General features: G+C 42.1%; 5 protein-coding genes across 12 annotated transcripts; 4 read left to right on the top strand and 1 right to left on the bottom strand.

Annotated features, from left to right (window-relative positions):
* The first annotated feature begins 39,405 nt into the window (after positions 1–39,405).
* On the top strand, positions 39,406–43,477 carry LOC133912497 (ferritin-like catalase Nec2). 5 transcript variants are annotated; one of them, XM_062355265.1, is made up of 5 exons: positions 39,413–39,730; positions 41,640–41,733; positions 41,834–42,375; positions 42,473–42,698; positions 42,836–43,477. In XM_062355265.1, the coding sequence occupies exons 3-5, from the start codon at positions 41,966–41,968 to the stop codon at positions 43,241–43,243; spliced, it is 1,044 nt and encodes a 347-aa protein (XP_062211249.1). In that variant the 5' UTR covers positions 39,413–39,730; positions 41,640–41,733; positions 41,834–41,965; the 3' UTR covers positions 43,244–43,477. The 5 variants fall into 5 exon arrangements, with proteins under 5 accessions (XP_062211245.1, XP_062211249.1, XP_062211248.1 ...); XM_062355261.1 differs by lacking the exon at positions 41,640–41,733 and having other exon boundaries at positions 39,406–39,730; positions 42,028–42,375; XM_062355264.1 differs by having other exon boundaries at positions 41,640–42,375.
* Positions 43,478–43,764: 287 nt separating this feature from the next.
* On the bottom strand, positions 43,765–45,412 carry LOC133912499 (small ribosomal subunit protein eS21). Its single transcript, XM_062355266.1, has 4 exons — positions 45,252–45,412; positions 44,627–44,708; positions 44,409–44,541; positions 43,765–43,987 (listed from the first exon to the last, which is right to left on the bottom strand). The coding sequence occupies exons 2-4, from the start codon at positions 44,674–44,676 to the stop codon at positions 43,925–43,927; spliced, it is 246 nt and encodes an 81-aa protein (XP_062211250.1). The 5' UTR covers positions 44,677–44,708; positions 45,252–45,412; the 3' UTR covers positions 43,765–43,924.
* Positions 45,413–45,525: 113 nt separating this feature from the next.
* Positions 45,526–50,533, top strand: LOC133912496 (uncharacterized). Of its 3 annotated transcripts, none has more exons than XM_062355259.1 (9): positions 45,526–45,692; positions 45,783–46,047; positions 46,297–46,548; positions 46,668–46,768; positions 48,366–48,430; positions 48,502–48,728; positions 49,033–49,183; positions 50,006–50,046; positions 50,153–50,533. In XM_062355259.1, exons 1-9 carry the CDS (start codon positions 45,588–45,590, stop codon positions 50,278–50,280), a joined length of 1,335 nt encoding a protein of 444 aa, XP_062211243.1. In that variant the 5' UTR covers positions 45,526–45,587; the 3' UTR covers positions 50,281–50,533. The 3 variants fall into 3 exon arrangements, with proteins under 3 accessions (XP_062211243.1, XP_062211242.1, XP_062211244.1); XM_062355258.1 differs by having other exon boundaries at positions 46,668–46,783; XM_062355260.1 differs by lacking the exons at positions 49,033–49,183; positions 50,006–50,046 and having other exon boundaries at positions 45,528–45,692; positions 46,668–46,783.
* A 2,155-nt stretch (positions 50,534–52,688) lies between these two features.
* On the top strand, positions 52,689–53,373 carry LOC133911032 (rapid alkalinization factor-like). Its single transcript, XM_062353258.1, has one exon. It carries the CDS (start codon positions 52,766–52,768, stop codon positions 53,168–53,170), a length of 405 nt encoding a protein of 134 aa, XP_062209242.1. The 5' UTR covers positions 52,689–52,765; the 3' UTR covers positions 53,171–53,373.
* A 7,640-nt stretch (positions 53,374–61,013) lies between these two features.
* LOC133912495 (ATP-dependent Clp protease proteolytic subunit-related protein 3, chloroplastic-like) lies at positions 61,014–65,650 on the top strand. 2 transcript variants are annotated; one of them, XM_062355256.1, is made up of 10 exons: positions 61,016–61,422; positions 61,941–62,045; positions 63,354–63,476; positions 63,670–63,729; positions 64,184–64,280; positions 64,381–64,454; positions 64,651–64,704; positions 64,785–64,868; positions 65,106–65,227; positions 65,343–65,650. In XM_062355256.1, exons 1-9 carry the CDS (start codon positions 61,108–61,110, stop codon positions 65,199–65,201), a joined length of 1,008 nt encoding a protein of 335 aa, XP_062211240.1. In that variant the 5' UTR covers positions 61,016–61,107; the 3' UTR covers positions 65,202–65,227; positions 65,343–65,650. The 2 variants fall into 2 exon arrangements, with proteins under 2 accessions (XP_062211241.1, XP_062211240.1); XM_062355257.1 differs by lacking the exon at positions 64,651–64,704 and having other exon boundaries at positions 61,014–61,422.
* Positions 65,651–71,001: the final 5,351 nt, after the last annotated feature.

The raw sequence follows: 71,001 nt of genomic DNA, 5'->3' as shown, positions 1-71,001 counted from the left end.
TCCATTTGGTTTTGTACACTGGACACGCATTGCTGATTCACTACCAACAGCGACAGCATTTCCGGCGACACTCTGGCGCTGAAGCTGAACGAGCCTAACTTTGGAGCAGAGGAAGTGGGCGAGAAAGGGATAGGATATGGTTGGTGCAATAGCTCGGCACGATGGATGTTGGCTGCAATTGTCGCTGTTTTTTCTAAACAAAATCGACTATTCCATCTACAGTTCCTCTTTCGTTTCCCCCCATTTCCTTCACACAGTTTCAGCATGGACCGCCGGCACGGAACCATCGGCTAGGATCCTCCAACAGTGGCGCCACACTCTTGGCTCAGGTCAAATTTCTCCCAAGATACACAGAGATCTTTCAGAGTCTTGGAGGTATCGGGGATGCTAATCAGTCGCGAGCACCTTGGCTTTAGTAAAAGCGCAGCTTATGGCATTGTTTGTGAGGCTGTGGTCTGGAGCTTTCGGTTAACTACCATGGCAGGTCTAAGCTGCTAGCTTGCTACTGGTACTAGATAGAATGGGGGCAGAGGAATATCTATGGAAGCAATGGATTCTTCCTTCATGGCATCAACATGATGCTATGTTGCTAACCACCGCATCGCATGCTGGATCTGCAAAAGGCAACTTCCGAGTCAGTCCTTCGGCCTCTCATGCTGCATCTTGGTTCGCTTTGCTGTTTGCATGATAGAGGATGCGAGATTAGGGTAATTGAGAAACTAAGTAAAGAAGTGATTTAGTTTGTACGTAACGAGGGATTGATAACAGTTAAATGTCTTAATTTGGTTAGTATGTGTTTGTGGATGTTTTTTTTTATGTCTAACTCGAGTTGGCGGTGTTTGGAATTAGCGAATTTTTCTCAGGTCGCAGAAAAACTATACACACTGGAAGTTCCGGTGTGAACATCGGATGTTCTGTGTTCATCAGAAGTTCTGGTGTGGACAGTGTATACTCGTTGGACTATTTCTGGCAGAGAGCAAATTTTTTGGGCGAAATTGGAGATCAATGTACCGAAAGGTCTGGTGAATATGGTGGCTACATTGGAGGGTGTTACCGGAGCATTTTCAGTGCTGAAACAGAAATAAAAGTAAACACCGGATGATCCGGTGATGAACTTTAAGAGCGCCGGAGTATTTTCTGCAGAGAGATGATTTTTAGCGCCAAGTTTGATTATGTACGCCAGATAGTCCGGTACTGAGATTGTAAACACCGGAGAATACACCAGACCTTTTATTGTAAAGAGGTTGCAGAAGGGTGGTTTGGTGGATTGGCACACATCAGATTATCTAGTGATAGATATGAGATCAAGGGTGATCCTAGCTGTATACATGAAGATCAAACAGAACATGAAACAGAAGATAAATATGGTATGTTGATAAAGTCAAATGAAGGGGATGCTGGTGCAAGTGATAAGGCAACTTGAGGGATCAGGAGCGAGAAAGACTTGCCGACGGTCAAGATTGCAAGACAGAGGACACGCATCATCATCGGAGCGCTTGTTTCAGGTGAAAGCAAGTGGTGTGTAGTCATGCTTTGAGAAGTGTGCTAAGGTTTCACTGTTTAGCCTCAAAATTGTGGGAGACTGGAGGAGTATGTGGCACCATCGCGAAGCTTACGTCGAGACGAAGCTAAGTCGTAAATGCGCCGCGGCCATCCGATGAACGAAGAAGAAAATAGACTAAAATACCCTTGATGGTAGGTAGAAGTGTACTACAGAAGAGGAATATTTTGGAGAAAAAGCAAGAAAACTTGAGGTCAAATTTCCTAGTCCTATAAATAGATGGGGTAGGAACATGGGAGAGGATGAACCAACCACTTGAGCCTATTGTGCCACTCATTTGAGAGTATAGTGCTAGGTTTTACAGGATAGGAAGAGAAGTGTTTAGCCTATGTATTAGGTGAGAGTTTTGTTAAAAAAAATCTTTGTAATCTACTTAAAATAGGGTTGATCTCTTTGAGTAATGAAGTTTATTTTGTTTCATATGCTTGAATTCACTTCTTCTAGTTTTAGTCTCTTGGTTCCCTTGTCTTGTGTTCAGGTTTTTCTTCTTCGATGTTGATTTTCGTTTTTCTTTTTGAGCTAAAATTTTAACACATTGGTAGGTTGTTCTTCTTGATGCTAAATGTATAAAATTCATATACACATGCATATGTGATAGAGGCTTGAATTCTCTTGCCTTTATACCATTATCTTGGAGATCTTCTTCACCCGATGTTCATCTCATGTTCCTTGAGTGATCTTTTCTCAAGATTCAACCTTTATGTGGGGATAAGTCATGGATTAGTTTGCTATGGAACCTAGTGTCAATTCCAACCATGAGACCCACTTTTTGTTGAATCTTCTAGTTTGGTTTTTGATCTTTCTCCAGAGTTTTTAGAATTTCTGGGTATGTGTAGTTTTTTTGCTGTATATTTATGTTGTGTTCTTTTGTGATTATCTTGTAGAGGTGTATTGGGTGTTCGAATAGGAGAAGGCCATCAATTTCATAAGAAATTTGTTGAGACGCCTATTCACCCCCCTCTAGTCGCCATTCTCGATCCTACAATTTGCATCAGAGCCGAGTTGATCACTTGTTGACCTTAATTGACTTTGTGATCTGTAGGCGACATAAAGAGAAGTGGGAAACTTCCGCTGTTTGATAACTATGATTTTTCTTACTGGAAGGTGCACATAAAGACTTATCTTCTAATCCAAGGAAGTGTAATATGGGAAGTTGTTGGTTCCAACTATAAGATCCCTACTGCTCGCACGACTCAGGTTCAAATTGAACAATATAAGGCCAACAAGGCTAGAAATATTTTGTTCACTAGCTTGAGTTGGAATGAGTTTGACAGGGTACAACACCTCCGTACTATATGGGAGATCTGGAATACTCTAAGTGTCGTTCATGAAGGTACTAATCAGATTAAGGCCAGATGCCAAAGCACATACAACCAAGAATACCAAATATTTATGCAAGGCCTCGAAGAGTATTTGGATGCGATGTTTGCTCGCTTTGATGGGATTGTTAGCAATCTTCGATCAACTGGTGTTTTGCCCTATTCTGACCACGAGAGAGCAATCATGCTTCTTTATGTCTTGACGTAGCATATAGGAAGCAAAGATATCGAGTATTAAAGAATCTCCATGTTATAATACGTTGACTTGTGATGAGCTCTTCAGGAAGCTCAAATCCACCAAGGTGTCTTGGATCGATCTCGAAAATCCTCTGCCTCAGAACATGGCGTTGGTTTCCGGACCTAGTGGTGGCAATCAGTCTGCAGCTGGCTTTTCTTATGCTAACACTTCGTCAAGTGAATTTGCTTTGTCTTCCTTGGTTTCTGTCACAGAGGAGCAGGTGAACGTGCTGGATGATGAGGACCTTGCGCTAATCGTGAAGAAGTTCACCTGCTTCTACAATAATAGCCAAGACTGGAGGAGGGGTGGTTCTCGTGCCTGCTTTGAGTGTGGTGACACTATCTACTTCAAGGCTAACTACCCCAAGCTCAAGAAGAGGGAGGACAACGACTACAACTACAATAAACATAAGAAGAAGAACAAGAAGCCCTTTTTCAAGAAGAACCACAATAATATGGTCAAGAAGGTGGCTAAGGCGGCTTCTAGGCTGTTCGTGACAGCTCTCAGTGACATGAACACTTCTTCCAGCGATGAGGAGAGCTCAGAGGAGGATGAAACGCAAGCAAAGAACAAGAAGAAGGCCAAGGACTTCACTGGCCTCTGTTTCATAGCGGACGACAACAACGACGACAGTGACCTTGATTTGGATCCTTCCGAGGTATTGTCTTGCTATGACTAGCTTTTCGTCCAATTCGATACCTTGAATGATACTCTCATTAGTCAGGATAGATTACTTAAGAAAGCTGTGCATGAGTTGAAGGATCGTAGGCCTAAGTATGAGTCTGTCTCTACTGAACTTGCATTGCTTAGGTCTAGACCTGATGTTGAGGAGTGTGAGAGTTGCCTGATTGTCATGGTTGAACTTGCTGAGCTTCATAATATGCATGCTCAAGTCACCAGTCAGCTTGAGAGTGAAAGAAGTTTCTTGAGTAGGAGTCTAGGTCTACTCTCTTAGGTGCTTGTATGAACTGCCATTGCATGCAAAAGATGTTAAACTGAAAGACAAGCACCTGAAGGAGCTAGAGTCTAGATTGGACAGTACTGAAAGTTCTAAGGATGTGCAGCCAAATTATTCCACTTGCACTATCTTTCAGGATAAACTTAGCTGGGTTAGAGGGCAAGTTCAAAAGCTTTTGACTGAGAATAAGTTCATCCTTTCTCTGTGGAGAAGTGCTCAGAGGGCAAAGGAAAAATGAACTTGATCTTGGCCAATACCAAGATGTGTGCTAACAAGGCAGATTTGGCTCTTGGGTTGGGTTTTGAGAGGGTGGCTTACAATGGGAAGAGTAAGATTATGTTCACCACACCTACCACCCTAGAAGTTGAGAAGTCAAAAATCAATGCCATAATACAACCCATTAAGAAACTCATTCCTCAACCCATCAAGAAGAAACCTGCACCACAACCTAAGAGAGATCTACAACCTAAGATGAGAGAGCCCCGAGTGACCGGCAGTCGAGTTCTCGAGAGACGCTACCACTGCACCTACTGCCAGAGAGAGGGTCACTTGGTTGGGTTTTGCTTTCGCCGTAGGAGAGATTCGCGGCGTGAGTGGGAGTGGAGTACCTGGGATATGTACCACCCCTCTGTTGGTGTACACGAGACTTTTCCTTGCTTCCATTCACGAGTCCCTAGCGCTTTTCAGTCTCTTCCGAAAGTTGTTGCCCAGCGTGAATTTTGCCATGACTCATATAGTTTTGTCCACGTGTAAGAGACTTTGAGTCTCAGCATTTTGGCGGACCATGTTTTCTTCATCGTGGTACTCGCCCTCAGCATACTAGAACTGTTTTACCTGCACATGCTTTTATCACTTTAGGGCAGATGACCCAGTACTAGATTCCTAAGAGGTTTTTGACTAACCCCAATAGTGAGTCATCCACCTATTATTCTTCTCATATGTAGGTGGTAGACGGAGGCCTGGAGAATAATTGGCTTATTGACTCTAGTTGTTCGTGCCACATGATCGGAGATTCATCATGGCTTTCCAGCCTCATCCCCGTGAAGCGACACGAGTACATCACATTCGGGGATGATCAGAAAGGAAGGGTGAAAGACAAAGGTATGGTAAGGGTGAATGAGAGTTTCACTTTCAAGGATGTAGCTTTGTTGGAGCATCTAGGATACAATCTTCTCTCTGTATCTCAGTTGTTAGATGAGGATTTAGAAGTGCGTTTCAAACGTGATACTTCTCGAGTTCTCGATTCTTTTGGGCTTTGGTTTGCAAGATTTCTCGAGTTTGGAGAGTTTTTAGAGCTGATTTTTCTGAGTCCCTTGGTTCTTCTTGTTGCTTGATTGCTCAACCTTCTTTTGAGCTTTGGATGTGACATAGGAGACTAAGACACATAAGTTTTAATTTACTTACTCGTTTGAGTGCCCTAGGCTTGATCCGAGGATTGCCCAAGCTCAAATTTGAGAAGAATATCATTTGTGCTCCTTGTCGGCATGGCAAGATAGTTGTTGTATCCCACCCACCCTAATCTGGTGACAACTGAATGTCCGAGAGAATTTCTCCATATGGACACTGTTGGTCCTTCTTGGGTTTATTCGACGGGCGGGAAGTGGTATGTTATTGTTATTATTGATGATTTCTCTCGCTACTCTTGAGTCTTCTTTCTTCTGAGCAAGGATGAAGTGTTCTCACACTTTCAGAGCTTAGCTTTAAGATTGTTTAAAAAACTCCTGGGTGCATTGAAAGTAATTCATAGTGATAATGACACCGAGTTCAAGAACTATCTCTTTGATGATTTCTGTCTTGAGCATGGCATTGAGCATCAGTTTTCTGCCCCATGTGTTTCTCGACAGAATGACGTGATTGAGAGAAAGAACAGAACTTTGGTTGAGATGGTTAGGACGATGCTCAACGAGCATATGACTCTTAAAAAGTTTTGGGCTAAGGCCATTAGCATAGCGTGCTACATCTCAAATCAGATTTTCTTGTGCTCGATTTTGAATTTGACCTCTTATGCGTTGCACTTTGGGAGGAAGCCGAAGGTTTCGCATTTGAGAGTTTTTGGTGTTGGTGCTTCATCATAAAGTGTGGTAATCTTGACAAGTTTGAGTCGCGATCTTCCGATGATATGTTCTCGGGGTATTCTCTTCATAGTCATGCTTACAGTGTTTACAATCTTAACACTAACAACATCATAGAATCCTGTGATATGACTTTTGATGAGTCAACCCCCTATGCTAGTTCTGTTTTTGAGTGTGCAGGTGATCAGGAGGTAAGCAAGAGCATCTTTGTAGATGCTCATTCTAGATCTTGGTGATAACGAGGATGATCCACTACTTTCCTCTACCACACCTGCTCCAGAGCTGGCTCCTGCCTTTTCTACTCTAGCAGAGGGTCCTGCAGCCTCTACTTCCACTTCAGCTGCTTTTGAGCCTGCACCAGCTGTGTTTGAGGGGGAGGTACACTCACAGCGTGAGGCCCCTCAACACATTCAGTGGTGACATCCTCCACATGCGATGATCAGTGACATCAATGAGAGGGTAACGAGATCCAAATCTACTTCTTATGCTCAGTTTACTGATTCTGTATTCGTTGCTTCTTTTGAGTCCCATGATGTTAGACATGCTATATCTGATTCGAGTTGAGTCAATGCCATATATGAAGAGCTTGAAATTTTTGAGAGAAATTAAGTTTGGGTCCTTATAGAGTCACCCTCTATTGTTCACACCATAGATACAAAATGAGTTTTCAAAATTTTGTTGAATCTTCTAGTTTGGTTTTTGATCTTTCTCTGGAGTTTCCATATTTTCTGATTATGTGAAGGTTTTCGTGCTGCATATTTGTGTTGCGTTCGGTTGTGATTCTCTTGGAGATGTCGTTGGGTGTTTGAATAAGAGAAGACCATCAATTTCGCGAGAAATTTTATGAAACACCTCCTCATCTATTTCTGGTTGTCATTCTCTATGCTACATAAATGTGATTTGGTTGGCAGTTTTAGCATGGTCCAACTGCTAGTTCACTCTACGGCTGTTAGATGGCACACCTTTTTTGCAGCTTCTGACTATCTTATTGAAAAATAGTGCTAGGTAGAAGAAATCCAGAAAGTTGAAATTTCAAGTGAGGATAAAAAAATTCAATTTCTAGCGTTTCCGCGAAAGAAAATCCGGGTCTAGATACACTGAATCACACAGTAATACCTAGAACACAAGAGTAGCATGTGGAAGGATCCATCTTTCACCTCCCATGATTTTCTGGATAGAGATGAGTTAGCTCCTCCCATGGTATAACCAAAGAACTCAAAACTATGACTTTAAATCAGAACCGGATGAAAAGCTACAGCTGACCAAACATGAAAAGTACCTCGTTTTAGAATGTGCTAGTCTAATAGCTATCCAAGAGAACAACAATAACAATAAAAATAATTAAATTAGTGCATAGGGACAATGGCCGGAATGATTGGCCATGTACTCAACCATTGTGTCCCTCCCAATGTATATATGTACCTATCTGCAGGAACTTTTTTTTTAGTAACTAAAGCGATTTGCAATTCTCCAAGCCCGAAATATCGCAATTGTCCCCCCGACCTAAATAACTCGTGGCATCCCTGTCGCGAGTCGCAAACGCCATACACAACTCAATTTGCTGTTTGCCTTTACCATGTGGAGAATAATTTTCAGTTGCCACACAGTGTAGTTCTTCGTGGTTTTGCTTTCTGAATCGTTCGTGATGTTGAGAACACGGTACCAATCGGTAATGAGTGTAGTTATCAGGCTGATTAGGCGATCACGATGCCTGTCCAATAACTTTATGTCATTCAGGAAAAGCTTGTCATTAAGAGGAAGATGGAAGTTTTTTTCATAAATGGTTGGGCTGAATTTTCGCTGTCCATTTTGATGGTGTGCCACTACAACAGATCAGTACTTCACAGGTTACGCCTCTTGTTTTGAACTGTGTGCAACTTTCAAAGAATTTAAACTGACGCTGATTAAAATTGTGAACGGCGTAGCTGCTGATGCAGTGATGTTCAGGATTCCACAGATAGCTTTTAATGAAAATGTCTGAACCAATGGTTATTCCAGGAAAGGGTTGGAAGTCTGAGACACTGATAGTGCTGATATTTCTGAACCATTTTGCATTTTGACCAACATATATCTGTGGATATCGCTTATTTGGTTTTTATTTGGTTTCTGAACCATGCTGTCTCACTTCACGAACAATTTTCAGAAGAAAACTAGAAGTAAAAGTGCTGAATTTCAATGTCATAAGTCTCTGAAACAACTATCTAATCGACCAAACCAAGCGAGATGAAGCAGCAGGTCCATGACCTGTGAATAAAAAAAAGAAGTTCCTGCGCTCGGCACAGGCTGGAAACTCTTGGTAGGACAGGGAGATCCTTTCAGAGTTGAATCAGACAGATGGGCACGCACATTCCAGAACGAGAAGTGGCAGGTAGGTGACGACTTTACACTGCAAAGAGCCGGAAGGCTGACATGGAGCTGTGTAGGCAGTGGAAGCAAGACGTCTCGCCATGCCATCTTCCCCCTCCTCTCGTTCTTCCTACCTTCTGCAAAAGCCATCGATCTTACCGGAGGTGGCATTGAGAGCCCGCGGTTTTGGAGTTCGATCATCCTGTCCCAGGGAGGCAGGGAGTCTTAGTCCAGAAGCAAGATCCGAAGTGAAAAAGAACGCCGTCTTCGTGTAAATAAAACCCGATTTTCGCAGCGAAAATGATGATCATTTGGTGCATTCTGATGCAGGATCGTGGCCCTACAAAGCCTGATTTCTGAGGAGATGACAGTTGTTGCGTGCACGGCTCACTGCACCCTCCTGCCTCGCACATGTTGACGTCAGTGGCCATGGCTGGAGGCAGGCAGCGGGTAGAAGCTTCCCCGGATGGCGAAAGCCGGCGACCTTTCCAGCCGCAAACCGCCGCCGCTGCCGCCGGCGTTGACGTACCAAACGTCAGGGCCCGATGAGAACTCCATTTTGTGTATCTTACTGCAGTGTTTTTTGATCAAGAAACATGGAGATAATGTAGTTAACCTGAGTTCACCAATGGGGGCCAGGTTCTTGAGGCAGGGTTAACAGTTGTGCATTAGGTTACCCTTGCCATCAGTGTCATGTGCGTATATCTAGCCAGATCAGGAGTAGACCACGCTATTTTTGGAATATTTTGTATCTATGGGCTACCGATGGATGAATCCAATATTTAATTGGGGTTAGTTTATGCCCGGAATCCACATGCCCCCACATGTGGATTCAGATTTGAAAGAGGATTTAAGTGGGGTTAGGATTTGATCATGGAAGAAAATTGGAAGTGGAGAAAGCGATGCTTTGTACTTGCTGTATGGCATGCAGTACATGAATACACTGCAGTGCAGTGCATGCAGTACAAGTGTGCGGTTCTCTTTGCATGACTCTGGCCATGCCTGTACGGCACTTAGCCTTGCTCGTGAAGTGAATCTTCTTTCTGGTAATTTTCTCCATGAAGAGTTCGATGCCTACAAATCTAAGAATATGTATTCAATACATCAAATATTGATAAATCGATTTTGGTATTTGAGATATCGAAAACTCCTATATTTGACGTATGAGGTGCCGAACATGATACTGTTTACTGTATTCGACACCTTAGGTACCGAATATAGGCCGACCCTGCTCACGTCACATTGGGTCGGTGCTTTCGGTGCGCATGGTCATATCGTGTCGCGTTGTTTCATTTTTGTCGCTTTTTCAAACCCACACGCTGCCGTGTTTTGCTATAAAATGCGAGCGAGTTGGTTTTGTAGCACAATTTAGTTTTATCAGGGCATTGACGAAAAAATAAAGAAAGGAATTGGATGAGTGAGAGTGTGTAAATTTGTTCTAACGTAATTTTGTCGATATTTTATTATCTATTTAATGTATTTTTGTAGGTAACTTTTTAGGAAAGTAACATCAGGAGGATACAAAATCTAATTTGTTGAACAATAATAGTTTTGAAGTACGATTATCATATAGTCCGGTATAGACATTACATATGATAAACATTACATGCGATATAGGGTTTTTCGTCGCTACGTGAATAGATCCTAACCATAAAGAGATGATGACAACAAATATTGGTATATACGGTACGCCTAAAGACTAACTTAATAGCGTGCCGCTGCTAAACCAAACATACCTTAGAGAATAAAAATAGACCGAGTTATAATAAATGCTCTCTACTGAGTGCACCTAGGATATTTTCCCTTTCGCAGGGCATTGTGGCCCTCCTCTTTAGCGCGACGGGTCCTCTCTCACTTCCTTTCGCTCTCTGCTTCGCGCGCCTCAGCTACGGCGTGCTCCTTGGCTGCCTTCCTTGTACGCTCTTCCTCTTGACGCTTGAGCCATAGTTCCTTCTGATGTTTCTTGTACTCCTAGCGTTCGTACGCTTCCCTCATCTACCGCATGCTCATGTCGATCCACCATTTTTGGTACGTATTTTGCTCCATATCTAGATATTCTATGAAGTCACAGATAGGTGGAGGAGGTCGGACAAATGAAACAAGATGGTAGATTAGTAAAACAGTGCATGAAATCATACGAAAAGTGCCACATTAATGATATATGCCGCTATACCAGTGGGTACTCATACGATTCATGTCGAGGCTTGTCATACTGGTAGTTGGCATACATAAAGAAGCGTATGTCATAGGTGTAGGAGATGTTCTGGGACTCGCGAAGCTTACAAAGGTCGCCATAGAAACACATCAATGGTTCAACCCCTTGGGGGATGAAAATCCCCCAATGTTTCTTGGGTGGGCTTGGTGGAGCTGAGAAAGACATTGCAGTTGAGAGAGCTAAGGATGGAGTGGTCTATCTATGGATAAGGGTGGGATTATTTATGGTGGCTGGGGGCTAGTGCATGGATTGAGTGCATGTGCTTGGCTGGGGGCTGGAGCATAGGATTCCCTGTGAAAGCTGGAAAAGTTGTGGTATTGATGTTTGGCAGAGATTCCTTGTGAAAGCTATTGCTTGGTATGGTTATTTCATTCTGTAAAAGTTCAGCAATGTATTATTGTTGCCTCTGCGTAGAGGTATAGAATCCTATGAAAGCATTCCCTGTGGAAGCTATTGATTTTAAGTGGGTGTAGAAGTAACATTTATCCCTTTGATCTTAATCCAAAGTCAAATCCTCCTTTAAGCATTAATCCTAAAGAAAGCACAATCCGAGGTTGAACGGTTCATACAATCACATTATTGATTTTAGAGTTGCAATTAATATTAGTCCTCGAGGTGCTTGTGATACATTGGTTTGTCTAAAGCCTGAGTTCACAAATATCATTCATATGTTGGAAAGAATTGTGCTTAGGTAGTATGTTAATATAATGAACTTACCATCACATTGATTAGACAAATAGTTCACAAATAGTTTATAAACAAAATAAATAGTCATGTCTGTCATTTGCATAGTTCATAGTGCATAGATGTTGAATACCTAGATCATCTCAAGATGGCGGAGAAAAGTGGCGATACAAATTAGCAAAAGAATGCCACATGTGCCAGTCAATGCTATCAGGGTGGGATGGTTGTCATCTCAGAGGTGGTACTGGGAAGTTGTAAAGATAGGCACCAGCAAATCCACCATCATTTTCAGGGTCATAAATGTCCTTCGGAGATGGAGGCCTCGGAGGGAAGGGTTGTTGAGGTCTGAAATCATCGTCATCGTTGTCATCTTGAGCTATCACGGTAGTAGCATATCCTATTTCCTTATCATTTGTATGCCATCTCGATGTGACGTGTGAACATCCAATTGCAATGATCATTAAACCTTTTACTGCATTGCTGCTGGAACGTCGAGGCATTGGGGGTATGAAATCATCATCCTCATCGTCCTCATCATTTTCTAGATGAGTAGTAGAGAGCGCCCATGTAGCCCTTAGGTTCACTGACCGTCATCGTCTTCTACGCGAACCAGGCATGACACCCCCACCGAAGATCATATACATTACTAAGAAGTTTGTGATGTCTTTGTTGATCAATTGTGCGTCGTTTAGGAACATCTAACACAAAAGAGGAGCATTCAAATCAATGGAAAAAAGATAAGTAGGGTGAGCACATAAGAAATTACGAACCAGAATGTGGGATGCATATTGGTCGGGCAACATTACTATCATTCTTTGCCTCCTAGATAAACCTAGAACAAAAGGATGGTTGGCCAGTTTGCACATCCTGAGATACATTTGACACTGCTCGTGCAAGAGGGTCCTAAGGTCCTCGATGGTTATATATTGGAGCGGAGTGGTTAACACAAAACATAAGGGTCTTGGATTTAATTTGTCCACAGCTTGGATTACGTTGCTCTCCTTGTAGGGATCATCCTTCCCTTCATGTGCAACCTGCAATGAGACATTAAGTGCTATATGGATCGTTGTATGTGTCAATGGAAAGCCTGTACTCGAAGATCCCGCTATAGATTTATTGATCCTTTACTGCAACGTTATGGCTCTGTACTAAAGCACGAATCTCTAATTATTTAAGAAACATTAAACAAGTATTAAACATCATAATTATTTGACAAATATTACATAAATTATGTGCCAGAATTATTTGACAAACATTACATAAATTAAAAATAATTAAATTAACAATATAATGAATAATACAAAATAGGAATGACTACGATAATAAAGTTAATAATACATGTGTCATTAACAAGTACAAGTGCACCGAACAACTGCACTAGCGACTCAATAACGATGATGCCAAATGCAATCCCCAGGAGTGTACACGTCTGGTGGATGTGTGGCCCTTATCCCAGCAGCCTGTGCTGGACCCTGTCTCGTGTTCCATTGCTCATCATCATCGTCGTCTTGCCCTGTGGGACCCTCATCGAATGTGTATCCCGCCCCACTAACTCTGCCCTGCATGTACCATGAAGAAGGATCCTCATGCGACAATGTGGACGTCCCTAGAACGTGCTCTGACATAGTCCGGTGTGCCGAAGGCTCGCCCTGCTGGCACCATTGTGAACCCCTAAGTGCATCAGGATATTGGGGGTACTGTGCGTTGAGGAGCTCGGTGAAGCTGGAGGCCTGCATTGCAACAATCCAATCGAAATCAACCTTGCCGCTCCAGTCAGGCATCTACTATGTGCAGTCAACAACATCCTCGTGACGAGTCGATGTTGTAGCCGGATGTGTCAGTGTAGCTTGAGGAGGTTGTGTCCACTACGGGGCCTGTGAACCCAATGTACATTTCTCGGGCGCAGAAGTCTGCGTACACTCCTCACGATGCTCCGAAATAGATGGTGCCGTTCACAACTGTGCCCGAACGGGTTCATCACGGCACTAGACGAGCGCCTGCTGTGGGAGGCACGAGATAGGTCCATGGCTGGTAAGTCATACCCCCTCTAACGTGGGGCACAATCATCTAGACCACGTATAGTGGACAAGAAGCAGGACCTCTTGTCCTCATGTAGTCACGAAGAGGGTTTCGATCCCTCTGCGTTGATGACCCACTTGTTTCCCCACATGCTTGCTCCGTCTGTTATGCATCTCGTAGACCTCTTTGATCTGTATAAGATGAGGGCCATATCAGTAATATAGAGGTTTAACCAATAAAAATCATTATAAGTACCACAATAATTACCACAACATGAAGAAGGTGGACATGATCCTCGGGGAAGGGTCTGGAGCTCGTTTCTACAAGTCATGCCAAACGGAAAGTGGAACGTGTGTGTCTTAGGATGCCACCGGTCGACGAGACCTGTGAGCAGTGGCTCCTCGATTGGTGGGAGTGGTGTCCTGCCACCACCCACCATGGGTGCTCCGGTCATCATGAGAGCGAAAGGTAGTGGTCCTGCCTATGCGAATGGCTCGTGAAATCAGGGGTTTATCTCCTTAATCGTGTGGACACTCCAGGCTTGCAACAGAAGCAACTGCAAATGGTATCTAATATATGTACTGAGTTAGTAGCAAATTATCATGGCAATTAAAAATCACATATAATCGTGGTACCTGCTGCCTGTGAAAATCATCTGTCCCATATGGTTCTCGTTGTACTACTGCGAAAGAAGCTTGGGAAGACCACCATGATCCATTACAATGATTTGAAGCTACATGGTTCAATAAGTAGGTGAATAACAAATTAGAATATATTACAAGCTTCATGGTTCAATAAATATGTGAATAACAAATTAGAATATATTACAAGCTTCATGGTTCAATAATAAAACATCGTATGTGATGTTAGTACCAAATGATATATTACAAAATAAGTAGTGCAACCAATAGGTGAATAACAATTTAGAATACAAACCGTGATTGTGACTAACTTCAAACAACAAACTAAAATGCAACAACTCTAATAAACTATAGTTCGATAATGGCCTGATAGTTTACTGCCAGGTCATGCATGTCCTCCTGCCATGGCCCAGTTGTTTGCATAGTTTGCACTTGCGTAAGCCGTCAACAATATTTGCTTCATCTATGTCACCTTGTAGTCTCGTGGCTCTAGGCCTTCCAGGATCCATGCATTGTGCTCGAGGATAAGGTACCTACTTAGGCCCCTTGATTGTTTTGTAGCTACTTCCGATGTTGAAAGACCTCATCTTTGGAAGCCATGTGCTCCTCAATGCATCGATCATGAAGTATGGTGCTACGTACTGTGATTCGTCATTGCCGTTCATGTCCCTATAAGTGGCTAAGACACGCGAGCACGAGATATGATGCAGTTTTAGCTTATTGCATGTGCACTTCACCTCGTGAGGCCCAAGTTGATATTGTTACATGATGTCTCCTACGCTATACCTAGAAGCATACCTATCGTGGCACATGACCTCGAATTTATTGTTGGCCAGGTCATAGATCCTCGTCCGATGAAAGTGTGCCTTGTTCCTCATTCTAGATACGATTTCCTCCACTTTAGGTGCGAACCGCGTGCTGCAATTCATAGCAGCAGTACCACAATCTCGAAAGTATTCCGTCATTCTATAGAATGTGAGCTCAATGATGGCTCAAAACGAAGGCCCCGTACTCCCTTTAGGACATTGTTAAACACCTCCGCTATTTTTGTTGTCATAATGGTATACCTAACATAGGATACAATAATTTTAGGCCTATTTGCATAAGAAAAGGTACAATATGGTCATTTAAATTCTATGTGCTTGTTGAACGTAGCACCGTGAGTGTCATGGATTAGGGCTCAACACTCCGCTGGCTTCCTCGCTATCCACTTGCTAAATGTAGCACATGAACGGCTAATGATAGTTTGTCCCCCAACTATTTGCATTCGCAAATGGTCCTCCTGTGCTTGTTGGTCTACCATCATCTTACGAGTGGTCTCATTTAACTCTCTCCATATCGTGTTGAACTTTGTCTATTGGTTCTACAGACACAACCTTTTAAATCTCTTTACAAGAGACTTGCTGCGGTACCTTGTGTACAAGTTCACTCCCAAGTGTCGCATGCACCATCTTCTCTTCATATCAGGCCATGCAATGGAGTTGTTTGTGCTATCATGCAACACGTCCAACACATGCAGAAGGCCCTTGTTGCGTTCTGAGATGATGCAAACTCATTCCCTGTTTCCCACGACACGTGTCCTCGCTAAAGTTAGGAACCATAGCTAGCTATCATTGTTCACTCTCAATCATTGCAAAGACGAGAGTAATGATTTGATCATTTGCATCTGACATTATCGCTATTATAAGGGTACCATGGTATTTGCCGCTCAGAAATGTGACATCCACATATACAACCAGCCTGCAATGTTTGAAAGCTTTGATGAATTATCCAAAAGACCATAATAACCTAATGAGGCATCGATCAGTGGTATTGTATGACCCATCCTCTAGCTTGATCAACTCATTTGCCATGGTCCACTGAGTCCCTGAATTTGTCATGACAATCTTCTGCAGTAGCCTCAGAGTATAGTTGTAAGACTCCTCGAAGCTTCCAAATAGCATCTTAATGCTTTCTGCTTCACTCGTCACGCGGTGTGGTAATTGATCAGCATACCCGTCTTAATCTGTACCTCCTCCATAATGAATTTTGGCAACAAACAAATGTCCGTGCCAACAAGGGTGATGCGAAGTTGGGCTATGAACCTCGTATCAACGATGTGGCACATATTCCTAATAATCTTTTTGATGCATGTACGTAAGGTGTGTCTACTTATCACAAAATAGTTCTCATATTTTGGCATATGTGCTCATACGAAGTAAGGACAATTTGGGTGCTTGATACATTTGACCTCATACTCCGTAGGGTTAGACCGGATACACTTGTGGTCCCTCCTTGTCATTACAGCATAGTTGCTAATAAAGTGGACGACCTTTCCCCTGTTACAAAACTGTTGTCCGACCTAGATGTCGCTATTATGGTATCTCTATTTAGATAAGGTGTTATATTCAACAACACACAATCCAATAGCCCAACACTACGAAAGTACTGGATCGCAGGTACCAGGTCATCGTTGTCAGCAGCTTATTCATCAACGCTACCACCAGCTTCATCATACATGCATCCTGCATCTACCTCAGAAGGGTCCACTCTAGCTCCCTCTCTACCAGAACTGCCCTCCCCGACATGCCCTCCATCCTCTTCATGCATCACCTGCTATCCTGATCCTTCCATGGTAGTCACTGCATCATCTTGCACCAATCGTGGCACTATATTTACGTGCACCCCCATATCAAAGTTCTCATCCAATACCTTGCGTGAGTACAAAGCCTATGCATTGTTCCTTCTCATCTCGAACAACGTATGGATAACGACCAAGCTGTTTGGAACAAGCCGTGCCCGCACATCCTCCAGGACAAAAGTATGGGATTGCTGGTTCACACGCAAACGGCTCATAACATATGATTTTAGGCCATCCAGGTCATTAGGTACCTTAACCGAACTCTCTATGTGCTGGTAGTTCTAAATTGTTACGAGCCTCCCGTGCAAAACTACAGGATGTTCTCCGTAATAAATATGGAAAGTCATATCGTATCTGCTAAACAAAGATACATCTAATAAAATAATTACTTCAATGTATGTATGATACCTAACTAATTATGCCCCTCGATAAATAATAAATAAATTAACAATGCAAATTAAATAGTATTATACTTAGCAATGCTAAATATTTAAGTAATTAGCAATGCTAATTAAATCATCAATATTGAATTTAAATGAAATAAGTAATAATTAATATTGAATTAAAATATTTATTAAACTAACATGAAAGTTATATTGACCAAATATTCAATCTCATTATAAATTGACTTTAAAACTATTTTGCAAGCTAGTTTTGCTAGGTTTCTTTACACCACTTTTACTCTTCCAAAAGTCAGGAGCATCAGCATGCCGCTCTCAACCTGGGTGATCATCTCTTTTATATGGTGAATACTACTATGTCTATAGTTCGTAGAAAAATTTCAGTACTCACATTTGACAATACACTATTAACTTATTCATAGATTTCTTTATACTGAGTGAGCTAAAGATAGAAAGGGACTAATCTATGGTGAGTAGAAGAAACCGAAAACATTGCTCTATTTGACTTCATAGCTGCTTCTTTTCTTTAACTAAGGGTATGAGTTCTTGTGCGCATCACTATTTTAATAGATTGAATTAAAATACTAATTAAACAAGTGCACACCACTATTAATTAAAAATTTTAATTTTAGAATTTTTTATGTATTGTGATTTTTATTAAATCGTTTTGTCCAACCCAAGTTTTTTTTTAATCTTTTTGATTTTTTTTTATTCTTTACCTTTTCCTTTTCCTTTCTTTTTCTCTCTTTCCTCTCATTACATCGACACCCTACTTACACCTATGGAGAGCATGCATGCACTAGGCCACCACCCTACGCAACCACTAGCACAAAGTGCCACCACTAGGCAATCATATTATTAAACTAATTAAATAATCTAATTACACTGACTAATCAAATTCACACTAATTATTATTACACAATCTACTTATTTTGACTAAACAAATAATTACTATTATACAAATTCATGCTTATTACTATTATATAAATTCACGCTAATAACTATTACACTAACTAAGGAAATACTCAAATTCATATAATCAAATTAAGCAAATAATTATACAAATATAATTGAATGGATTAAACAATCTTCTTACTCTAATTACTATTATTGCTGCAAGTATTAATTAAATACATAATTTAAGTACTTACTGTAACTTGCGCTACTACTCCTTCTCATCTCGGGTAGATTCACCTCTCATCGCATTGCTGCTACTCCTCACCTCGCGTTGCTTCTCCTCTCCACGTGCTGCGCTGTTGCTTCTCCTCTCCTCTTCTCTCTTGCTCGTGCTACTCGTCTGCTCTCTGGTCGCGCTACGGCTCAAAACCAGCCCACTCACATTTTGTAGCGAAACACGACAGCACATGGGTTAAAAAGTTGACAAAAGCGAAACGACACAACATGACGCGACCGGGCGCACCGAAAGCACCGGCCCAACGTGACATGAGCAGGGCCGACCTGTATTTAGATGCCGAATATGACACTGTTCACCATATTCGACACCTCTGGTGCTAAATATAGGAGTTTTCGGTACCTCAGGGACCTGAATCAATTTTTTGGTATTTGAGGTGCCAAATACATGTGCTAGATTTGCAGATATGGTGACAATATGTTGTCTATTTTAGCAAATATGGTGACATATGTTGCCTATTTTAGATTTTTGCCTCACTGATGCATGCAAAATAAACCTGGAAGGCTGGAACACATGCATGATGCATCATTTGTGCTGGCCACTTCCTGACTTGGCTACATTCTTTTTTCAGGATGACTTCACCAAAGCGAAATGATTAGGGGATTGCCGATTTTTGAGATTTTTGAATCAATCTCAGCTAAAGATCTCAAGCAGAATTAAACTGAGATACTTCCAAAAGCGCTATGAGAGAACATCAAATCTTAAAAACCATCATTTTCGCCACATTTCCTCCTCTCCAATATTTTGTCATAATTTTCAAAGACAATTTCATGGCAGAGCAATTCATCCATCGATTTCCTCGCATTGAACGCACGATGGAGTGCTCTATTTTGTCTCCTGGCGTCAGATCAACATACCAAGCATCGCCAAGTCCAAAACATTGTCTATTTTCCAAGACTCTCTCTTCAGACGTGAATGCATTTCGTATTAGAATTTCTACATGCTGAGAAATTGGTGTACCTAACCTAGATACTGAATCCTGATAATGGTACCAAACTAGAGTGGAGTGGCTACTTCTCCTATGGACCTATACCCACACTAAACCAAGGAGACCTTCACACTACTACATCAACTACCATAAGTTGATTAGCCTCTCCTTCTCAATACTTAGTGTTTCCTTATACTTGGTAGCAGAGCCGATCTTCTTTCTTCTGGGTGGCAGAGCCTACCTTCGATGAAATGTAACTCTAGCACTAAGTACTAAGAAGCATGCGGCCTAACGTGGGAGAATAATTATCTACACAAAAGAAGAACTCAACTCTTTATTCAACCACAACAACTAGATACAAGACTCACACTCTTATGTGGCTACTCCTACCACACTACTAAGTCTCACCATGAGACTCATATACTCTAAGACAACCTTGCTATGCTCATATTATGGTGGCTACTCCTCCTATGGTTCATAAGGCCATGGTCCTCATAGTGGCTTAGCAACTTTCACACTCTTTTTTATAAAATATCTTAACTCTAGAAATATGCTCATCCTTATCCTTACATATAAAATAGTTAGTTCTACAATTTTCCTTACTTTTGCCATGAAGCACGACAACATGATTCTTGAATACACTCTAATCTTGTAGAAAGTTCCAATCATACATTTCTATTTCAACACTCCCCCTCAATGCATACTTGCTTCTTATACACAAACCATTGTATGTCTCTGCCCTTTTATCTTTTGTGCTCTGTCATTTCGTGCATTCTTCTTTTCCTATTGTAGAAGAGTTTGATCACTATTTTGATGATATACCTCAATCTTTGACTGAAGCTTCCTTGTAGACGTGTTGTCTCCTTGTACCTCGTCTTTATTCTTCATCCTTCTCCACACTTGCCCCTTTGCCACTTCTCTATATGAGGACAAACTAATTTGAGCAAGCATGATGTTGGCGTACCTAAGATCTGATGGCTTTGATCTCCAAACATCCTTTTGTGCCTTCTCAACCATCACTTTATTAGGTAGATTCTCTTCCAAAACTTTCTGGCACATAACTTCAATGTTATGTTCTTCTGAAAGCTTCTTCATCTCAAATTGCACCATTGAATCTTCATGAGCAACTAAAGATCTGTCTGCAATAGTCACATGTGGCTTCTCATCTTCATGAAGATTAAGTTCTATCTCTTCATACTTAGTATCCTCCTCCTCATTAGTTAGAGCCCTATCTCCATCACTATCATATCCAATTACTTGGTATTCACGAGAGGTATCATGATCTCTCGTCTCCATGGAGAAGCCACCTTCCGCGTTCCACTTCTCTTCTTCTTCTTCTTCATATTCTCCGTTAGTTGTTAGAGTGTCCATCTCTATCATGTCTTCCATAAAATAGACTCCATCATCCTCAATACTGAGGGCTGCCTTTGCATCCCATTCTTATTCATTGATCCATCTACTTAAGATGATATCTTTTGTAGTAGCCACGTTTCCTTCTAAGTGCCTCCATGGACTCATGCAATACCTAACAAGATGCCCCTTCTTGCCATAGTTGAACAATCACATCGCTTTGTTCTTCCTTCTATCAAATCCCACCGATCTTCTCTTTCCTGTTCAGACAACCATGGCAACCTTACCATGCTCATGTTATGATGACTACTTCTACTATGGCTCACAAGGCCATGGTCCTCATAGTAGCTTAGTATGGCTAGGGTGAGGGGCACCCCTATATATAGTTGCTTATGATCATGGTGGTGTTGCCAAGTGGCAACTTTCACACTCTTCTTTACAAAATATCTTAACTCTAGAAATATCCTCATCCGTATCCTAACATGCACAATATCTAGTTCTAGAGTTTTTCTTACTTTTTACCATGAAGCATGGCAACATTATTCTTGCATACTCTCTAATCTTCTAGAAAGCTCCAAGTACTTGTTGCTATTTCAACACTACAAATCTGTGAAGTTATTTCGACTGGGATGCCGCATCAAACATGTAACACTCTGCGTTTTAGCATTTATAAAATAGCCAAAATTCACTCATTTTTTTTAAAAAAAAATCTTAGTTAATTAAGCCAACATAAAATCCAGAAAATATTATGTGTGTGTATGTATATATTCGTATGTGTATATATACATGTGTATTATTATTGGACTTTGTATTCCAAAATTTATCGGAGTCGATTTCTAAATTCGAAACTTGCATCAACTCGAGCAATTGCATTTGGTTTCTCGGTGTCCTTGTTTTCTGTATGGTGGTTCAAATTTGAATGTTTTTCAAATTTGAATCTTGTTTAGTTCTTTTCAGATGAATCCTAGTCCAATTCAATCCTTGAAATGATCTTCCAATCTAGCTCAAATTCATAATCCATGGTTAAATTGAATTATCCCTAAACTGACTTTGATCAACTCAAATATGAATGTCTCTCAAATTCAAATCTCAATCTTGGTTTGATTTAAGCTGAACCCAAATCCAACTCAAATCTTGGATCTAATCCCAATTCGACCTATCTCAAATCCAAACTCATTCAATCCTCATCGAGTTTGTATTCGAATGCAAATTCGGATCATCCGAGATACAATCAAATGTGTTCCAGTTTAATCACCTCATGAATTCAACTCAGTTCCATGCAATCAGGATTCAAGTTCAAATCGCTTAAATTAAAGCCTCGTTCCAAAACCATGTCAAATTTAATTCAAATTCCATTTGAATTATTATAATCTAGTTTCAAATTCAAATACAGTTATTGGATCTGTCGTTCTTCTTTCTCTTTGGTGTTCCTTTGGTTTTATTTTGGTGTTCCCTTGCTTAATCGCTATGCACTTTTCATCGTTAATCTGCGTAGGTTCGAAGCTACGAATTTAAACAAGGACGCAAAGAAGGTACTGATGATGAAACTCGATGATGAGTAACCCGGGAGACTCGAACGACAATACCAATCGAGAATTGGCATTCGTCAAGATAAGTCCTAACTCCTTGATCATGTTGATCCCATGTTTGCAATATAATAAAATGGCGAACTAGAACCTGGTAGTTATACGTGCATGATATATATAATAGTTTGTCTTTAAATGCTGGTATTAGTTATAACCCATTTACTGAGCCATACTACAATCACTACTCACAATATTCAAATAGTAACCTTAGAATGCTCCCAACACCTGATATGATAATGTTGGATGAAACCTTGTGTGAGGAACCGTCCAAGCAGTATTCTAATTAATCATCAGGAGGATCATTATTCATAATCCAACCTTGAGGATTAACCAGAATCCTGTTCTGGTAGTCCCGGCACGTGTTTTGTGTAAAGGATCGGAACACATGCCTCTAACATAGTACATCACAACATAGCTTAATAAAGAGCAAATAATAAATATTTATATTACAAAAATTAAGCATGCAACTTATTCCAACAATTTATAACAAAAGTGAGCTAGGAGGAGATAAAGACCCCTCAACTCCTAACTTATCCAAAGATCTACATAGTGGAAAGAATAAACTAGACAATAAAAGAGAGTGGAGCCACATGCCCTTAGGCTCCACTCTAAAAGCTCGAGTTTCGGAGTAAGATGCACTACTCCTGGCTGCCACCCTGATCGGTAGGCACAAAGTAGCCGAACACCGCCCCTTCCTCAGCAGCCGGAGTATCTGCATCAACTTAAGGACAGCACCCTGAGTACGAAGGTACTCGCAAGACTTACACAATATGGGTATATAATATCCCGACTCCAAGGATTATGCATTGAGCTGTTAGCAAGAATATAAATATGCGGTTAAGTTAATTAAAACGGTAAGCAACCTAGACATATGTGTGAGCAACTAACTTAACCAACATATATGAAATTACCCTACAACTGCCAACTGATCATATGAAACTGTAACCATAATAGTATCAATGTATAACAAGTGCCATCTCGACCACCTCCCACATATCTGAACCACAAACCACATATCCGAACCATCATCCACAAGGGAGAACTCTACGATCGATACAAATGAAACCATAGCATGCTCATGACCAAGAGCACAGTAGTTCGAACTATTTTTACACCCTGTAGGGGATACTCCTGGACCCACACGACTCGAGGACCATATAGCTTGTGCCACCCGCTAAAGTGCACACAAGGGGGTACATGTGTCAACCTTTCTCAACCAACCCCAACTATGTGCTGCATGCATCGCTCGACGCGGCGGTACAAGAACTACTCCTAAAGCAAACTAGTACCCCTTACAAGCCCGCCCGCTCACACCGTCGATGTTCAGGCCTCACAAAGCCACAGCTGCGAAGGTATTCAGCTCGCCTTACCATTAGATCGGCATGTGGTGAGTAAGGTAAGTGCTAAAGCCAACTGTACCGACGGATGGCCTTAAACGATGCAAGCGGCCTACGGTGTCCGGGTTCCCTTCCCGAACTGCCCCCGGACTTTCCTTAAGGGCAGATGACACCCCAAACACTGCCCACATCTCGTCTCATACTCACCACTCAGCCAACCATAACAACCTCAACCATGTATTTGTGTAACAAAAGTAAATCATATGCTCGCGAACAACGAAAAACACCGTCGTTCGACTTCTACCGAAATACCTAAGCATGGCTGAGCATATAAGTCGAACTTGTACCTAGACATAACATCATCTCAAAGCTACAAGGAACATGGATGAACAAGTTATCGAGGTAGAAGAATGCAATTGGTGTAGGTTCTACCCATCTGTTCCCAACATCGACTCCCTATATATGCAAACCTATACATAAGCATAATTTCTCAAAATTTAGACTTCATTCAATTCAACTGATAGGGTGCAATAGGTTAGATGCTTGCCTTACTGTTCAGGTGGCTGCCAAAAGTTTCCGTCGCTCTCCTGGATCACCGGCTCGACGTTCTCTAAAAAGAATAATGCGTGCAATGCCATGAGTATGAATAAAGTGCAACAATGCATGCCACAATGCTTAACAACATGCTAGAAGTATAAGATATGTGAATCAATGCAATACTAAACGATCTAAATGAAAACCGGAAAATAACAGCCATCTGGAGTATCCGGACTAGTTCGGAGTATTCGGGCTCGGACCCTCCGGGTGACCCTCCAGAAGAGGTGCTTGATTACTGCTTTTTATTTGACCGGCCTGGAGTATCCGGGTGAATCCGGATTATTCGGGTTCTGGAGTATCCAGGTCATCCTCCGGGAAAGACTCTCGGTTAGCATTATTTTAACTTGACTCGGAACCTCCGGGTTGGTCCGAACTATCCGGGATGTGCCGGACACTCCGAGTGAGGTTCCGAATGAAGCTCTCGGCTACACGATCACAAAACTACCTTGAGTCTCCGGGTTTGTCCGGACAATCCGAGTGACACAAACCTGATTTCTTCACGATTTTTCCACTCGAGTGATTTGACTCATTTTACAAATATGTGCTACACAAACGTATACATGACCTATCCAAGGGATCCTAAACCAAACTCGCACCCTAAACCCTAACCAATTTTGAACACAATTCATCAGACAAATTCTGCTGAACCCGGAAAATCCGGGTGAGTCCGAAGTATCCGAGTCAGCCCAGAAAAGCTATTCTCGAGTGGATTTTTGGTTGATTCGAGTTGCGATCTTTTCCAAGCCTAAAGGGAACATGTTAGGGATAGTCCAAGGGTACGAGAACTTTCTCATCAACTACCAACACAACTCTAGAGCTCAGATTCGACCAAAACTCCATTTTTGCTCCAAAAAGCTCAAGAATGCCAAGAACTTCAAGAACTACTTGATTCTTCCATGAAAACGAAAATGGATTGGATAAATGAGTAACTTATGATCTAGAGAATGCAATGGTACCACATGCATACCTTGAATCCTCCACTTGAGCTCGGATTTTGGGAAGAAAGGGAGAGAGAGAGAGAGAGAGAGAGAGCTTGAGCTTGAGTGAGAGAGGGAGGGAGAGCTACAGCTGTGTGCTGCACTTGGTGAGGATGTGGTGGAGTGAGGGAGGAGAGAGAGAGAGAGCAGGTGGGGTGCTACCCACTTGAGAGAGGGAGTGGGTGAGGAGTGGGGCCACATGTGGGGCCCACATGGTAGAGAAAATGGGTATTTTCAATGCATTTTCCATTATTTTCTCCCCCAACTTTCCCTCTTATCCAAATGATTATAAATGAAGTGCATCAGCGCTCCAAATTATCATTACACAAAATTTAAGAATAATGCTTAAGAAGCATCATTTTGCTTAAATGCGTGATTAAGAAATTGGGACGTGACACCTTGTCAATTAGTAGATGGTGTGAGTGGTGGAAAATGGTGCAGTGTTAAGAAAATCCTGAAAACCGCTTTGACTAGTATGCTTTGTCTGAGAGTTGGGGGGGGATTATCTCCTGCGGGTATTCCTTTGGGAAGGTTGCCTTCTGGTAAGCAAGTCCTCATGGGAGGATTGCTGATACGAAGATGCTTGCCACGATCGTGTAAGGACCAAATCGTTGAACTATTTTGCTAAGCCATCCTATGCAATCACATGACCTGTTATGGGCAGGACTTGATCTCACACCCCATTAGCTGAGCTCGGTACCTACCTTGGAGGTAGGGGTGCAACGGAAACTCAGGAAAAGACTCGTTATTGTGCGTAGTATGAGGGCTGGCTGGTGACATTGCAATGGTGTCACATCCTGAAAAATTAATCACATAATTAAGCATTCTCAATCATCATCGCATGTGGTATACGCATTTTTCTATCGATGTGAGTTAAACATATTTCAAAAGTATGTGGACATAGTTTAGAGCACATTAGAAAGACCCTAAGTGCCTTGGAGTTAGTGAGGTATGCAAAGAGGGGAGACTTAGAAAGATTTCAGAAAGAAACCCCACCTGCGGTCTGACCGAGCCTCACCGGGAGCATTGGCGGTCTGATTGCCAGAGCGCAGAGGCTCAACTTAAGTGAATTGATCACTCTCTCTTACTCTCTCTCACACTCACTCCCTCACTCTCTTCCCCACTCCACCTAAGAGAGAGAAGGAGAGCTCCACCACAACATCTACAATGACTGCAGATCGACGGTGGGAACCTCCCCAAGCTTCCAGAGGACTTCCCCGAGCTCCTCCCCTCTTCTCCCTCGCTAGAGGCACGCTCATCCAACCTTAAGCCCGCATGCCACCCTGGAGCTCGATCGCCAAATCGGAGCTTCTTCGGAGTGGATTGATCCTCTAAGTGGCTATCATACACTAAGGTAAGGCATCCCCTACCATTTCCCTATTGTTTCTGAGCTCGATTCGACCCACATGTCATTTAGACCCAAGTTCAACCTAGCCTAGATCCATTCCATGGGGTATTTTGAGTTTAGCTCGGTTAATATTTTCTGATTCACTTTAGAAGCACTCCACTAGTCCCATAGAGCATTTTGGTACCCTTCGTCATCGAAGGTTTCACTTGAGTCCTCATCAATGACCTCGCAAAGGTGCTGCCGACAAGGTCTGACAGTCTGACTGCCGATAGGGCCGATCTGACCAACAGATAGAGCTGAAGAATCCGAATTGAAAACCCTATATAAGGGTCAAACCGCCACTAGGGTCGATCTAACCGTTGGTCGGCAGTTTGACCGCTAGAGGCCAAAACCTTCTGCACGCCAGCGGTTTGACCGCCAATTCAATGTCGATCTGACCGCCAGCCTCTGAAAGCTAGATGGACTTAGCTTATCCGAGGTTTCAAACTTTGAAACCCTAATCTTTCAGTGATCTTTTGCAAATGTTTTTGAACCTTGGTGCTCTACTATTACTTGAGCACGCATCTTATGCATACTTTTTTGTTATTGTTTATTTATGCATTACATCTGTGATTCTTTTAGAGTGTGTCGAGCCGCCAGTCCAAGCGAGCGAAGGTGACGCCGAACCACACAATTTCTGTGAGTTCTGTACCAGTAGCGTCAGGAAGATACCAGAGCAGTAAGGCAAGAATCTAAGCATATTGCACCCTCTAGTTCAAATTGAATGGAGTCTAAACTTGATACATTATACCTTATGTATGTTTGCATGTATTAAATCAAGTGTCAGACTTATTCAGGTAGAACCTATGTTGGTTTTATGATCTCTACCTTAAGCTGTTGATTATCCATATCCTTGTATCCTGGTTAACCATGTTATTGTCTAACTTACAAGATCGATTTAATATGCTTAGCAATGCATAGGCCATCGATAGAAGATGATCAATGATTTGATTATTGCTCGTGAGCTTAGGGCTTAATTAGTGTTCACAAAATACAACGATGATGTTGAGCTGGTTGAGTAGTAAGGATGAGGCCAGATGTGGGTGGTGTTAGGGGTGTTTCTCCTGCCCCAATGTGGAATTCCCCGTGGTAGGTCGAGAGAGGAACCCAGACGTTGTAGACCGCTTGCATCGTTTAAGCACCGATCGTTATTGCAATTGACTTTAGCACTTTCTATGCTTACTACATGTTGCATATGGGAATGATAAGCCGATGGCATTTGTAGTTGTGGCTTGTTGGCGTGCGAGTCGATGGTGTCGTGTATGAGAGGCCTGTTGGGATATCCAGTTTGCTCCAGGAGTAGTTCTGTATGTCCCCCGCACCTATCGATACATGATCAAACGGTCGGGACTTATTGAGAAAGGTTGACATGAGTACCCCTTGTATGGACATGTGTGGTCATGCATGTTATATGGTCCTCAAGTCGTGTAGGTAAAGTTGTACCCACTGTAGGGTGTAAAAATATTTTGAAATGTCGTGCTCTTAGTTATGAGCATGCTTCTGTCCATTTGCAGCAGGCGTAGAGTAATGAATGTGTGTGGTGGTTTGAATATGGTATGTTGGGAGTTGGTTCTGTTTATAGTTATGATCAGGTTGTTACAGGTTCGGAGAGGTTGTGGGTTAAGTTTGGATGCTCGCACATATGTGTCTAGGATGCGGTCGCATATGTTCTACTTAACCATGTGGTCTTTTTTTGCTAATAGCTCAATACATAATCCTTGGAGTCGAACTATTTATATGTGCCCTATATGGATTAAGTCTTGCGAGTACCTTCGTACTCACGCTGCTTTTTCAGGTTCTGCTGGTGAAGAAGAGGCAATGTTTGGCTACTTCACGTCCATCGATGTAGCTGGTGAGAATGAGTAGTGCAAACTGCTCATGTGGCGTGCTTTTGGGTGGAACCTAAGGGCATACGGCTTCATCTAACTTTTGGTGTTGATAGGTGTTAATCTTCCGCTACGTAGTTTCTAGTTCAATTATGAGGTAATCTGTTCTTTATCCTCCTAGCTCCCTTTTGATGTAAATTATTGTAAATGGTTAAATACTTAAAAACTGTAATATAATTTAATTACTCACTCTTTCTTAAGCTTTGATGTGATGCTATATGTTGGAAAGGCATATGTTTCGATCTTGGGCACAAAACACGTGTCGGGACTACCGGGATAGTATTCTAGTTAATCATTGTGGTCATGATGAAGCACATGACCGTCCTAATGATTAATTGGAATACTATTTGGTTTGTTCCTCACAAATGGCTAGACTCGAGCTGTGATTACTCCAATGCTCCGACCCCTGTTAATCCCGTGGATGGATCGTGTAGCAACATGCTTGATGTGTAGGGGATCTTGATATAATTCGCTCCTCCGCTTGCAATGGTTGAAGGCTGGGCCTAACGTGTGGGTACAGTGTAAAATCTTTGTAGAGTGTAAATCTATTCGAATAGCCGTGTCTAAGTTCATGAACATTCCATGTCACAGATTCACAATGGTTACTTTTGTTGTGTGCATACCCCCTTGATGTGTGAGTGGGTAGTGTGCCTATGTTTTGGAGAAAGCTGGTTGTATGCCGTTGAAACTGGTTGGACTAGACATCAGCTAGCTAAAACATGGGAACTGCTGGGGAACGGATAGCTTTTCCCTCAGGGCCAACAACTCTTATCAAACAGACATGTCTTTTGTTTAACTCGTTTAAACCAAGTGTTACATCTGAATTCACACTGCATGTAAAACTGGTTTTGTGCCCAAACTATAGGGCTTTATCCTTGGTTACCTCCCTTATGTATCTACTCAACTTCTTGAAGTAGTGTTACGACTTGTTGAGTATCTTTCATACTTAGTCTTGCTACTTTAGATTGTTAAATTGGAGATCAACCTCGACTCAGATGAAATTTAAGGTCGTATCCTCACCTGAGTTGCATGTTGCATTGGGTTGTTCCATTTTGTGCTGCTTCGTTCCGCTATAGGTTCTTCTACCTGGCTGGTCTGACGTGGATCATAGTCCACGAGATCAACATTCGCTCTTTTCAGGTAATTATTTTATTCAAAGTATGTATTTAATATTATTTTGTTGAATTTATGTGTGTATCAGCTACTTGATCCAGGAACTGATATAGGAGGCATAGGGAAACCCGAGATCGGGATCCTACAAAACCTTCCATGGTTTTTTTTATCGCTTTCGAGTCGCTAAGAAGTTTTTTAATGGAAAAACTATTCCATTAAACCGAAGATGCCGCTAAATCACTAAACTCTCTAGGTTTAAACTTAACACAAGCACTAATAAAATGCATATGAAACAAACTCTTAACTCTAGACACAGGGCCTCCAGCAGATGATGGATCAATATCGGAAGAAAGCACCACATTCTTTACCATCAAAGCATTCACCTCAACAACAATATTACCAATGCCCATCTCAATTGCAGTTTTGATCCCATGGAGTAATTCAATAACCTCCGCATGGAAAGGATCAAGCCGACCACGACTTGTGCACTGAACATCACCATCACTATCTCAAATAACAAAGCCCCATCCACCAGAGCTTGTCCCTTTGTTAAAAGAAGCATCACAATTCTGTTTGAGGAAGTCTTGTGCCGATCTCTTAGTACTAGAAGATGAGGATCGCCGGAATAACGAGAATTGTTTTATATATTGTTTTGTTTCAAAATTTGCAAAATTGCATGGTTGTTTCAAATATTACAACAATAGGCTACCGCGCTCGTTCATCGGGTGATAGTAAGGTCTTGCCTGATGAATAGTCGAGACCTTGTGGGCCCTACTAGTTAGCCATTATTAAATATGTTTCCCTGAGGACTCGCCCGCTCAACGGGCAAGATCTTCCTTGCTGCGACACCAGGGGCCTTGAAAGTTTATCTAGCCCCTAATTATGATTTTAGTAATTAATGACAATACATATGGACTAATAATTGTGCTAAGAATTGTTAATAGGTTGTTCCATAGGTGATGCATGGAGGATTAAGTATAGATTTATTGAGGAATGTCATGTGATCAAGAGAGATGCATCAAGATGAATGAGCTCTAAGTGATGCTCATGAGATGAAAGAGAAGCTCAAGTAGATTGACAATAAGTGTGAAGGCTAAGTCACTTGTGGAGATTAAGGGACAAAAGGTATGAGATTGTTAATTAGGTTTTATGGACTAACCCATGTGCTATGTGAGTGGGGTTAGGTTCCATATGAAGAATGACAATAAGAGTGAAGGTCAAGTTACTTGTGAACATCAAGTGACTAAAGGTATAAAGTTATTAATTAGATTTTATAGACTAACATATGTGCTTTGTGCTTGAGAGTGGGTTGGGGTTAGGTTCCATAAGAAGGCATGAGTTGAATTGAGATATTCAATATGCCAAGTTGGAAAAGCAAGATCAAGATAAGCTTAGTGAATAATTTATATGCTTGATACTTATGGTTCATGCTTTGGTGGAGAATCAAATGAATATGATGTGAAAAGAGAAGTCTTCAACACTTGGTACATGGGAAGCTATCAAGAGAGTTTCATTAAGTTTCTAGATATTGAGTGAAGATCAAGATGCAAGCGAGGATGATCATTGTCATCAAGAGAAGATGAGTTAATGATGAGTCTTGAAGAGCTATGAAAAGCATCGGGCTTGGATTATGTGTTCATCAAGTCCGATGGAATTGCTCAATATAAAGATATAACTAGAATATGTTTTCTAGTTTTGCCGATCTCAAGGAGTTCGATGGGAGACCGGATTATATGATCGATAACCATACTATTGAGAGAGGCTGTTGAAAGCATTACTCGATTGTTGTGTCGAGTGCTCAAACTATATGCTTAGTGCAGGATGGATAGATCAGAAGTTCCAATGGGTCGGAACCTCCAATTTTCAGAAACTTGGGGTCCTTAGGTTCTTGATTTTGATTTAATCGAAAGTTCCAATGTGTAGTTTTTAGTAGATCTGGGAGTGAGTTTCACCAGATTCAACCATTGGGATTTGAAGGATCGGATGTTTCGATCTGGGGATCGGATGTTCCGATCAGAGTGGGGTATAAATAACCCTTGTCCTCCTAGCATATTGGGGGCTTTTGGCTGTCTTTGTGGTGCCGAGAAGAGGTGTTAGAACTTGGTGTTTCACCTTTGAGTGCTCTCTCCCCTTTATATCAAGAATTTGTGATAATCAAATCTTTGTGGCTTAGTGAGGATAGAGTGAACAGTAAGAATCAGAACATCCGATTAGAGTTTCTTGCATATCTTGCTATATTTGAATAATTTTTATCACCCTAGGATTGTAAACACATTTACTTAGAGTGATTGTGCACTAGTTGAGCCTAAAATATTTAGGTTTTTCACTTGTGAAAAATCCGTTAGTTTTATTTTCGTTGCAAGTTTAGGCCAAATATCAAAAGGGGACAAAATTTTGCAAAAACCTCTATTCACCCCCTCTGTGCGATATCATTGTCCTTTCAGCCCCACCCAAAAGGTGTCGCCCACTGTTCGGACAAGATATTTTGGGTATAAATGCGGCGCGCCGCTCCGGCCGACGTCAGCACCCTTATTTGCACTCAGCCGAGCCGAGAGAGAGGGAGGAGAGGAGGAGAGGGAGGAGAGGAGGAGAGGGGAGGGGAGGAAGGAGAAATTAGAAGCGAAGCCCTACTGGAGGAAAAGATACGTTTTTTATCTATTTTTTTTTACAAATCCAGTAGGATAGCCACTAGTGCTAGTTTTTGACATAGGTTAGAGGTTAGATTTATGATTTTGTACAAATCCAGTAGGATAGTCACTAGACGTAGGTTAGAATGCAGATATAGGGTTAGACATAGTTTATCAATTAGATCTTGTTTGTACGCATATTTTAGTAATTTGATGTAGTATATAGACATATGTTGTGTATTAGATGTAGAATTTAGACATAATGTAGGCATAACTGAGGTAGTAGATGTAGGATTTAGAGGTGTTTGATGTAGTGATACGGGGATATTTTGTTACAATATAGATGAATTGATGGGGCATGTTTTTAATGAATGTTGCATTATTGTAGATGGAGTTGTACGTAATTTTGTATGTTTTTCGCAATAATATTAGGGTTTTTTAGTTGATAGTTGGTAGGTATGTCGGATAAGTGGTAGTTTAGGATTTTTATAGGGACAGTGAAATACTTTATGATCCGGATGGGGTAGTATTGTCCGTATTTGAGTCAATAGACAAGGTTATCTCTAGACCTATGCAGAAGAGTGTCGGACATTTGTACACATGGTTGATGCGGGATTTCAAAATAGACCTCGAGGTTAAAGAAATGTCCATTAGCATTGTGGGCAACCGTGCGAGAGATAGTGTATACTAGGAGGTTTACCCGCTCAGGAAAAATGAAGTCTGGAGGAGGTACTTGCAGGATGTTGTGCACAAATGTTGGCCTCCTACGTTGCTTGTGCAATGGAAGAATAAGGAGGGTGAGAAAGAGGATGATGAGGATGTTGATCCGGATGGTGGGATTATCCGACTAAACTGACCGGTGAGATAGACGAGAGGGAACAAATCTCTTTTTTAATTGAACAGATGGAGCAGGATGATCTTAAGGCTGATGAATCTCTTGAGTATGACATGTCAAATGATGATGACGATGCTCTTGTTCCCGTAGAATGAAACAATCCCAACTTTGAGAACCTTATGGTAAATGAGGGAAATCAGGTGGTCTGAGAGTATACGCAGAATGTAGTGACCCATGTGTGCTAGGTATCCTACTGGTCAGGTCATGGAGGATGCTATGACTCATTGGGCGACCTCGCTTCGACGGTAGTTTTATGTTGTCAAGTCAAGCAAGAAGTAGTATGATGTCAAGTGCGTGAAGGAGGGTTGTCTGTGGTGGGTGCACGGCTTCAAGGGGAAGTGGGTTAAGTATTGAAAGGTGTCGATTGTGGTGGACCACACATCCATGATGAACGAACTTGAGCGTAGCCATAGGAACATCACCTCAGCCTTTGTCACCAATTTAATATACGCCTAGATCATAAACAACCTGAACTATGAACCAAGGTCCATAATCAGGAAAAATTGAGGAGTACAAGTACACTATCAGCTACAATAAAACATGGAGGGCAAAGAGCAAGGCAATTGATATGAGGTTTGGGACCTACGAGGCATCATATGACAATCTTTCAAAATTGTTGCAAACCATTGCTCGAAGAAACTCAATGACGTATTACGACATTGATAAATACGCATTGTTGTCTAAACCTGACAAGTATATTCTGAAGCGATGCTTCTTTGCATTAGGACCATGTATTAAAGCTTTCGAGCAATGTCGGCCTATCCTCTGCATCGATGACACTTTTCTTACCGGCATGTACAAGGGACATATCCTGACTGCTATTGGGGTTTATGGGAACAACCAAGTGCTACTGTTGGCATTTTCATTTGTGGAGAGTGAGAACACAACCTATTGGTATTGATTCCTATACCGCGCTGAAGGAGAAGGAGTACGAGGTGGAGGAGGAGCATCCCTATTGTGGCACGGGTAGGTGCACTATTGATCAATGCATACATAAGGGTCCTCCATGTGTATTACAAGAGGACTTGGCATATTATCCACCTCCCTCTGCAAGTCAAATATTTGGTCTCATAGGTGGTGGATGTAATCTTGGATATGCTATAGAATAGGAGGATCGATCCATCTCGTGTACTGGCAGTTGTCAGGGTCATCATCGGAGGCTTGCAAAAATGTGAAGGTCATAACGTATAATTTTTTCAAATAAGGATGCAGATGATGGTGATGAAATAATTCTCATCCTACCAAGAGGACATCGGAAGAATCGAAGCCCTCAATGAAAACTCCCATCGTACATCTGAACAACACAATCGTAGCCATGTGAGAACTTGGGTCATGGCTCATTCGGGTGCTCGTATATCCTTAGATGACTTGGAGGATGAAAATCACTCCTATCCTATAGAGGAAAGTTGTAGAGAGGCTCCTCATACTCAGTTAGACCAAACGAACCCTCCTATCTCACCACTGCATGCCTCGGCCCCCTTCTTCTTCGCCCCCTTCCTCCCGTACCCTCCATTGATCGACGTGGCTTCAATTTCTAGATACATGAGCCTTTTATAGATGTGTTGTAGCAGCATACATCCTTTTACCGCGGTATAATATTACCGTCAAATTTGTGTTACCCGCACACATCTAACTGTGATAATAAAACACGTACTCCTTTTTCAGACCTAGCCTATTCATGCCTAGCCTTTTCAAAATTAGTCTTCTCATCAGTAGCATTTTTAAACTTAGCCTTTTTAGAAGTAGCCTTTCAAATGTAGCCTTTTTAGAAGTAGCCTTTTTCAGAAGTAGTCTTTTCAGAAGAAGACTTTCCGGAAGTAGCCTTTTAATGAGTAGCCTTTTCAGTTGATATGACAACACCTTACTGCAAAATCAACTCCTTTTCAGGGCCGATTTCTGTGGATTTAGTCCATACACCAGCACAAATTCGCAGTATAAATAGATGACCTCATGGCCACATGTACAACCAAATCAATAGCCTCAACCACCAAGAAATGGTGTCCGATCCTTTCCCCAAGAAATACTTGCTGGATGCTATGCCTGACAGGATCAAAGTGCCCATATGTTGGTGTGGAGACCTTTGTAGGGTGATGAAGTCCTCTGAATTCTCTAACACCTATGAAAGGAGGTTCTTCATGTGATGCAACTACGAGTACGATTCACCACTGGGAAGCACCAATTTAGCTCCCGTCGCTAGGTAATCATTCTGGTCGAACTACTCCAAATACAACTAAGAATTACAACTTAATATTTTTGTCTCCGTTACAGTCTCTGCCACCACTATGTGACTTCTTATAGTGGTTGGATACTGAGTAGTCGCAAGCGGATGTGCTCCTCCTTCACACTCAGCACCGCGCCGCTTGGAGATGCTTCCATGAGATGGAAGGCGGCGAGAGGATGGAGGCTACGTGCAAGCGCATTCAGGAGGAGTAGAAGAAGATGAGGGAGGAGAGTAACCGCATGATGGAGGAGGCCCGTGAGGCGGAGAGGGAGAGGAAGTGTGAGAAACCATCTAGATAATATTCTAATTAATCATTAAATCGATTATTTGTGTAATCATGACTACAACGATTAATCAGAATATCACCCCGGTAGTCTCGGGATGTGTTTTGTGCATAAGATCGTAACAGATGCCTTTCCAACATTCAACATCACAACACGGATTAATAAAGAGTGAGTAATATATTACAGGTTCTTAAGCAAAAATAGGTTTACAACAATTTACATTAAAAAAAAGATAAAACTACGCAATGAAAGATTTAAAACTTAACAACAACAAAAAGACCGGTGGAGCCATATGCCCTTAGGCTCCACCCAAACCTCGCCACACGAGTAGACGGCACTATTCTTGCCCGCCGTTGGCACCGGCACACATGAAGTAGCCAGAAGCTAACATTTCCTCGTCTGCCAACCTGAAAGACCAGCATGAGTACGAAGTTACTCGCAAGACTTAAACCATATAGGGCATATATAAATAGCCTAACTTCGAGGATTATACATTAAGTTATTAGCAAGAAAAAGGCCACAAGGTTAAGTACATATTCATATGCGTAAGCAACCTAACATCTATGTGTGAGCACCTATAATTAACCAAAACACATATTGATTTTACCCAGTAACCAACCACATGAACATATATGAAACTGGAACCATAATAATCATATATATAATCCGAACCAACTCGACCACCATCTAGCATATCATGCCACATTCCACTCTCCGTGACTCTACGGCTGATGCGGATAGACAAAAGTGTGCTCATAACTGAGAGCATGGCAATTTGAATTGATTTTACACCCTGCAAGGGAGTACTCCTGGACCCACGTGATATGAGACCATCGCCCACACAACTCGTCAGTTGCGAGTGATGATTCACGTACCAACCGTTCACGTACCCACCCCGAACCTTTGTTCCCATGCACAACACATGTGGAGGCCACCTAAGACCCCAAGCGTTCGACGTCTTAATGGCGGATCTCAGGTGCCTCTATAAGCCCCTGCTTACATCACGAGTGCATGAGTCAAATAGACGTGACAACTTACAGTACTTGGCTTACCCGTCCTATATTCGGGTATGTGGTGAGCACGGAAAAGTGCTAAAGCCAATGGAACCAACGGACGGTGCTTAAATGATGCAAGTGGTTTATGGCATCTTGGCTCCTCTCCCGACCTACCCCTAGCACCGTCCATATCTCGTCTCATTCTCACATCTCATCCAACCCAACATCATAACTATAATTGTGAACAATAGTAAGTAAGGCCTAAGCTCGCGAACAACGATCGCACCATAGCTCAACTTCTACCGAGGACCTAAGCATTGCTAAGAATTTTGATTAACCGTTGTAGTTAGACCTCGACAAAATCATCCTAAGTTACAAGGAATAAGGATCGTCAACGGATCAAGATAGAGGTAATGCAACAATATGGGTTCTACCCACATAGCTCGACATCGACTCGCTAAACATGCTAACATACATAAAGCATAATTTACCAATTAAGACTCAATTCAATTTGAATAAAGGATGCAATATGATTAGTTGTTTGCCTTGCTGCTTTTCTTCAAATCAAGATCAACCACCAAAACCTCCTCGCGATAACCTGTTACTCTCCAGTTCGACAATCACCAAAAAAAAAAAGAACGCATCGCAATAAGCATATGATGAAATACAATAAAATATGCTTTATAATGCATGAAAACATTTTCCTAGTTAGAACAAGTCATAAGGAGACTAGCAAAATTGGTTTGACATGTAAAAAATTAACGGTGAATTAATGAAGCCTTAACCTAATTAATTTATCTTATAAATTTAATTAATTATTTCATGGTTGGTATATTTTTAATGGGTATTGGAGTTTATTATAAAATCAACAAAATTAGTTGCATAATTTTTGGAGTTGCAGAGAATTTATTAGGAATATTACAAGCTTCAGCAATGAAAAAAAGCCTAATAAACAGTGCAATTCCGGAGTATCCAGGTTGAACGCAGACACTCTAGATTTCGAAGTCTCCGAGTGAACATATGGGTGGAGGTCCTCGGGTATTTTTGGCTAGGATCATCCGGAACCTCCAGGTTGTGACCCGGAGTCTCCAGGTTTCTGCAGAACACGAGTTTTTTGACGATTCTTCAACCGATTCGACTTGCATGTTAAAGTTTAAGCCACCTAAACATGTAAAGGCACTAAATCACTGGTTATAAACCTATTTTACTCACCCCAAAAGCATGAATACTAGCTATTGCTCATCCAAACTTTTCTTCTAGATTTCTTGCCTCAAGAACGAACATGCATCGCCACTTTCAATTGCAGCCAAAAAAACTCAAAATCAACCATTCTAAAACATGTATATTCACCATGGGAACTCTAGAGACTTACCCAAGGGTCTTTGCCACGATTGAGGACCGTTGGTAAAGGGAGAAAATCGGAGGGGAAAAGCTTGAGAAGATGAAGAAGGCCTGCTGAAATTTTAGAAAAACAAGGTGTGATGAAATTGATTTGCAACTCCCTCAAATCTTCATGCATGTGAGAATGAATTGGATGAAGGGGAAGGTAGAGAGCTAGGGATCGCAGCGGTGTGACATGCATACCGTGTTTCTTCTTCTTGAGGGCAGATTTGAGGAAGAGAATAGAGAGCTTGAGAGGGAGAGAATGAGCAGAGCAGCAGCACTCTTGCTGCTTGGTTTGGGGAGGAGAGGGAGAGTGAGCACGTGGGTGAGAGTGAGAGAAGGGAGAAGGGCTGCTGCAACACTTGAGAGAGGGAGGTGAAGGTGGTGGGGCTAGCCAGCTAGGTTGGTCCCACATATAAGAGAGGTAATTATTTTTTAAGAAATTCTATTCCTTCTCTCCCCTTTCTATTAGTCCAAACGAAGTGACTTAAGCTCCAAAAATTCTAGGAATTTTTGTGACACGATTACAAAACGAGAGGAAACCTTTCTAAAAAGATTCACCCACAACGCATAAGTGGAGGTTAAACTAAAGAACTTTTACGTCGGGTATTTTCAAAATACATAGCAATTATCAAGCACCATTAGAAATAACAAACGCTCAACAATGCTTAACAAATAAATATGATGCTCATGATATATGATTATGCTTAATGACATGATTACAGAAATTGGGATGTGACAAAGCGTGAGAGGACACGTCAGGCACGTGAGATAGGACCGGAAGCGGCGAAGAAGGGAAAGTACCCACGTAAAATTCAATAGACCACATGTTGTAATTATATTGTTTACATTCCCTAAAACATGTTAGGTTTATACGTGGTAGTTGTTTAGGTTAGAATGATTGTGTATTGTATATGCCACCATCCATGTATGTCGTAGTTCCTATTAAAATCACCACATTCACCTTTTCATTTCTGTAAAATCCAAAATATCGTACAAATATTTAATGGCATTGGACGAATCTAAAATATAAACATTACGACGCATGCTTGTTTTGTCACAAATAAAAAAAGACAACAAGATATCATATGTTCATTAGGTGACACCTTGTTGTCGCATGTTTAATGGGCGACAAAAAATCTCACTTGTTCACCCGGCGACAACAAACGAACGACACGTGGCCTTACCATATTTTTTAATCTTCTGACCGGTGGGGCCCACAAGGACGAGACCTTACTCTCGCCCGATAAATAGTCGATTGTAGGCTATTGTAACGGTCATATAATTTTGCAAATTTTGAAAAAATAATATAAAAAATCAGAAGAACTAGAGGTCAATTTTTAGGTTAATCTTATGCTCCAAGATACGAATGGGCCAGTTTTTTTCGGAGAAAAAACAGACCAGTCATGTGATGGGCCGAAAATATGCTTTACTGAAATGCAGCCTCGGCCCAACTCGAGCCATGGGCTGGGTTATATCTTAAGGCCCTACTGGTCAGTGTTCCCACCTCCACCTCTTGACCCGCCTGACACGTCTGGTCCACGAAAACGTGACGTGGGCAGATCACACAGTCAACTGGCTCACTACGACCTTTCCGTTCTCAGAGCGCTGGGATTCGCTTGCGAACGGCCTCGCGAGTGACGCGGCCACGGCAGCCGGCGGCGGCGATGGCGGTACGCGTGTGCAGAGCCTTGCCCGCCTCCCTCTCCTCTGCACCCCACCCTATCCGCTGCCTCCCACTCCGACATCCACCTCTCCCCCTCCCCGGCAGGTTCAAGGACGCGTCGAGGTTTGCGTGGCCGTCGGCCACCGCCCTCCTCGTCGACCATGTCTTCGTCAACGCCTACTCCCTGCCACACACCGGAACGGACCTTCCGCGCTTCTCGCGCCCCACCACGGTGAGTTTTCCTTCGTTCTTCTGGTTTTGCTTTCCTTGTAGGATTTAGGGGAGGTTTAGCTTTCAGATTTGACTCCTGGAGCCGTCGCATATGAATTTTAGCCTGTGTCCATGTCTGATTGGATTTCACTTCAGTACGATATGATCATAGATTCAGAGATTAGAAGAATGGTGTTTGAATTGGATGCACATTCCGGGCAGTGCATATGTGCAGTACAGCTTTCCTGCCATTGCTATAAGAAGATTGTGACGTACATCATTTTCTTTCGTTGAGTCGTGTAGTCTAGTTGAAACATGTGAATGGATCATGTGATCCGATTAATGTTGATGCTAAGCGGGGAACAAATATGAATGATTTTCACAAGATAAGATAGTATGCAGGCGTGGTATTTATTTGAAGGATGTGCTGCTGAAACTTCAATTGCTTTTGACAGTGACGCTTTTGTTCTGTAACTCCGATATTGCTGTGTTAGTAAGATTCGGTGCTATAAACCTTTTGCGCTAAAAGCAGTTAAATGTTTCGGTTTTAGCTGATCAATGTGTTAGTCACGAATGTATTTGAAATTTTGAAGTAGGAAAACGAAAGATGGGCAGCCCACATTCCAAAAAAAAAAAAAAAAATCCTTTTGATGAGATAACTGCTACTGGTTTTTGGTGGGTTTAGTAAACATTCAACAAACTCAAAGTTTTGTAAGCTCTTGATGTTGTACAAGAAAACAAAATCTAATATTTTGGTTAGCACTTTCAGATGGTACAAATGCGACACAGTAATCTTCATTTTATCACCCTTCTTCAGTTGAAAATTCGAACTGAAACTCTATCTATGTTTCATTTTGATGGAGTGCATGTTTAGCGTGACTCCCTTCTTTACCCAAGTTGATGAACTTGCACATCAAGATTTTTTTTAAAAAAAATATTAAGGTAGAGAATATCAACTACCTTGTGATATACAATTTTCAAACGCAGTTTGTTAGTCATATATCTTCTTTACCAATCAGAAGTTACTTGGAAATTTGACTTGTAGATCATGTAGATGACACGCAGAGATTCATACATATGGGAATGGACGTTAAACAAATTCATTTTCTTCCAATTAGTCTGTGCAACATATTATTTTCACATCAAAGGAATAGATTATTGCCTTCTGGTGCTTGCTGTGCTGCAAGCATCTAATGGTTAATTAGGGGCAACTTGGAAGACTGAAGAAAGGGAATGATTTGGCTGTTTATCAGGGTAATTTGCTACGGTATTTTCTTAGGCTACAAGCATATAATGAAAACATTTAAGATTTGCTCTACCTATACATGCGCAACATGCAAGCATTTTAAAAGAAACAGCACATCACAAAATGTACATGTAAAATGTTTTACCGACTACTTGCTGAAAATGGAGGCTAACAACGACTAAGCGAGACAAATTCATGGCTTACAATTTAATTCAGCATTGTAACCTTCAAGTAAAAATCCCCCAGTGGAGAAAGGATATACTCCAGTTGTTTTGCACGTCTTGAAACTAAACCATATGATCATGAATCTGGTTCGTGTTCAATAGCGTGAAAAATTCAGTCAGCAAGTTAGCTGCTGCATGTTGCTGGAATTGTAGGCATGGTTGTCAAATATATGAAGAAATCTAATAAAGGAAAGGGCAATCCCCATTAGGGACTGCAAATAAGGAATGTTTGCATTCTCTGGACATCTTGACAACAACCAATCAATTTTGATGTCTAATGCGCAGTAGGTCATTTAGGTACGGCATTTGTGCCAGTAGTTATACCAGGATACATAAACTGAAGGACTAGAAGCCATATGTAGCCATCATCATCATATGTGAAGCAAATCTGACAAACTGACCTGACCTATGAATAAACGAGAATCTAATGATGAATGCCCTATCTGCCTTCCACCTAGCAGTAGCGTAATCCAAGATGAAGAAAGTTGTTAGGTTGCAATTCCATGGCAGTCCAATTTCAATTCCAATACCTGTGCAGAAAGTGATTTCTCTGAGGTACACATTTGGAACTTAATGGATTACTTTTCGGATACAACAAGTAATCTTTTTCTAGCTAGAACGGTAGCTGAGAACGGTAGCTGGCTGCTCGTTTCAGGAAGGAAGAGAATAGCAGCCGCCGGATGACTGGAAGCTACCCTTTGCACTATAAATCTGGGAAGCAACAGACTGTTAACCCCCCCCCCCCCCAAGACCAGCAGTTTCATGCTAAAGCTTCAGCTAGAACATCATGGCATCGTCGCATGCCTGCTCTCCTTTCCTGCTCTTGCTACTCCTATCATGTTGTTGCAGTGCGGCATCGCCTGGCGGCCAGCCCGTCGACCCTACCTGTCCTCCGACGCGGCCAGCGGCGATGGCTCTGTCCTCCAACTACGGTGAAGCTCAGTGCCAACCGCCGGCTCCGCACATTCCGGTTCCTGTGTTCCCCTACGACGTTGACCCGGTGCAGTTTGCGCTGAACCTGGAGTACACCGAGGCCGAGTTCTTCCTGCACGCGGCGTTCGCCGTGGGGCTCGACCAGATCGAGCCGAAGATGGCGCTGGGCGGACCGCCGCCGGTGGGCGCCAGGAAGGCCAACCTCGACGAGGTGACGTGGCGCGTCATTGCGGAGTTTGGCCTCCAGGAAGTTGGGCACATCAGGTTTTGTGAGGCACAATTGTGCACCGTTTCTTTATGGACAGGAGAAATTGCAAGTTGCAACAAATAATTTTGAGATTTTTTTTCTGAAAAATGGCAGGGCCATCCAGAGGACAGTTGGCGGGATTCCTCGGCCGTTGATAGACCTCAGTGCCCACAACTTCGCAAGGGTGATGGACGAGGCGTTTGGGTACCATCTGAACCCTCCCTTCGACCCCTACATCGACAGCCTCAGCTTCCTGCTGGCCTCCTACGTGATCCCCTACCTGGGCATCAACGGCTACGTCGGCACCAACCCCATCATCGACGGCTACGAGACCAAGCGGGTAACCACCAAGCAACTAGCCAACTACCATGATCCATGCAACACAGCCATGCACATGAACAAGAAAAGATCATGCGATACTTCAAATGAAGATCAATTTCACTGCTCACGCCATTGCGATTTGCGATATAAGTGCAGCTTGTCGCAGGGCTGCTGGGCGTGGAAGCGGCCCAGGACGCGGTGTTCCGCGGGCTCCTCTTCGAGCGTCTCGGCGAGCGCGTGCCGCCGTACGGGAACATCACGGTGGCCGAGTTCACGGACCGCGTGTCGGCGCTGCGCAACCGGCTGGGGCAGTGCGGGGTGAAGGATGAGGGGCTCACCGTGCCCCGGGAGCTCGGCGCCGAGAGCGCCATCTGCACCAACGTGCTCTCCGCCAACAAGGACTCGCTCTCCTACGCCCGGACGCCGGCCGAGCTGCTCAGGATCCTGTACCTCACCGGCGACGAGCATGTGCCCGGCGGGTTCTACCCCGAGGGCGCCAACGGGAGGATCGCCCGGTCGTTTCTTGGCAAACAGCATGGTGCTGACGAGAAGCCTGAAAACTAGCGAGCTGCAAAGGCCTTGTGGTGGCTTCATGGTATCGACGATGTAATATACTGATATATGTTTATAGGAGTGATGTATTGGAGCTCAATTGCCCTGCTTACGTTTGCATGCTCAGCGCTTGGAATAAAATGCAGGAATAAAGTCTGAATGCTGGAGCCGTAGTATATCTGAATTCGTAACATCTACCGATTACTTGTAGTGCATTATTCTCTATGGAATATACTGTTCAATTGTTGGGTTTCAGTCTTTGCAGTGTGTAACTAATCCGGAAAGGTGAAATGCAGAACAGAGTTGCATTGCATCAGTACTAAAAAGAAGGCAGCAGCTACGATTCCACAACCCTGCAATCACAGGTTATAGTTAACTCCATGGAGTCGTAGAACTAGTGTTTAGCTTCATTGGTCAAGTGAAATGGGGCTCAACAGCAAGGATTATTTGCTTCATGGATCAAGAAACATAATTCACAGCTTTGAAAGGGCACCCAGCTCATATGAAATCTTAGGCACATTAAACTCAGAAGGTAGCGGGCAAACGATATTAAGTCTTTAGATTTCAAGGTACCAAGTGAAATCACAGCATTGCATCCAAACGGTCTAGAGGCATGAAATCAAAACATAGCCAAGGCAGGATCACTCAAGAAATCACAAGAGTCAATTCTTGGTGAAACTACTGCTGCTAGATCTACTGCTTAATCTCAGCCTTCCTCTTCTGCCACAGCCTGTCCAACGAGCTGTCTGCGTCACCCTGCCAAAACAAAATATGAAAATCTGAACCTAGTAATGTAGAGATAGAGTAGCATGGATGCATACATTGATTGGACACACAAAAAAGGAGGTACATAGTAGAATCCGGTATCAATCTTTAGTTATGCATGATGATCTTAAGCAGATAGCTCAAGGGCAAAATTGGTGTTCGCGAACTGCATTCAAATAATCCTTCATTATACTAAGTTGATATTCTGAGGCCAAATGGAATTACACAAGCAATGTACAAATCAGCCAAGAAAGTTAAACAGATGTTAAAACCTCTTTTTTATCGCAAAGAATAATGATATAGTGAGCATGCTCAGTGGTAAGAAGTCAGGTGACGCAACAATGTGAAATTAAAAAATCATGCACATTTGTAACTGCAATAAGCAAGGATTACAAGCATATTAGATAATCACCTGAGCACGGACAAACCCAGAGAGAGCAAACGTGGTGAAGCGGCCATCATACAGTCCATTCTCATCCACGTGACCAATGTTGATCTGGACAGAGGCATGGTCCTTGGCAGTGATGATCCTGTTGGTGGCAGAGCTGCAAGAACAGAAAGTGTAGCTCAGCACACCACATAAACAACAATTCAGGACACAATTTAAACAACAGAATGAGGCAAACGTACCACTTCCTGGGGACGTACAGGTCCACCATCTTACCCTCCTCGTTCTGCATGGTGACGGTTGGGGGAACTACCGCAACAGCGACTACAGAGCGCAGAAAAGAACAACAATCAGGAACATAGTCACCTAAAAGAATAGTACTGAACACTTACTAAGTCTCTGTACTAGGAGAGTTAAGTGGAAGACTATTGAATCATGTGATGATCCCAATTCCACGAAACAAGAGAGCACTACAAATTTATTCCTATATTCGCAAAAAAAAAGGTTCAATTCTCCAGTAACGACTCCCCTTGGTGAATTATCTGGGCATTGCTTTCTAGTACCATTAAAAGCGAGCCTAATCGAATCTGAAAAGTAAGCACCTCCTTCCAATCAAACGTCGCGATGAATTTAACATTTTAATAGTGCAGTAACAGCAGCAAACATCCAGAATTTACGAACCTACAAAATCTCAGGCATACACTTGGCAAAATCATGCTACTTGAAACGCTACAATAACACAGATTGATTCCTCGCAAGTGAACCCTAGCTAAGAGCCGTATCGGCGCAAGGGCACAGAAATTGACGCGCAGGAAACGAGATTATGCAGCAGATCGTCGAGGATTCGGGGAAGACGAGGATACACACCTTGATCTCTCGAAGGGAGCTGGAGACCGAAGCGAGCTGCGGCGGCGGCGGGAGGGTTCGGGGGCGAGAGGGTTGCTGCTATTTATAAGAGCGGACGGCTCGTAAACCCTAGCTTTCGGCTCTGGGCCCACTGGCAGTGTCACTTCCTTGAGATGGGCAGACCGCGTGGCGTTACTCTTGTGGGCTGTAGGAAATTGATCTGAAATGAGCCCAGCCCATCATGCGGAAATAGCCCAGCCCATCTCCCCACTCGTTCCCGTTCCGTTTGCCTCCTCCGAACCCAAACCAGACCAGACCACGACGAGAGGGGAGCAGACGGCGGCGGCGGCGGCGGCCATGGAGCTGTCGATGAGCGGCGGCTCGCTGCGGACATTCGCCCGGTGCGTGACCTGCCTCGCGCGCGTCGGCTCCGAGCTCGTCCTCCAGGCCCACCCTGCTAAGGTCGGCCGCCCTCGTCCTTCCCTTCCCCCGACCGGCGTGTGATTTTCTTTGGGGGAGGATTCTTACGCGCTCTCTTCTCTGGCGTTGCAGCTGGAGCTGCACACGCTGAACAGCTCGCGGTCAGCGTACGCGTCCGTCTCCCTCGCGCGCGGCTTCTTCGACCAGTTCCACCACTCCCCGGGCTCCTCCGGCCCCGCAGCTTCGGCGCCGTCGTCCACGCCGCTCCAATGCAGCGTCCTCCTCAAGTCTGTGCTCTCTGTCCTCCGCACGCCGCCCGCCGCGCTCGACCATGTCGCCGTCTCCCTCCCGCACCCCGACGCGCCCAAGCTCCAGATCACCCTCCACTGCCTCAACGGTGCGTACGCGCCTGCCCTCCACTAGCCTCCCTCCCCTCCCCTCCCTATTCCCTCTTCCTCTAGGGTTTTGCATTGGGGATTCTGGGTGTTCGAAAACTTTTCCCCATTTTTGTGAATTTCCGTGCTACCGGCACCATTTTCTCCGCGTTCCGCCATTTTTACGGTTTTGGCTGGTTCTCCTTTCGCTCTTAATGAACTATCGTAATTCTAATTTCCCCCGATGCCTTCTCGTGTGCTGCATTGTTAAGGCATGAGGAAGACGTACTGGATCGCGTGCAACGCGGAGGCCGAGGTGCAGACGCTGGCGCTCGACCGGGGCCGGTTCCCTAGCCATCTCGCCATCCGGCCGCGGGACCTCGCGCGCCTGCTCTCCAACTTCCAGATCTCGCTGCAGGAGCTCACTGTCATTGCCACCGAACCCGCTGCAGGGCTGCCTGATGCCGGCGGGGACGTGGGGGGAAAGGCAGTCGAGCTCCGGAGCTACAACGACCCGACAAAAGGTTGTTTTGTTTGGTGGAAATTGCCATTGTGGTTTTCTTTTCCTCTCGTATTGGTTGTGGATGTAGGTGTTTTGACTGGTGATTAGGTTGTGAATTGTGATGGTTATTTTGAGTTGCAGATGACTGCGACACGAGGCTACACACGCAACTATGGATCGACCCTGCAGAAGAGTTCGTGGAGTATGTACATACTGGTGATCCGGTGGATGTCACCTTTGGGGTAAAAGAACTTAAGGTGATCTATGATCAGTCTTTTGCTCGTGGAATTGGAAATAAATTGGAATACGGTGTGCCTTTATTCCTTTAATTGAAGGGGCATTTGCGTTGTTACCCCTGTTTTGGAATACAACTGTGATTTTACATTTACTTTTTAGGCTTTGTGATTTTGCCCCTTTTTTTCGGAACAAAGGAGCCGTTTGCCCCTATTTCAACTCCCATTAGGGGCAGCCCGATTAAATGAATTAAAATAAAGATAATGGTTGGAAAATGTTCAAATGACCGTATTGCCCTCCCACTCCCTTCTCTGTCACGTGGCCCATCCAATGGCTCGGCGGGCGGGCGGGCAGGCGACTCAGCGCGCGTGGGCCCGCGGGTGCGCGGCGCAGCGCACGGGCGGGCGGGCGAGCAAGCGGCGCGAGGCATGGGCGCTCTCCAAGAGCATGCACATCGACCAGTTGCAAGAGTATAGATACGATGAGCTCAAGAAGGACACGGTCAATTTCTCCAAAGACACGGAGCTCGGCAATGGAGCATTCGGCTACAAGGTGTGCGCAGGGGCTTGCGAACACAGTCTGTTTCTGCTTTGGAATTAGGATTAGCATAATCTTCCCACTACGAAGCACTATCACAAGAATTATAGGTTGTGATTTTCCTTTTTGCGTCAAAATGATAAACTTGGGATTTTTCCATCGATTTGAGATCTTTGCATAGATTGTGTTGCTTGTATCAGTAAAGTTTTTCTGCAGATGATTATTGTCTTATACGGCAATGCTCCTTGTCAGGAGTTTATAGTTCTCAATGTTTATTCAATATTGTTAACTTTAGGGGAATCTAACAATGTTATATGCAAATTGTGTCAAAATGTTGTCAAGTTATGTCAAAATGCTACCAAAATGCTGTCAAAATTCGGTTGGGTTTAAAATATATACAAATTCGATCAAGTTTTGCTGTCAAAATTCTTTTGAAATCTGTCAAAAAGATTGATGTCAAAACAGGGGTAAAATCACAAAGTACTTAGAAAAACAGGAGCAATGGTGCAAGGGCATACATTTCTTTTTACAACTGAATTCACACCGTTAAGTGCCCTTAACGGAATAGGGGCAAGTGCAAGTTTCAGTTTGAAAAAACAGAGGCAAAATCACAAATTCAAAAAAAGGAGGACAAAATCACAATTGCACTTCAAAATAGGGGTAAGAACTCTATTGCCCCTTAATTGAATGGAAGATTAGTTCTGTAGAAAGAACTTGGAAATCTGGAAAATGGATGTTCATGAGTGTCAGCACGCTCGTTACAGCTCCTACTAGTGCCAATACAAGAAGGATTATTGCAAGCTATAACTTCTTTCAGTGTCTTTCTTAAACAATGTAGGTTACTTTGCTAGATTTTTGTTAGTTGTTATATATCATAGTTAGTCGAAAAGGATGTTTCTTCATGGCAAGTGGTTTGCTCAGAAGTTTATACATTCTGCTTTTAGCTTCATCTAGAAAAGGATCCATTATGTTTGACAATTGATGAAGGTAATGGCTCTAGTTTTTTGGTCCACTAATGTTAATGGCACGAGTATTCACATATTTCCCTTTCTTTCCCTTCCAAAATAGGCTTTTTTGACATTTTGTGAAGGATGTGAGGTTGACATTCTCCTATTGTTTGAGAAGGCTGGCGAGTAAGTTGCCGCACTAATTGAACTTTGTTCTCTTTTGAAATTGGTTCTCATGAGCTTTGTTTCAATTGCAGACCTGTTCTGTTGGTTCCAAGATTCGGATCGGATGATGGATCATCTTCTGATTTTGATGCTACTCTAGTTCTTGCCACTATGCTTGTGTCACAACTAACTGACAACAATGTTGCCCAGCAGCCAGCTACTTCAGCACAGCATGCAGAAGAACCAAGGGCTGCTGCTACACCATCACCAGTTCCTGAAAATTTCTCGAACCATACTAAAATATGGTCAGAGCTCTCAGGTGTGTATGTTTCTTGCAAAGTATTGTTAACCATTGGTATGGTCACACTACAGGCATGCTTTCCTGTGTCAAACTAGGCACCATTGTGATCTGATGAGAACCGAAGCAGGACCAAAGGGCCTGTACGGAACATAGTGGCCACGTTTAGCAGTGCCAATATCAGATCACAATGAATACATTGCCACATGCCTTGGTGTAACCAAACTAACTGGTGATTGACAAACTTCTTCCATATCTGAATCCTAACATTGTCCTGTTGCTATACCATCGAGCTAGTTAAATATAAGCCAGCCTTCTTAAACAGGTAGTGCTCCCAAAAGCTTTGAAGCTAACAGAGAAATACATGCCCAGAAGGAGAGAAATGCAAGTGCTAGTCTGCTGAATCACACATCAATGCTGCCCAGGGTTATAAATGCTCCCTGCAAGCCACCAGTCGCAGATTATGCAAAAAATATGTATCCCATAAATTGATTCACTTAACCCTTGCTAATTTGTATTCAATTCAATGATATAATTTGCTGCCGCATCAAATTGTGGACTTGCAGCTTTCTATCTTTTAATTTCCTTTGAATCTTATAATTATCTTATCAGCATTTGTTGTCAAGTTAGACCTACCGCTACCTTGGTAGGGACCACATTAATAGAACTCATATTCTCTGTTCTCTCCGCCTTAAGGAAATTAAAACCGTATACATGCTTTATTTGGGATTATCACCATCCCTCAATATGAACCTTTCTGCTCCGTATTTTAAAAATATAAACAGAAGTGACAGAACACAGCCTATCTCTGCATGCCTGTCTTCCTCACAGGAATGGGTATCCACTACTTCAGTCAATTAAAATCATTGGACACCTCGCGCATTGAAAAAATATGTCATTGGAGTATTGGACACCTGTTGGGATAGTGGCAAGTTTATATGTTAAAGTAAACTTACAATGGTAGTGGTATAGTTGAACTGTGTAGTCTAGTTAAAGAAGATATGCTGATATACGTGTCTGAAATTGATGAATTGTGACTATCCAAGACAAGGTGTTGATTCCTTCTAAAATTTGCATGGCCAATAATTCTATGGGAAAATAGTTTCTGAGAAAGCTATTTGACGCATCTGAAAATCTGAATTGGTATGCCAGTCAAATGAAGTCCTAGATATCAAACCATTTCTATTTGTTGTTGCCACAGACTTTCTGTTTGTTTGTAATCATAAGTTGGCAGCTATAAGATCTTGCGGAGTTCAGTTATTTCTGCTTTGTATTTCCTTAATTAGTTTGTACCACAGAATGCAGCCTTTGCAAATGGATCACTTGGAAGAACATCCTGGTTAATTATCGCAACAAAAACATCTGTTTCATTATCACATCATTAGTTACTGATACATTTTAATTGTTAACGAATGCTTAATTAACATGCTTTTATGTTGTTGCAGAAGTTATCAGTGCTACCACTCGGTCCCAGCATCACCCGAGCAATTGGGTAGGTGCTGATGATAATGATGATGACAATGAAGAAGATGAGGAGCTTTTAGTCCAAACAACACCTCACTATATGGACTAAGGATAAATGCTGATTCTGAAATATGTAGGTACATTTCAGCGTCGCGCGTTGTGGACGAATTAGGAACTAGTTGACGGTTTGTTTGCTCTTAGTTCTTGTAGGCAAGGAGTTTACTATTTCGAGTAATTTTCCCAGTCATGTAACACAGTAACTAGTTTTAACTATGTATTCAGTGTGAGTTCCATATTTTTTCATAACATAGAGATATATTACAGGTGACTTGTTCTCATTCGCGTAAGTGGCTCGCTTATTACTTCCTCCGCGTAAGTAAAACACAGTGCATTTGCATCGATATGAACAACATAGTTCTGATTTTTTTTCATAATTTGTCTACATTTATAATACCTTTTTGGGTGTGCCACCCGGCATCTGCTTGTTCATGTGCATCTCTGCATAAATCTATGTGCGTGCGAGCACGTGTGTGCCTGTGCGAGTGTCCATCATCGCATTGCTGCAAAGTGCTGGAACCATGGATTTTGTAGCTGATTCTATTCCCATATTCCAATATCTCTTTGAACTTATACAATGGCCAACCTAGCTCCCCATTTCATCATGACTTGTCACTTTAGCAAGCTCTGCTATGTTATGTAGCAATGTGATTAAACAACATGGTGCTTTAACTTTACTTGGCCTCGGAAGCTGGTAAGACAAACTGCGATCTGGCATGGAAACTGCTTCCTTTTACTAATGTAGGGTTTGCTTCTTCCGAGTATCCTGTGTCCTGCCATGTTCATGGCTTCATGCTGCTCACCTGGATATGGTTGGAGCCTGTTATCCGAGACATTTTTTTTTAAAAAAAAAAGGTCTGAATGATCTAGTTCCTTAGTCTTTCATTTGGACTGATGAACAAGGCCATAGCTTTATCGTGTCACAACTTGCAACCGATTGCTTAGACGATATGATGTTATTTTGCTGTTTCTGTGTGCATATGTTTGGTTTACCTAAGAATTACACGAGCACTGCTAGTTTCTTAAAAAAAAAACTCAAATACGTAGGAGAGTTACGTATATTTGTATTAAGAAGAAAAAATTGCAACGTTACACAGCAATCCTATACGGGTCCTAAATCGTGCAAGGGACACAGTTTCTATAATTAACGATTACACAAATTTAGAACAACTAGGAACGAATGGGAAAAACAATTTAGATGAGGGAGCCAAAGGTACGTAGGTGCTCCACTGCGATGGAAAGTTTGTTGGCTCTTGCCTCGCACGCGTGCCTGATATCATCGTCGATGAGGGCCATTAGGAAAACTGAAGAAATATGACGGTTGTTGAAAACGAGTCATTACGTGATAGCTAAATCCTCCGGCTGACAAGAAGAACTAGCGAGTCAAGGCCTTTGCGAAGATGCTTAGCGACGCGCCGGCGAAGGTCCAACCACCAAGTAACAAGAGGGGTCTCAGCCACCGGAGCTTGAATCCTCATCATCCGCCACCAAATCTCTCTCGCCATGGTGCAGTGAAGCAAGAAGTGATCTACAGTTTCAGGCAGCTGCGAGCAATGAGAGCAAGCATCATCAGTTTGTAGGGTGTGCTATCTCCTCCGCTATGCAGTCCATAGTCGCCCATGGATCCCCAACCAGCCGAAGAACTTGACCTTTTAGGGAGCCTTGGTTTTCCAAATCAAACGAGCACCTTCAAAACGGATACAGCCCTTAAACATGACTTGATAAGCCGATTTAGCCGAGTATTGATTAGATGTTGTCCACTTCCGGATCACTTTATCTTGGTTGGTGTTCAAGATGACTGTATCAAAGTGAGTCCATAATTGCAAATATTGTGTCAACACTAACATGGTAAGAGGTCCAGAGATGTCTCTGATCCATCTGGGGTTGGATATTGCATCCTTCACCATCCTCTTCTTTGCGGTAGATACTGCTAGTTTGTTAGCAAGATAAGCTAAATGGCATAGATCTCTCTATTTTTTTCTCAGTTATTAAGGTGCTTTTGATATGTTTTTTTTTTTGCCTACGTGGCATGAATATGCACAGAAAACGGAAGCAGCTGTTATTGTATGATTGTCGATTACTGATGTTGAGAAGCAACTGGTATCATCTGTTGATGGGTTGGAAGTTGGAACGGGATGCTGCGTTGCATCAATCCAACGCGTGTCTAGATTTAGATTTGAAGAAATATGGTGACAAGACTTCTAGGTCAACCTGCAGCTAGAATCGTGGGCAGGACTGCTAGATGTTTGTGCCTTGTGCTCAGTACGCCCTTCGCGTTGTGCTCTTCTTCAGATTACATGGAAATTTCTTCTCTTTTTTTCACTCTACTCGAGAAGGTCAACGTAAGTGGCGTCACTCGTAATTTCCTATAGACTCGATGCCCACTTCCAACACCCAGCAGTCACTCCGATTTTAAAGCCTCTTCTGTTCCTCCTCCACCGCCCAAGCTGCTCACTCGCCACCCGCTCCACCGGGCACCGGGCCGGCCGCCGCCGCACGCACGCAAGCACCTCAAAGCACCGCGCCCCGCGTCCACCATGGCTTCTCCACGGCACTCGTTCCTCGTCCTCGCGGCCGCGGCGGCCGCGCTTGTTGTCTCCGCCACGGCGGCGGAGCTCGCGACCGTCCACGGGCGCGTGGCGGCGGAGTGGGCGCGGTCGGTGGCGGCCGACGAAGGGTCGTGCTGGGGCTCCCCGGAGGAGCTCCCTGTCGTTTACGGCGTTGGCGGCGGCGCGGCGAAGGGGCTGCGGCGGCTGCAGTACTACTACGACGTGAACACCGCCGCCAGCCTGCTGCCGACGCCGTACATCAGCTACAGCGCGCTGATGCGGGACTCGGTTCCGTGCTCCGTGCCGGGCGCGTCCTACTACAACTGCCAGCCGGGCGCCGACGCCAACCCCTACACGCGCGGCTGCTCCGCCATCACCCAGTGCCGCGACTAGCTATAGCTTTCTTTGTAAGTTTTCCCATGGCATTGCACCCTCGCCGTGGGTTCCTGCTGTGAGTGTTGATCTCTCCCCTCGTCTGGCCATCAGCTTGATGGCCTCATTGCCTCAAGGGAGAGGGCTGCTAAGCTCTAGCGTTGCGATCCCATGTCGTCGATCATCTTTGGCAATTTTAGCCATAATGTAGGGTTTGATCCCATCCCATGCCATGATATCTTTCATCTTTGGTGTGCTGCCTTCCACGGTTTTGGCCGCCGGTACTATTCTCTCTCGTCCCGCGTGATTCCTTGCTGAGGACGGAGAAAAGCGAATAAAATAGGAGAAAGGATACAAAAAGCAAACAGACACGAATCTTAAAGTGCAAGTGCGTGGTGCCAGATTAAGTTGCGGCCTCAACGGAAATTTTCAGATGCGCGATTATCACCACCATTTATTTAGTTGAGATTTGTGTTAAGTATAGTTAATAAAAATCATAAAGTATATAAGAGATAAATATTATGTGAGATAAATTGATGACTGAAATTAGTTATATGTGTATAAGTAAATGTGAAGTTGCATTTCCCTTTACCCCTGCCCTGTGTCTTCGCTCCAGCTCCCCTCACCGGACACACGGGAGATAAGCCTGAGGGCAACCTGAACCCTGTTTGGTTGCAACCCGGAGCCCTCCTCCCCTTGCGTGTGGCCTGGGTATCCCTGACACGTGATTAGCGTCTGATTCTGAGCGCCTAAGGGCGTATACAGTGGATGATATTAGCTGTCTACCAGAGATGTTGGGATTTTTGGTGATATATATGAGATAGAACGAGGGAAAAGAGAAATGTTATTATTTAACAGTTTGCTACCGTCTAAACTGTTGAATAAGCGTTATATGTGGTTCTTACATATAGTTTTTATAGATAATATATTGAACAAGTTATTTTCATGAATATCTAGAAATGATGGATAAATCTTATGAGCACCCGTTGTAAGCTACATACGAGATTGGCGTGTTAATCGACCTCCGCGTTGTTAGCAGCATATGAATCTCGTCCGATTTTTGAGCGGCCTGACGAGATTCACTTTGAGCATCTCTATATTATTAAGAACTATGGTTATTAGGTGTAGTCTAATGACCCTTAAGAAAATAATTATACAAAGAGATACAATATAGGTAAAAAAAATTATCTTTTTTATTTACGTGTGTTCTACAACAAGGAGTTCTACTATATATATATATATATATATATATATATATATATATATATATATATATATATATATATATATATATATATACCAAAAACACTAACAGATATAATAAAAATTTTCAAAAGATCGAAACAAGTCCACAGTTTTCTAGCACTCTTCTTGTCACTTCTCACAAAATACATATATCTCATCAAAACTTTTTAAAAACCCAGTAGAAAAAATTAGAAAAAAGAGTACATAGCTCGTGACATGGTCACACGAATTGGCTCATTAAAATCTTAATATGAGAAACTTTAGAAAAACTCATTTAAGAAAAAAAAGATACAATCCACCCAAAATGATTCATATAATCTTCAAGATTAACTTTAAACACTTAATCTTCTTGATAAGATTTAATCCCCGTATAGGTATTATGTGAATTCTTTCCCTAAAATATGCAACTCTATAAGCCTCATCATCCCAATGTCATGAACACATCTTTCAAAACTAGATGTAGAGAGAGACTTAGTGAATAAATCTATCAGATTTTTATATGATTTGGTATATATTACCTTTATTTAACTCATTTTATGCAATTCATGAGCATAAAAGAACTTGAGGGTGATATGCTATTAAGTTGATTTTCACATATCCCGATTGTATTTATACAACACATGCTGCATTACCTTCATAGATAATGGTAGAGGTGTTAGTAGTGTTCAAATCATATGACTGCTAGATATGATTGATCACTCTTCTAAGCCATGCGTATTCCCATATGACTTCATATACAGCTATTATTTTCGAGTGGTTTGTCGAAGTAGATACAAGATTTTGCTTTGACGATTTTCAGGATATTGCAGTTTCACCACGTAAGAAAACATAGTCAGTATGTGATTTCACTATATGCGGGTCTGATATCCATCATCTGCGTATCCAATCAGACTTAGATCTTAATTCTTTCTGTAGAACAGACATAAATCTTTGCTACCTTACAAGTAACGCAGAATATCTTTCACGTCCTTCTAATGCCTTTTAGTGGGCTTTGCACTGTATTGGGAATTCTGGTCCTAATACTCCCCCCTCTTCTCTAGGTCTATAGGGATTTTGATCTACTTACAATGACCTTTCGACCATGGGGGTTTTAGCGAGAAATGATTTTTCAAAACCAAACTGCTCTAACACTTTCCGAGTGTAGTTTCACTAATGTAAGAAAATTTCATCTGTCACATGCTCTAGCTGTAGGGCTAAGAAAAACTTGGTTTTACCCAAATTATTTATTTCAAATTCAGACTTCAAGTACATGCTTGCTTCTTCTATTTCTTCTTCTTTACTGATGATATTCAGATCATCTATATATGCAAAAATCCATTCTAGGATGTGACTGTTTCAACCTATATAATGACTTCTTCAATTGTACGCTATAATAGTGTCTATTTCTTTTATCCTGATTTGGCAAAGGTATTCCTTCATGTGCTTTCATATAAATATCCAAATCAAGGCTCCTATAAAGATATGCGGTCACAACATCCATCAATTTTATTTTTAACTTCAGGTTGACTGTCATCGAGATTACATATCTAAAGATAATGCCACCTATCACCGGGAAATAGGTTTCTTCATAATCAACGGCTGGTCATTGAGTGAAATCTTGTGCCACTAGTCGTGCTTTGTACCTCACAATATTCATTCCTTTCATGCCTCTTATGAACAAAAACTCACTTGTATCCTACTGGTTAAATGTGGGGAGGTGTATGGCATACTGGCCTAAAAATCTCTCTTTTGTTCAGGGACAACAGTTTAGTTGTTATTGATTTCTGTCAGTCTTCCTAATATGATCTTATTCTACATTCAGTGAGCAATGCAGGCTCGGGGTTATGATTTATAACTGTGGTAATTTTATTTATGAAGTAGATGTCAACTATTGTTGTTGCTTTGTTATAGGATTCCCCTGAATTCACATAATTCATTGCTATTTTATTATGGGTTACACTTTCAGGTGCTTTTTCATCTTGATCTTTGTTATTTCTTACTATTGGAGCAAGATCCTTTAGTTTACCATCAACAATTTTAACGTGGGTATTTTTGCTGGTTTCTTCTTGTGTGGGAAGATTCAAATCCGGTATACCTATTTTCTTAGGTTCTATGCCATCGTCAGGTCTCAACTGGCTCTCCTTCTTCTTACTTTGGGATATTTTTATGATCAGATGTGATAAGCTCTCATTTTATATTTTCGCCAGACATCTCCAATTACTTAGGACTTGAGGAACCAAATTTTTTGTCTTTTTATTATTTTTCAGAGCTCCTAGGACAAGATGAGGGGTACTTATTTTGGTACTTTCACCCTTTCTGGTGCATTACATGCTGGCACATGCGACTTAGTCACGCTTTTCAAATCATATAAGTGATTAGGAAGATCGTTTGCTAATTTCTGCAGATTGATAATTTTCTGTACTTCATCTTTGCTTCACTAGTGTGAGTATCATGTGCCACAATTCCTAGCATATCAAATAATTTTCTAATATTTTTCATTCAAGGGTATATTTCATCCCCTAATGATAAAAAAATTATTTTCATAAAAAATGCAATCAGCGAATCGAGCCGTATACAAATTTCAGTTGTTGGTTCTAAATATCAGATTATGGATGCAACCTCATAACTGATATATATTCTATTTTTTCTCAAAGGTCCCATAGCGGTTTGCTGTGGCGATGGTATTGGTATATAAACTATACATCTAAATTTGCATAAATGAGAATTTTTCATAATTACCCCATGCACAAGTTGCATAGTTGAATGGATGTTATAGGAGGATGGTCTATAATTAATTAGAGTTATCGCATGTAAGATTGCATATCCCTAATATGTAGCAGGTAAATTATAATACTACAATAAAAGTCTAACAATGAATTTTATTCTTTTTATCAGTGGTTCGGCTAGTCCATTCTGAGTGTGGACGTGTGGTACAAAATATTCAACTTTAATTCCATACCAGTGCAATAATCATCGGACACTTTAGAAGTAAATTATCCAGCGTTGTCCATTCTAATAGATTTCACTCGATGGCCAGGAAAATTATTCCTGAATTGTATGATCTACGAGATCAACTTTGCAAAGGCGTGATTACGGGTAGATAATAGACATATATATGACCACTTCGAGGATGCGTCTAGCAATACCATAAAGTACCAAAACATGTCAAAAAACAGTTGAATAGAATCACAAATGTCCCCCTGGATTCGGTCCAGGAATGAAGAGAATTCATCTTGTACATTTAATGTAGACAATCTTATTATTAATTTTCCGGTTGCACGTGCAGGGCATACAAAATCTTCTTGATTTGATAAATTCTTTATATTTATGCCATGACCTTGTAAGTTAGTAATTATATTCCTCATCATTCTAAGACCAGGGTGATCTAATCTATCATTTCATAGGAAAAATAATTCTGCACTATGAAATATAGTCTTCAATGTACTGAACACTTCAGGTGCTCTAATACGAGTATAGTTCAAGCAACTGCTCATGGAGGGAAATTTTTCTAGTATTCTCTATCACGCTTAGTGATGAGTAATTGCTCACTACCATCTTCTTCACCAATTTATACATGGAAACCATTAGCGTGAATATTTTTAAAATTTGATAGATTTCTTGTAAATTCTGGATATAACAATGCTTCTTTGATGTGCAAAGTAGTTTTCATATGTAGTATAACTATGACTCTTTCAGAATTTACTATGCATTTATCATTATCAGTGGCAGTCATCATATTTTTAGAGTTATTTCTGATAGACCAAAAATACATATTTTCTCTTAAGATGGTGTTCATAGTTCCACTATCAACAATACACACTTCCTCTATTCGGACGCCACACTTATTCTATTAAATAATGAAAAAAATGGTTTGCAGCTAAGCTTGCTCTTCTAGAGCTTTTATTTATTCATTCAATACTTTTAAATTCAGCTACTGAATAAATGGCTAATTACTCTAATTCTAAATAGAGTCAGTCAAATATCTGACTACTTCTTCTTTAATGACTTTCTTTTCCGCTTCATCCTTCATAGCAGTGCCATGATAATACAAGAATCGCGATGAGCAGTAAACGGAGAATGGATCTACTGCATACCATAGGGTAGATAAAAAACATTAGCATGTTCATGGTAGTAATGACAAACCATTGCCTTTATGTCCTGGTGAAATTCATGCCATATAGGGCATATAGGCAAGACCATGACCTGTCCGCTCGATGACGATGTTCATACAGTGCAGATCAGTCGCAGACAGATTTGTTCTACTAGCTTGTTCTCCAGCAGAGTTTCGTGCTAATAACGTATTGAGGAACCACTGCTACCGGGTGTAGTCCAACGATCTCTCAAGAGAACAATTGCAAAAGGAGACATAATATAGGGGGAAAACTTTATCTTCTTTATTCATCTGTGTTTTACAATGAGAGATTATGTCCCATATATATAGTATCAAAAATCCCTAAGAGATAGAATCAAATCTTTCAAAGATCAAAACAGGCCCACATTCAGTTGTAAAACTCCAGATTTCCTAACACATATTATCTACGTAATTGGATCCCATCGCCGCTGGGCCAGCTCGTGAACTTCATCCATGTACATCTGACCAAATGTCATTGCATCATGAAGATGGCGTTGTCCGCACATACTGGATCCCGCTGCCGCCACAAACCAAGCCGATGAGTCGTTATCGCTATCCCAAGCTATCAAATGAAACATGATAAATTGTTTAGTTGAATGGGCGGATTAAGGGCCGCTGCCATTTTGATTTGTTGAATGGGCCTCTCATGCTCAAGTCTTCAGCCAAACTATAGCCTCATTTGGATAGACGGTGACTTTAGAGCTTTTAGCTAGCTGAGAAGACGGTTGTGACTGTTACATTTTGATTATTATTTTTTATAATAATTTTTTAACTTATTAGCACACAAAAAGCCAGAAAAGCTTCTCTCAATCTGCTTCTCAACTTTTAGTTTATTTTAGCTACAACCGCTTCCTTAGCCAGTCAAAAACCCACCCGAAATCAATACTAAAAGACAGCCCTTAGATAACTTCTGACTTTATTTGGAAAAAAACATATCCACACGAGGCCTATATAACCTCGGACATGCCTTTATCAGGCAAAAGTTGCAAGATTCTCTGTCCACTCTCAGGCACCATTTTTTTCTTATGCATGTCTCTCAGCTTGGAGAGCTCACGGCTCAAGCCTTATCTACGCCTGACAATTTTTTGAGAGTTCTTTTTAAAGAAAAATTCCACTAGATTTTGGACGAATTTGCACCATTTTCACCAAATGGGCTATTTTCACTTTATACGCCCCCGTAAAGATCCTACCGATAAAATCAATTCAACTATGTGTTTTCACTTTTGACCAAACTGATGCTTCGATCATTTTTTGATGATTCAATATTTTTTGCGAGTACCAACCAACCCCGTTGAGTTGAGCATTTTTTTCCCCTGAGGGAACCATCCGAGTAATAGACTGTTAATGAGCCGAGCTCGTATCGAGCATATTGTCTCAATTTTGAGTTTATATAACTCGAGTCGAGCTTGATTTGGATTAAAGATCTGATCGAGCCTACAACTAGACTATTTTAGCTTGTTATGGTTTTGAGTTGAGCTCAAATCGAATCTAGAACGAGTCGAGTTTGAATAGATTGTGAGCCTTGAGTTTTTTTTTATAGCCCTTCTACGAGCCACATGGGTATGTAGTCATATATCTTTTAAGGTTGGGTGATTGGATTTTGAATTGAATGGTGAGGTTAGGAAAATAAATTTAGCTAAATTAAATAGATACCGACTTTGTTTCAACGAAAAAAGTTGAAGTTAGCTAAGTTATTTGAGCTCGAATTTGACAGGCTCACTAGCTTGTGGTTAGACTTGAACTTGTCTGGTTAGCATCTCAGATCGAGCTCAAATTAAGCATATACTAATCCGTTTAAATAACTCGCAAGTCTGCAGTTTTCGTAACAGCTCTAATAAGCAATCTAGGTGTTCTTCTATTCAGCCCACTACCTTTGGAAAGATCGCGTCTCATGGGCTACCGAAACACGTGGAACAAGGCCTATCCTAGGTCTGGTCCCAGATTCAAAGTCTGTGGGAAAGTAATTATCTGAGGAAAATAATTATATAACTAAAATTAATTTTTAAAGATAATTTTATGGAGAAAATGATTATATAAAAAAAGTGAATCAAAAGAAGCTAATTTTTACTCCCAACTTCCGCTTACTTTGGTTAAAAATACATGACGTTTTTAACTTTTTATAGTCTTTGACGTGTAACTTTGACTACTATTTTTATTATAATATAGTTATAATATCTAATAAAAATATAATATTATGAAAGTATTTTTTAAGACCAATCTACACGTATGATTTTTATATATCCAAATTAAATATTTTAGAAGTTATTGATGGTCAAAGTTTTAAAAATTTGATCATATCTTAATAAAAATATTAAATATTTATAATCAAGAGAATAATTTATTTTAAAAAATCGCTCTCACCAAATCACTAAAACTAAAAAACTATAAATTATCATTTAGCAGAATTTCAACTAATTTCCCTATGATATATGATATGGTAGCTCTGCTGCCAAACATCCTGAGGTCCATTTGAAGCCCACGAGGCCCACCTCCCTTCAAATCCCATGACAAACAAACGGCACCATTCCAATACTCCACTCATCTCCCGACCAAATTATCCACACTCCCCCGAGCTCGCACGCCGCGGCCGGGCACCACCACCATGGCCTCCGCCGCCTCCGCCTTCCTCTCCCTGCGCCTCCCCACGCCTTCCCCTGCTCCCGCTTCCTCTTCCCCGTCCATCCCGCTCCCCCTGCTCAGGCAGGCGCGGGGCGGCGCCGCGTCGTCGGCGCTGGTGGCGCGGGCGGGGGCTCCGTCCCCGCTGTTCAACCCCAGGGCCGACCCGTTCCTGTCCACCCTCGCCGCCGCCTCGCCGGAAGATCTTGCAGCCGCCTCGGGTGGCGCGCGCCGCGGCGAAGACCACCTGCCGTTCCTCGAGATCTTCCAGAACGCCAAACTCATGGCCTCGCCCGCGCAGGTGAGGGTTCCGTGCTTGTGTTAGACTGCAGAATGGAGCTTCTGTTGTATGATACGATGCTGATCTCAGCAAGAAAAAAATGATGGCTAGACTATGAGACACTGATGCTTGTTTGTGTACTTCTGGCAGCAAATTAAGAATGTTTTTTTTTTTCAGTTTGCTAGTTTTAGTAAATTAAATCATCCAGGTGAAGAAGAGCACATATCAACTCTGTGCTCAGCATCAGCGGACATGCTAAATTAGGTGGCGTATTTGCTACTAGGTTGAAAAAGTTCTGCACTTAATAATTGGGAGGTTACAAACTTAGCCGCGTGAAGATATCCATCGTGCTATACATGCAGAGATCGACCTGCGAACTGGTGTTTTCATCTGTATAATGCCATTTGCACTAACTTCTGAAATGATTGAGGTGCACTACACCCAGCTCAATCTTCTGTAAATGCACCTTGATGTTTAGTGTTTGTAGCATGTTGTGAACTGCGCAAAAAATTATCTCACCTATGCTTTTTAATTGACAGGTGGAACGTTCTAGCAGTTCTTACAGTCAGCACAGGCCTAGACGACCTCCTCCAGATTTACCATCATTGCTTCTTCATGGCCGAATTGTTTATATTGGCATGCCGGTATGAATTTGCACCTAGGAAAAGCTTTTTTATGGAATTTTACTAATTTACATTTGTGATTCATGTTTTGAGTATTCCTCCTTGTGAACTAGCCAAAATATGCAAGGTGGTCTGCAATACTGCAATACCATGAGTTCTTGTTAGCAAAGCCAGTTACAAGTAACTTAATGCTTAGCAAACCTTTGATCCTCAGGACCTCAACAGTGTTTTCTGAATTCCTACCATCATTTAGTATGTACAAAGATGCTATTTTTAAATGGTTATAATATTACTTAATCAGCTCTTGTTGGGTTTCATCTATAGCCTACCCTAACTTGCTTGGGACTAAAGGCTTTGTTGTTGTTGTTGTATTCATATAACTTAATCAGGCCAAAGGTTCAGATTTCCACCTGTGTTTATCTGACTATGTGAAGAATCCTGTGCAATAATGATCTCACCAACTCCATTAGGGAATATATGTTTCACAAGTGCTTCCATTCATCAAATTGGAGACTTTTGATCTTGAAGTACATATTGTTTATATCATATTTGTGCCATATAGTTTCTGCTAGTAGATTTTACAAGAAAATATTTCCTTACATGCTACACATTGACACATATTTTCACCCACTTCTGTGGAAAAGAACATTCTTTACTTTGCTATTTGTGAAGGCTGGCTCAATTTTCTTTGGAAAAGAAATGTTTAATCTTTCTTCTTTGTGAACTTCGAATCAATTTTCTGTGGAAAATAATGTTCACTAGTCTTCCTTTTGTGAATTTTGACTCAGTTCCGCATTTTATGGCATCCACAGAAAGATCTAATCTTGCTTATCTGCAATACGATTGTTAAAAACTGCTGATTTGATGTTGGACAAATTCTGTTTTCAGTATGCATGTACCGTTCTATTGTATAAATTTTCCTTTATGCAACAGAAATGGTATATTTATATATTAGACTCTTAGGTCCTGTTTGGATGCTAAGTTTTTTTTGGGAGTTTTGAAAAAAATACTATGGTTTTACAAAATACTTTGGTTTTAGAAAACTTGGAGGTGTTTGGATGTAACAGATCTTGTAGTTTTGAAAACCATAGTATTGTCAAAAGTGTGGTATTTTTGGAAGGTTTGAAACTCCACCAAGGATCTCTTTTTTCTAAACGTGGTATTGTGTGGCTTTGGTTTCTAAAACAGTTGTTTCTCAATACCATGGTTTCTGGAAACTACAACATTCAAACAAGCCCTTAGTGTGTTATTTTTATGCAGCATACTATAAGATTGGTTATTCTTTCAATTGCCGCAACCTCACGATATTGTCTTCCATTGCTTTCATAGTTGGTGCCAGCAGTTACTGAGCTTGTGGTTGCCCAGTTGATGTACCTTGAATGGATGAATAGTAAAGAACCTGTTTATATATACATAAACTCGACAGGAACAGCTCGTGATGATGGTGAGCCGGTAAGCAAGCTTGTTCAATTGATTACTTGTGGTCAAGTGTTCTCTAACGTTATGGTTAAGCGGCTATTGAGTATGGTTTATCTATGTCCGGCAAAATGGGATGCACTATGCAGTCTCTTGTACCGTTGGGTCATTGTTATGATAGTCAATAGTCAAATTATTTTTAATCTACTTTTTTTTTTGTATTTGTCAGGTTGGCATGGAGAGTGAAGGTTTTGCTATCTATGATGCAATGATGCGGATGAAAACTGAGGTGCTAGTTATTTACTATCTGTAGCTCAGTAGTTCAAGTTCAATATTAAACTTGTGGTACTGACTGCTGAGCACTTAAATGTTGTTGAAAAGCTTATTGTCTACTAAGGACATATAGTTAACAAAAAGCTTTACCATACCTAGTGTGGCTGGAGATTGTTCATGGATGGTCTTTTGGTCATTTGTTTCAACTGGATGGAACATGTAATTACTAAAGAGCAACCGGTCCTTTTCACATTTCTTTATGCATTTATTTTCTCAACAAGTGGTCATAAAGTCGCTTTGTGCTGAGGACTGATGTCTTCAATTTGGCAAGTTCCTGTTTTTCATCGATGTGAGATCAGGATGTGTTGTTTGTAGTAAATGAATTTGGTGTCTTCAATGTAAATTTTGTAGAAAAATTTCTATTTTCTGCATATATGGCTTTCATGGTGAAGTTACTGTTTGCTGTGCAGATCCACACACTTTGCCTAGGAGCTGCAGCAGGTCATGCTTGTCTTGTCCTTGCAGCAGGAAAGAAAGGCAAACGCTATATGTTTCCTCATGCCAAAGGTAATAGCATGCCAACTTCCGGGTTTGCCAGATTTGTTGGGAAACACTTTCTTTTGTTGGTTGTTTCCTGCTAATATCAGAAATCATACTTGCATGTCAGCTATGATTCAGCAACCTCGTATTCCTTCATATGGAATGATGCAAGCATCCGATGTTGTTATCCGAGCGAAGGAGGTATGAGCTATTGTTTCATTTCTTGTTAGCTTCTATTCTTTAATACAATCCTATTCTGATGTATGCTAATCAAGTATGCATACACTTGCTAGAGTTGCGTATAGTTACTTTTATTACTTTTGGTTTTGTGGAAGGTGGTCACTTGAGTTTTTTTAAGTCACAACCCAATCATCACATCGTTATTTGCTTCTTTTAGGTTGTGCACAACAGAAATACCTTGGTCAAACTTTTAGCAAGGCATACCGGAAATGTATGAACAACTTGTTACATATTTCTTATACTATTCTGGATGTTACTTTCAGTTGTAACATAATTCGTCTTTTATAACAGCCAGCGGAGAAAATAGACAAGGTAATGAGAGGACCATTTTACATGGATTCCTTGAAGGCAAAGGAGTTTGGGGTCATTGACAAGGTACTCTTGTTTCTTTATCCATAATTTCCAACCTTAATATATTTTTTTCAGTTCTTGGCATATCTGAAATGTGAACAAATAATTGATATATTATTTTGAATATTTTTTCTCTATGAGAAGATGAAGTTTTTGAATTGCCTGTAAATGATTGTATGCTAAAATGTATTGGCTATGTACTGAATCCTGATCAGTCCAAACGGGCAAACGGGTAAATTGTTAAGGTTGTGTGATTGTCAGATCCTTTGGCGTGGTCAAGAGAAGTACATGGCTGACATGCTCTCCCCAGACGAGTGGGACAAAGTTGCCGGAGTCAGACGTCCTGAGGGAATGTGATGTTGTACATTGGAACTAAATATTTAGTAAGATTCTCACTGCCCTGCAGATGGCATTATATTAGTCTTCATTTCGATACGAATTGTATATCATCACCTAGATTTATGAATACTTATTGAATTTTGGTTTGACATTACGCAGGTTAGGCTCAGCTTGCAGGGGGTGAAAACAGCTGTCGCTGAACAATAAAGCTGTGTCAATGATGACGGTTGGTAAGAGCCAAGGAAAGCTTGTTTTACTAGATAAATGTAGATTAGAGCTGGGGCCATCAGGATATTGTGCATGGTCACTGGATGAGAGCTAGCAGGTGTTTTTCACAAAGTTATAGTTGTTTCTCTCATTAGTTCCAATTCAGATTTTGGTTTCACTGTTAGTATATTGTTCACGTATTTTGATTAACCCAGAAGGGTAAACTGGCCAATATTAATCAGCTCAGTATTATCTTTGAATTTTCCATGGCCATCATGTCCTTTATGGAAATCCGATGTATGAGTGATGTGATCTGCTCATCTGCAATCATTAACTCAGTTCCCTTAAAAATGTACTACTCCACATGCTCAATTTGTTTGTGCTGGATTCTGCTGCGATTGTCGGGCCTGTTTGGTAGAGCTCTCCAAAGCCCTGATTCTGTGGTGGGAGTGATTCTGTGGCTGAAAGTGATTCTCTAGTGATTCTCTAAAAAAAATTTGCCAGAGAAAATGATTCTCAACAGAATCAGAATCAGGAGAAGCTACTTTTTTCAGCTCCCCAGAATCAGCAGAATCAGAGAATCACTTCCACGGATTCCAGCCGGGGAGCTAAAGCCTGATTCTGCTGTTTGGCAGAGCTCCCCTGATTCCAGCCGGGAATCAGCTCTGAGAGCTCTACCAAACGGCCCCTAAGCGACATGTTTTCCTGTACCTTTCACCATGTTCTTTTGTGCGAGTAACAAGGGTTGATGCATGAGCCAGAACAGGTGCACCCGCGGCGGCGGCGTCTTGACGAGAGTGACATGTTGCAAAATGTCTTTGTTAAACCAAACAAATATTATTACTGATCCGAGCTCTCAATTATTGGCGGTGCAGTGGAGCACGCTTTCACCCGAGGTATGAGTCGACTGGCTTTTGAGCGGGGCGAAAGGGCCTCGTCGAGTAGCAGCACAGTCACAGCCTTTGGCATCGTAGCTGTTGGTGTGCAGCCTTTGGCATCGTAGCTGTTGGTGTTGGATCTGACTATGCTCCTGTTTCCGGTAACGCCACGATACTGCTTCCCGGTGGATGGCGTTAGGCACTTCAAGCCGTAAATTGCCCTTGTTAGAGCAACTCTAGCAGTTTCTTTAAATCACATCCTCTATAGGAGAATGTTTAAAAAAAAATCGGTCTTATATCTTTCACTCTCTAGCAACTTCTCTAAAACTCATCTCCTATATCTTAAAATCATCTATTTTATTTGTATCAACAGTTATAATTCAAACGGCAAAAATTCAACTGGCTATTTCTCCAACGGCTACATTTCAAAGGACTCTTTCAAACAGTTATTTCTCCAACGATAATAATTTGAATTTCTATATATTGTCTGTTCTTGGTGCCTCTCCTCCACCACACCAAAATGAGCCGCCATAGCTTCCTCATGCAACATGCCTTAGAGTTGTCATCATCTGATGATGACGACGAACTCATTATTGCTGCCGCACACAACACACAATCAATATAAGCTTTTGAATGGCCCACGTTGTGGTGGTTCTATGCCTGGCCGTCAAGAAGTTCATCGCAACAGGGAAGCAGGGCATTCGAGACTACACAACGGCTACTTTTGAGATGCTCTGTCGGTGACACAGGAATCAGGGGTCCCCAAGTCTCGAGGCCAGATCAGCAGAGCGCCACGTAGCGCCCTCCCGCGGGGATTATCTCCGCGAGGTACGAGAAGACCAAGTCCCGGGAGAGGGTGCTCGGGGCCATGAACAGTGGTCCCCGAATACCCAAGTTTCTCGATGACCCGAGAAGACCAAGTCCCGGGAAGAGAGTGCTCGGGGCTGCGAACAGTGGCCCCCGAGCACTCAAGTCCCCCGACGACATGAGAAGCCACGTACCGGGAAGAGGGTGCTCGGGGTTGCGAATAGTGGCCCCCTAGCACACGAGTCCCCCGAGGACCCAAGGGAAGTCAGTTCCGGGAGAGAGTGCTCGGGACCGTGAGCAATGGTCTCCAAGCACTCGGTTTCCCGAGGACCCGAACAGCTAGTTCCGGGAGAGAGTACTCGGGGCCGTGAACAGTGGCCCGCAAGCACTCGATTCCCCGAGGACCAAGAAAGGGCATATCTGGGAGAGAGTGCTTGGGGCTGTAAACAGTGGCCCCCGAGCACTCGGTTCCCCGAGGGCCTGAGAAGTCCTTCGCCGGTGGCCCCCACAGAGGCCCAACGGTGAGGTGTCAACCAGTGAAAGGCCCGATATTTCATTTAAGAGGGCGCGTGGCCTGTCACCCTCAACTGCTCCCCCACGCTTGCTGTCAGTCCCTGCCATGGCCTGGCAGGGAGACGTGGGGACATTTAATGCACGGGTCCCATCGCGGAACATCCAGCTCACCTCGGGATAACATCGCGAAGCCCAAGGCACCCCGCCTACCGCCCTGCTGTGTCAGACCTGCTCTGACCGGGCGGGCACGCCGGGCTGCTCGGTGGCTGCCCGGTGGGCCCTCCTCACGACGCCCGTTGAAAAACAGCATGATGACTTACAAGACCAGGTGGGGCGCATTTTCAACCCTCCCCGTCACCTCGCGCAGCAGCCCATGATGGTTGCTTTCCATTTATGACGCCTTGGAACTCGCGCCATCCCTTTCTGGGCACGCTACCGCCCCGGCAGGTATTTAAGCCGGGCGGGCACCCCGGAGAAAAAGGACAAGTTAGGGCCAAGGCAGTAGGCAAGACTTAGTCAGGACCGAAAGAGGCCAGACTAAGTGAAGAAAAGTTCGGACAGAAGCCAAGTGAAGCACAGACAAGCTGAACGAGCACCGAAGAACAAGGAGCACGAAGCTCTAGACTAGATAAATATTCTTGTAACCCAGCAAGCACTCAGAGAGACATTCTCAGAGCATTTATAGCGTACACACATGAGTAGGGTGTTACGCTCAGTGCGGCCCGAACCTGTGTAAAAATCCCCTGAGCATTTACTACTTCTTGCATCCGATCATTCCATTCCACCTGCATCGCATTTACGCCCATTTATTTCACCCGCAAAACGGATTCAGAATCATCCCCCCAGCCGAATCTCAAAGGAGGTCCCTCTGGATCCCTGCTTGAGGAGTTCACCCTCCGACATGCTCCTACCTATGGTCCAAGTGTCTTTAGACGTAGGTTTATAATTAGGTCATATATTTTGTTCGCCTTTGTTGCTGATCTCTTGTTTATAAATCATTCTTTTTTTTCGTGCAAGTTTAGAATGTTGCGTTCTCTATTCTTGTGCTTAGTGAATGCTGTAGAAGCCCATGATGACTATTGTGTTCAAAAAAAGAAATGCTACTGGACATCTTGGGCTATCTTCTATGCAGAAGATTACCGCAACATTTAGAATGATAGCTTATAGAGTATCAGCGGATGCTACTGATGATTATATTCGTATTGGAGAAAATACTGCCATAGAGAGTCTAAAAAGGTTTGTGAAGGCTATTATTGAAGTCTTTAGAGATGAATATTTGAGACAATCAAATGAGAATGATACTGCTATGTTACTTGTAATTGGAGAGGCAAAAGGTTTTTCAGGAATGCTAGGGTCCTTAGATTGCATGCATTGAAAGTGGAAAAGTTGTCTTGCGGCATGGCAAGGTCAATACAGTAGGGCCATGTGCATGAGCCTACAATCATTCTGGAAGCCGTTGCTTCACATGATCTTTAGATTTGGCATGCCTTCTTTGGTTTACCAGGTTCTCACAGTGATATAAATATTCTTCAACGTTTCTCACTCTTTGCCAAACTTGTTGAAGGGCAAACTCCACAAGTAAATTATGCCATCAATGATAACAAATATACAATGGGATATTACCTTGCAGATGGTATATATTCGCAATGGGTCACATTAGTGAAGACAATACAATTCCCACGAGAGAACAAGCAAAAATTGTTCGCACAGGCTCAAGAGGCAGCTTGAAAGGATGTTGAACGAGCGTTTGGAGTTCTCATCTCGTTTCACCATTGTTCGTAGACCAGCTAGATTTTCGGATAAGGACACACTATGGAAATTATGACCGCTTGTGTCATCATGCACAATATGATAATTGAAGATGGGCGAGATAATGATAAAGACTTCCAGTATGAAGCTGCGGGAGACACTGTCAGACCCTCCCATGCTCCTACTCCTAAACTGGAAGAGTTTATTCAAATTCATCATAGTATTGGAAACAAATAGACTCACTGTTAGCTACAAGATGATTTAGTCGAGCACATGTGGCAACACCATGGTGGGATGTAGTTTATTGCAATTGTGTTGGGTTATTTTAGTAATTTTATTGATCTTGTATGTTGCATATTGTAATAATAGGAACTATTACTAATATGTTTGTTTCTGTTGGTTTCACAAAAGCTAAAATATGAGTGCCACACATAATATCTCGCAAAATATTACAAACATTACAGCAAGTGTTCCTACCACTTTCACAGAAGATAGTAGATAAGTGCTAAACATAATAGTTCATAAAATATTACATTACAACAACAACTCAATTAGAGGTACGAGCTTGTTGAGTCAGGATCTCAGTCTGCTGGCTCATGTAGTATTGTTTTTGTGCCTCAATCATGCCACTAAGATCCATAAACATAATTCTCTCTTCCTCATTAATTCTCTTGAGTTCTATCGCTTGACTCTTTACCTCAAGCTTTCTTGCCTCAATTGCAACCTTCTCTTTATCAAGTTCATAGGCTCTCCCTTCAATTGCCAACCTCTCTTGTTCTAGCGTATATGCTCGTTCATAGCACTCTTCTTTTTCCTTCTCTTTCACAGCCTTCGCCTCTACCTTCTTTGCCCATAAATGATCTAGACCTTCCTTGTACAAGTTATCACCGCCTCATCGTAATTTTTCTTTCTCTGCTTTCCTGCCCATTGGTCTTCTCATAATCACAGTCTCATTCTCAAGATCTAGTGCATCATGATAGCCTTCACAACTATTTAATTTGGTACTAGGAGAAGATATACCAGGAGATGACTTGGCAGTTGTCTTTTTTTTTTCTTTGCATTCATTTCAAATGTCCTACTAATCCACTTGTCATTGTGCTTCGACAAATTTCAACAGTGCATCATTGGAAGGACATGTGTTGCTTATCTTTTTCCTTGTACAAGCACATGCTTAGACAATCTATGCGAGTGCATATATTTTGTTAAAAATATTACTAACATATAAATTTACAAGCAAAATACAAAGATATGAACTACCTTATTTTGCAATGTCACCCCGTTTATCTCCTACGCTCAATTTGCTCATAGCATCCAACGAACTTGTTAACACATTCTTGTACGGTAGACCAATGATGAGTGAGGGAACTTACATTATGGTCAGACTCACACTCCTTGTGCTCATGGAAGTAAGCATGAATTCTATTCCAATAAGTTGCACGAGATTGCTCATTGTCATGGACTGTATCTAGACAAATATTTTGCCATGCCAACACCAACGTCTTGTCTTCCTTCTCACTGTAATTGGTTGATCTTTTTTTACTCCTTCTAACGGGGGGAGATGCATATTTAATCGGGGACTCTTGCTCCCTAATTGGACTACACAGTTCAAGGTCATCAAGATTATTGCTCTCATTCATGAAGTTCACAAAGTAGTTGTCCCTATT

Source organism: Phragmites australis, chromosome 3, assembly GCF_958298935.1.
Source record: "Phragmites australis chromosome 3, lpPhrAust1.1, whole genome shotgun sequence".
Taxonomy (NCBI): Eukaryota; Viridiplantae; Streptophyta; class Magnoliopsida; order Poales; family Poaceae; genus Phragmites; species Phragmites australis.
The sequence above is the reverse complement of the archived record's forward strand: the minus strand, read 5'-3'. Positions and strand labels throughout refer to the sequence as shown.

Bases quoted from the DNA above. Each gene is read 5' to 3' on its own strand.
- LOC133912497 (XM_062355261.1), top strand. From the start codon at position 39,660: ATGTCTTCGTCAACGCCTACTCCCTGCCACACACCGGAACGGACCTTC. The intron at 39,731-42,027 runs GTGAGTTTTCCT...ATGTTGTTGCAG, and splicing joins GCTTCTCGCGCCCCACCACG to TGCGGCATCGCCTGGCGGCC. The intron at 42,376-42,472 runs GTTTTGTGAGGC...GAAAAATGGCAG, and splicing joins CAGGAAGTTGGGCACATCAG to GGCCATCCAGAGGACAGTTG.
- LOC133912499 (XM_062355266.1), bottom strand. From the start codon at position 44,676: ATGCAGAACGAGGAGGGTAAGATGGTGGACCTGTACGTCCCCAGGAAG. The intron at 44,542-44,626 runs GTACGTTTGCCT...CTGTTCTTGCAG, and splicing joins CTGTACGTCCCCAGGAAGTG to CTCTGCCACCAACAGGATCA. The intron at 43,988-44,408 runs GTGATTATCTAA...TTGTTTTGGCAG, and splicing joins CTGGGTTTGTCCGTGCTCAG to GGTGACGCAGACAGCTCGTT.
- LOC133912496 (XM_062355258.1), top strand. From the start codon at position 45,588: ATGGAGCTGTCGATGAGCGGCGGCTCGCTGCGGACATTCGCCCGGTGC. The intron at 46,048-46,296 runs GTGCGTACGCGC...TGCATTGTTAAG, and splicing joins CACCCTCCACTGCCTCAACG to GCATGAGGAAGACGTACTGG. The intron at 50,047-50,152 runs GTTAATTATCGC...ATGTTGTTGCAG, and splicing joins TCACTTGGAAGAACATCCTG to AAGTTATCAGTGCTACCACT.
- LOC133911032 (XM_062353258.1), top strand. From the start codon at position 52,766: ATGGCTTCTCCACGGCACTCGTTCCTCGTCCTCGCGGCCGCGGCGGCC.
- LOC133912495 (XM_062355256.1), top strand. From the start codon at position 61,108: ATGGCCTCCGCCGCCTCCGCCTTCCTCTCCCTGCGCCTCCCCACGCCT. The intron at 63,477-63,669 runs GTAAGCAAGCTT...TGTATTTGTCAG, and splicing joins CTCGTGATGATGGTGAGCCG to GTTGGCATGGAGAGTGAAGG. The intron at 63,730-64,183 runs GTGCTAGTTATT...TTTGCTGTGCAG, and splicing joins TGATGCGGATGAAAACTGAG to ATCCACACACTTTGCCTAGG.